This window comes from Diuraphis noxia, unplaced genomic scaffold, assembly GCF_037042655.1.
Source record: "Diuraphis noxia isolate RWA-SAM2 unplaced genomic scaffold, SU_Dnox_SAM2 contig0001, whole genome shotgun sequence".
In the NCBI taxonomy this organism is placed as follows: Eukaryota; Metazoa; Arthropoda; class Insecta; order Hemiptera; family Aphididae; genus Diuraphis; species Diuraphis noxia.
Genome location: NW_028301711.1, coordinates 83,113,473 through 83,183,932, shown reverse-complemented (window position 1 = coordinate 83,183,932; position 70,460 = coordinate 83,113,473). Strand labels below are relative to the sequence as shown.

General features: G+C 47.7%; 7 protein-coding genes and 1 pseudogene across 7 annotated transcripts in view; 2 read left to right on the top strand and 6 right to left on the bottom strand.

Annotated features, from left to right (window-relative positions):
* The window catches only part of LOC149062117 (uncharacterized), a 5,436-nt gene extending 3,013 nt beyond the window's left edge, over positions 1-2,423 (top strand). Inside the window, exons 2-3 of the mRNA XM_089215219.1 lie at positions 2,174-2,320; positions 2,381-2,423. Coding sequence (XP_089071345.1) covers positions 2,174-2,320; positions 2,381-2,423 — 190 coding nt within the window. The remainder of the gene's footprint in view (positions 1-2,173; positions 2,321-2,380) is intronic.
* A 158-nt stretch (positions 2,424-2,581) lies between these two features.
* On the top strand, positions 2,582-4,125 carry LOC107169817 (uncharacterized; annotated as a pseudogene).
* Positions 4,126-6,763: 2,638 nt separating this feature from the next.
* LOC149062116 (uncharacterized) lies at positions 6,764-9,853 on the bottom strand. Its single transcript, XM_089215218.1, has one exon. It carries the CDS (start codon positions 9,851-9,853, stop codon positions 6,764-6,766), a length of 3,090 nt encoding a protein of 1,029 aa, XP_089071344.1.
* Positions 9,854-13,320: 3,467 nt separating this feature from the next.
* On the bottom strand, positions 13,321-14,799 carry LOC107169818 (uncharacterized). Its single transcript, XM_015519702.2, has one exon. It carries the CDS (start codon positions 14,797-14,799, stop codon positions 13,321-13,323), a length of 1,479 nt encoding a protein of 492 aa, XP_015375188.2.
* Positions 14,800-15,750: 951 nt separating this feature from the next.
* On the bottom strand, positions 15,751-16,833 carry LOC149062115 (uncharacterized). Its single transcript, XM_089215217.1, has one exon. It carries the CDS (start codon positions 16,831-16,833, stop codon positions 15,751-15,753), a length of 1,083 nt encoding a protein of 360 aa, XP_089071343.1.
* A 36,313-nt stretch (positions 16,834-53,146) lies between these two features.
* LOC149062114 (uncharacterized) lies at positions 53,147-53,500 on the bottom strand. Its single transcript, XM_089215216.1, has one exon. The coding sequence runs from the start codon at positions 53,498-53,500 to the stop codon at positions 53,147-53,149; it is 354 nt and encodes a 117-aa protein (XP_089071342.1).
* Positions 53,501-64,478: 10,978 nt separating this feature from the next.
* Positions 64,479-65,717, bottom strand: LOC149062113 (uncharacterized). The gene is made up of 2 exons (XM_089215215.1): positions 65,125-65,717; positions 64,479-65,076 (listed from the first exon to the last, which is right to left on the bottom strand). The coding sequence occupies exons 1-2, from the start codon at positions 65,715-65,717 to the stop codon at positions 64,479-64,481; spliced, it is 1,191 nt and encodes a 396-aa protein (XP_089071341.1).
* Positions 65,717-66,991, bottom strand: LOC149062112 (uncharacterized). The gene has a single exon (XM_089215213.1). The coding sequence runs from the start codon at positions 66,989-66,991 to the stop codon at positions 65,717-65,719; it is 1,275 nt and encodes a 424-aa protein (XP_089071339.1).
* Positions 66,992-70,460: the final 3,469 nt, after the last annotated feature.

Here is a 70,460-nt window from a genome sequence, read left to right as displayed (position 1 = left end):
TTAGAAAACCTATGTTGTTGGAACCAAAAAAAGCCGAGGCTGCTACAATGGCATGCATTTACCTACATAATCATTTAAGAAGTAGCAAGAACTCAAAACATGTATATTGTCCAAGTGTTAGTTTTGATGTCGAGGATATGGACACAGGAATTTTAAATCCAGGATCTTGGAGAAAACAGCTAGTAGAAATGTCATCATTCCAAAGTTTGCCCCAAATCCCACGAAAAACTGCTTTAGAAGTACAAGAAATCCGCGATGAATTTAAAATGTATTATGTATCAGACATAGGACGAGTTGATTGGCAAGATTTATGCAACTAATTTTTATTTATATTTTTAGTATATACCTAATTGAATTTATAATTTGTATCGTAAGTAAAATTATATTTGAATATTATAAAATATTATTTGTTTTATTTGTATTAATTATAATACAAATATTTTCATAAATATAAATTTATATATAGTATAAATATTAAAATATACTTACTAATACTGCATCAGTAGTTTCTTCTTCTGCTGTATCCCTTGTGTGCATTGGTTTATTCCTATCTTGCAGAAACTGATGCATTTGTTCATAAGCAAACCAAATGTTTTTGACAGTACTAGCACCAGCGCCAGATTTTTTGTTATTTTGATCTTTTTTTTTCTCTCTGGCATATTGACTCAGAAGATTTTTAATTTTCTTTTCACATTCTTCGACTGATATCTTCATTATATTTCCAATTTCGGTTAATCCGTCAAATCTGACCAATTTATTTTTATAATCCGAATGTTTTGGATTCCAGAGGTACTCCCTTTCTTTGTACATGTCAATAAAAAGACATGTATTTACATTATTGTTCCACTTCTCACTGCACTCAGATGTTGCCATTTTTAATTTAAAAAAATTTAAAAACTTAACAATACGTAAAATTGTCAAAACAAAAACTAGTACCTACAATACGTACGGACTGTATTGTTGCGCAATACCAACTGGCTTCAGACAATTCTTATAAAATATTATTTCCGTTTGGATATTTGTCTATTTATTTTTACGATAAACCAAAATAGCAGAGTAAATTACACACTAATATAGTTTATAATTGTAAATATAGTTAGCATTAACAGTGAAAGGCAAAGTGGAAGAACTACCTACCTAGTTCATAATGGTAAGGATTTAAATTTAGGATTACGTTATTATCAAATGTAAATATAATGTAGGTATTAATAAATATTGTGACTAGTAAGTATTAGTCGACGTAATAATAGAAATGGCATTAAACTATTAAAGCGACTCGATTTTGATTTGAATGTAAAATAATTTTAAGTATCTATGTTTAAATTTTTAAAACCAAATTGAATAGTGTTCAGAAAATTATAATTAAAAAAGTGGGCAAGTGGATGTCACTCTGTACAGTATACTTTACAAGTGGTTAATATTAACAGTTGCTGTAATGGATGGTATTAAATTTGAATTCAATGATTTAATATTGTACGAGTATACGAAAAAAAATTCTGAGTGGAGACGATTTATCAGTGTAGGATAAAAAATAAATTCCAAATTAATAAAATCAGATTCATTATATACCTGACACATTCAGTCATACATAGTAAGTATATACAATTTATTAGTAGTTATTCTATTTGCATAGTTATTTATAAGTATTATAAGTCATAAGCGAAACTATTAATATTAGAATATAAAGTAGGTAGGTATGCTCTAGGGTCAAAATCTAAAATTAAATGATACATTTCAAAAGGTACTATTTTCCAAAAAATCAATAAACCATCAACAGCTTTTTATAAAGCCCGATCACATTGTAGCTGGACACAATTTATTATTTACTAACGGCGTATCCAAAGTGGGGGGAGGACAAACCAAATTTAAAATTGGGGCAAAAATTCAAAAACACACTTGGATGCCCCCTGTTAGAAATTCTAGCCACGGAAATTTTTTATTTACCAATAATAAATAACAGTTATAATACCTAAATAATAATTTTACCACCTACGCAATTCGCTACCGTGCGGTTGTCGATTCAGTTTCCTTTGATGTTTACCGACTTTTTGTCGATCAGGAGTTTTGTCGATCGACAAGTCAAATCGACATGAAAGTCGAACGTAATTCGGTAGCAGATTTCGAATCAACGTGTCGATCGACTGGTGTCGATCCAGTGTAATACCGGCTTTAGATATTCTGTGAAGCGGAAGGCTGAGGACCAATCACAACTACCACCGGCTCAAATACTACGCACAGAGATGGCTGGACTATCTGATGGCGTTCTTAGTCAACTACCTAACCGTGATAACTTAAAGAAGTCAATGCGTCAAGTCCGGAGGTATTTATTTTTTTCTATTTTTTATGAATCTATTCTAATTTTATATATTTTACATATAAGGAAAAATTTGCCGCCTAATCCGAAAACTTTAGTCTTGATTTGAATTTATATCATTACTTATTTATTTATTTATTTAGATATTTAGCAACTGGCACGCATTTATCATCTCTGCATTTTGAATTTCTGGCAGGAGTGTATACTATAGCCATGATTGTACGGGAAACTTGTGAAGTTTTATGGGAAGTATTACAACCTAAGGAAATGGCAGAACCAACAACAGACGACTGGAAAGAGGTTGCAAAAGGTTTTTTTGAAAAAACGCAATTTCCAAATACTGTTGGCGCCGTAAGTTTATCGGTTTGACAATAAATTATATTTTTAATATTGTCGATAAAATAATAATAGTAATAATGTCAAATATAAGTGGACTTAACGATTATAACTACAATTAAGTAACAATATCAACTTAATAGAGGGATGTAGGCAATGATTTTTTTAAGGAATGTTCTGCACTGGGTGACAAAAATATATTTATTTAAAATAAATAGTAAATTCTATAGTATGATAGAAATATTTCATGCTTGCCCCCTCTTCATAATTGAAAAATAAATCTAATGCTAGGATTAAATGGTAATAAAATAATAAACATAAAAATCGGGAACTCGTTCTGCTGTGCAGTAGAGGTTGAGTGGACCTCGGTCGTTAAGTAGGTTACAATAATGGATGTGTTAAATTTGAATGCTAGGTATAATCGTATGTAAAAAACCATTTTGAACTGAGACGATTTGTAAGTCTAGGATATTTTATTAATTTATTTCAAATCTAAAATCATTTGATAGTAAATCGTTATTTTACGGGTGAATTTTAGAAAAATGATAAATTTTTTACTGTTAAAAAATTAAAAATTTAGATGCTCGAACAAATTTTTTAACAGTCTTACGCTTGATTTTTAATATTTGTATAAATAATTAAACAAATAAGTAAAAAAAAAATTGTTCAACTGTTGTTTTACTGTTACAAAAAAAAATGTAATCCTAGCTGTGGCTGTTTAAGTCTTATAAGATATGTTGTATTTAAAATAAATATTTATATTTTAACTTCAACAATTTTGATTACAGGTGGATGGTAAACATATACGACTTTAGTACCCTAAAAATAGTGGATTATTATATTAAAATTATAAACATTTTTTTTCATTAATTCTGATGGCTATTTGCGATTCTAACTACTGCTTTAGAGTAATTGATGTGGGTTCTTACGGGAAGGAGAGTGACTGCAATGTCTTCAAAACATCTGCTTTTGGCAAAAAAATTTACATGAACAGAACAAACTTTCCTGCTAATCAATGCTTACCAAATGACAATCTTGGTATACCACTACCATTTGTGTTAATGGCTGATGAAGGATTTGCTCTGCATAAGAATTTATTAAGGCCATTTCCAGGAAGAAGTTTAAATGACCAGAGAAGAATATTTAATTACCGATTATTTAGGGCCCGTCAGTATATTGAATGTTCTTTTGGTATTATGTCAAAAAAGTGGAGGGTTTTCCAGACCAGCATGCTTGTAGAACCAGAAACTGCGGTTAATATTACAAGAGCCTGCTGTAGTGTACTTCATAATTTTATGCGACGGTGTGATGGGTTTAACTCTGAAGACACCCAAAGTTCCATGGAAAGCATAACTGAAAGAAGAGGAGTGGGAAACTCTTCAACCAATGCAAAATATGTCAGAGAGTACTTTGTGCAACATGTTAATTATACAAACCATGCGCTTGACTGGCAAAACAATGTCATTTGTCAGTAGCTTTTTATATAGGTACCTACATTGTATGTTTATTATGATATGCATATAGGTAAATGTTTGTTATTTGTATTATTACAATTTGAATATGTATTATATGTATATTGTACTATTATTTGTATCTTAAGTATTATACCTATCTTACTCACTGATGAACAATATCCATAAAGCAATAAGTACCGAGAAGCATTGATAAAAGCTGTCTGGTACAGTGGTTCAAATAGTGGAATTTTTCAGGGGAGGCTCAAAAAAGTGTAAAGTATTTTACCTTACAATAAGTACATACATCACATGCATCAAAAATCAAAATATGTAAGGAAGATCCAAAACGTAAATCTACCTGTCAATGGCAGTGCTAGATGTTTTTTATTGGCGGGGGTGAGGGGCAATACCGGGGCAAATTTTTTTCTAGTGGTGCATTTATATACGACTACTTGATCACACCTTAAGTTGTTATACCATATTTTCAGAAAATATTGCTTCAAATGTTTTGGGTATAATTGCTGTATTTCTAAATAAATAATCAAAAATGTAATTCCTATAAAACTTCAAATTTCCTAATAATAGATAACTTTTTATTTTTTAATGTATGAGATTTTAGAAAGAGTGCAGTATAATAATTTATTTTATCATTATAGTTGAATTAAATGCACAAGTACCATATTTCTAAATATCAACATAAGATTAAAATTATCAACATTAAATTATAGGGTGGGCAATGGAGGAGCAAAATCAATTTTGGGGGAAACTTGCCCACCCTTGTCCCATCGTAGCGCTGCCCCTGCTAGAAGTAAAATATATATGATTATTTCTAATATGATTTCAACCATTTTTAAAATTAAAATTTATGTATTTTACACAAGAGACATAAATCAGAAAGAGATCAATATATTTTTCCTAATTCGAATTTTCAGTTCGATAAATCAAATAAGTTTGTCCAATATCTTCAAAATATTCATAGATACATTGTATAATTTTGTCTTTATTTTGGTTTTTTTTTTGTGATTTTTGAATGGAAAGTTCTACACTATATTTACGCACAGAATACCACATATTTTCGATAGAAAAATAAAAAACAAAGAATATGACAATATTGTTGCAGATGATTACTGGCGAGTTTTTTGATGATATAAATATATATTATATACACTTACCTATATTCCAAATACTTTCCTCGTTCTGCACATCTATTATAAATGCCTCGTTGTCAAACATTATACTGTAGTTGAATATGAGATATATAAATATTAAATTGAATACCAAATGACGAGTTCTGGTCATAACAATATCAACTTTATGAATGAATAAAAATTGGGAAAAACGCGCCTATGGAGCGTTAAAATCGTTTCGTGTGAATATAAACATTTGAAATGCACGGTTTAATTTTAGTGTTTGATCGCAACCGAACGCGTTAAAATTAAACATGTGTGATTTATCGCGTACGCTCGTAACCGAACGCGTCTGTTATTCCCTGTTTGAATATCAACATCAAAAATACACGTGAACTATTTCGGGCGATTATTTGCCACGATTCGAAAATTGCGAACGCGCGCGTTCGAATCGCTCCGTGTGTAACCAGCTTAACAATCACCAAAAAAAAAAAAACTTTCTTATAAATTAACAGCCCTGGTAATAACATACTATGTAATAATAATTAATATAAACATATTTTTTATAATTATTTAAGTTGAATTGATGAGGATAACAATGAATATGGTGACACTGATGTTTAGGCTAACAACCAATACTCAATTGAAAATCAAATATTAAATTATGACTTCCAAGAACATTGATTTCTACAGGACTTGGAATGACTTTTTGTATTAGGTGTTCAGCTCATGCAATTCAACTTTGTGTCTTTGATGGTTTAAAAACCACTAATCTAAAAGTAATTTTAGAAAAAACTCGCAAACTAACAATCTAATTTAGTAGTTTTCATTAAAATATTTTTATTTAAAAATTGTTTTTAATAATTGCCAATTTATGTGAATAGCCTAGACAATTTGACATAATTATAAATTTACTATTTACATCAAGTTTAAAATAATCATACACATAGTTATGTACCTATAGGTATTTATTAAGTACTAATTGTTTTTATATTATGATATTTTTTCGGTTGTTAAAAAGTGAGAACCCCCACTGTATCAACAATGCTAAAAAAGCAATTTAAATAAAGCCAATTTAGCTTGTGATACAAGGTGGAACTCAATATATTATGATATGCAGGGATGGACAGTAATCAGTTACGATTCATGAACACTTCCCCGTCTGCCAATTCCTCGTCATGCGTTTCCCCGTAACCACTTCCTCGTAAGATATTTCCCCGTCCAATACGTTTCCCCGTACGACATATCCCCGTCTATTATAAGTATACTCATAAATATAAAATATAAGTAATAAAAAAACAAAAAATTACCATAAAATATTTTAATATTGTAGTACTAAATTATGAGCGATTCCAATTATTAAGTACTCATTTGGATCACGTTCATCATTATGTAGACACAATATTTTCTATACGTTTACATTTCGCTATTTTATTGTTATATGTTTTCGACTAATATTTTTCATTATCGGTGTAAAATCCAAATGATTCGTCAATAAACTAATATTTTTTTTTTTTTTTTTTTTTTTTTTGTTATAAATCCGTAGATTTGTTTGTTGCAGCTCTCCATGCTTCTCTATCGTAGCACAATTCCTTCAGGTCTTTGTAACTTCCCTTATTCGTATCCTGCATTATCTGTGTCATGTATTCTGTTCTTGGTCTTCCTCTTGCAATGTGTCCTTCAACATCTCCTTCAATTATTTTCTTTAGTAAACTCTCATGCCTTAAAATGTGTCCTATCATCTTGCCTCTTCTTGATTGAATACTTTTCCATATTTGTCGTTGTTCCTTTATTTTGTCTAGTACTTCTTTATTCGTTACCTTCTCAGTCCATGGTATTTTGAGCATTTTCCTGTAGCACCACATCTCAAAGGCTTCTAGCCTATTTTTTTCCGTTGAGTTTATTGTCCAGGTTTCGGATCCAAAGAGTGCTACGCTCCAAATATAACTTTTTAGGAATTTCTTCCTTATTTCCAGGCTAACACTATTGGTAGTTAATATGTGGCTTTTGTCTTGAAATGCTCTTTTCGCCTGTGCTATCCTACAGATTATATTTGTTTTGCTGCGACCATCCTCTGTTATATTGCTTCCTAGATATGTGAATTGTTGCACTTGCTTTATTTGTTCATTTCCGATATTTATGTTGAGTCGAACCGGATTAGTTTTACTGCAAACCATAACTTTTGTTTTCTTTTTGTTCAGCTTCATTCCATACTTATTTCTTAGTATTCTATCTATTGTTACTAGGGTATTTTGTAGGTCGTCTTCTCTTTCCGCACAGAAAGCTATGTCATCCGCAAATCTTAAGGCAGTCACCATTGTTCCTCCTATTCGCACTCCTTTCTGTATTTCTTCTCTCAGTTCTTTCATTGCCTCTTCAATGTACAAGTTGAATAGCATTGGTGACAAAATACAACCCTGTCTTACACCTTTTTTTATTTTTGCTTCTTGCTCTTTCCCATCTATCTGTATTATTACTGTTTGGCTTTTGTACATATTATAGATAAATCTTCTATCGTTATATTTAATTCCTATTCTTTTCAATATTTTAAATAATTCCTTCCATTGTACATTATCAAAAGCCTTCTCCAGGTCTACAAAAGCAATGAAGGTTTCTTTGTTTCGTCTAATCTGTTTTTCTATCATTATCCTTAGCGCTAAGGTCGCCTCTCTGGTTCCTATATTTCGCCTAAAACCAAATTGATCTTCTCCTAGGTTTGCATCTATTGCTTTTTCTATTCTATTCTTTATTACCCTTGTTATTATTTTTGAAGCATGCGTGTTGAGGTTTAAAGTCCTATATTCCTCACAATTCATTGTCCCCTTTTTCTTGGGAATTGTTACTATAATGCCTTTCCTGAAATCATCAATTATTTCCCCGTTTAAGTACATTTCATTACATATATTTCCAAGTTCTTTATTTATTTCTTCACCGGCACACTTTATTAGTTCTGCTGGGATTTTATCTATACCGCATGCTTTGTTGTTTTTAAGATTTTCTATAGCAAAATCAATTTCTGATTGGAGGATATAGTCTCCTTTGTCTTCATCTTCTACACAGTTCTCTTCTTCTAGGACATTTCCACTAAATTGGTTTGCATACAATTCTTCTAGGTATTCTTTCCATCTGTTTACCTTTTGTTCGGCTGTTATAAGTATCTCACCCGTTTTACTTTTCAGGGCATTTCTATTCATCCTTCTTGTGCAGAAAAGTTTTTTCACTATTTCGAAAGCTAGATCACTTCTTCCCCTTTTTAGGTACTCTTCCACTTCAGTACATTGGTTATCTAACCATTTTTCTTTGGCTTCCTTTGCTTTTCTTTGTATTATATTTCTGATGTGTTTGTAGTTCTGTTGACTGTCTATGTTGTTTTGGTTTTTGTACTTTCTTCTTTCGTTTATTAGTTCTATAATTTCTTCCGTAATCCAGGGTTTCCTTGCTTCTTTTTCCCGTGATCCCAAAACTTCCTCAGCCTTATTTTTTAGTATTTGTTTAATATTCTTCCATTTTTCTTCTACTGTGTTATTATCTGGTGTGACTGTCATTAGAGTGTCACTACATTTCTTACTATATGTCACTTTTATTTCATCGTTTTTTAATTTCTGTAGGTTCCATCTCTTAATATTATTTTTCTTTTTAATGTTTTTGTATTTTAGTTCTGATTCCATGATTAAGAGATTATGGTCACTATTTATATCTGCTCCGGGATATGCTTTACATTGTTTGATTTGGTTTCTAAATCTTTGTTTTGTCATAATGTAATCAATTTGGTACCTCGCTATATCTCCAGGAGCTTTCCATGTGTACCTTCTTCGTTTATGGTTCTTGAACAGGGTGTTTGATAGCACAAGCTCGTGTTGCGTACAAAATTGTACGAGTCTCTCGCCTCTATCATTTCTTTTCCCTAGTCCATAATTTCCTACTATATATCCGTCATTCTGTTCTCCTACTGATGCATTCCAATCTCCTAGGATAATGACGTTTTCTCCAGCTTTTGTCATCTTTAGAACTTCATCTATTTTGTCATACACTTCTTCGACTTCATCGTCATCATGCGTTGTTGTTGGCATATATACTTGGATAATCGTTGTTATTGTTGGATAGGAGTTAATTTTTACCACGATGATTCTGTCAGTACATTGATAATTGCTCATAAGGTTTTTACCACATTGTTTATTCATCAGGAAGCCTACTCCTGTGTATCTATCGCTTGAACCTGTGTGAACAAATCTATATTCATCGCTCCAAAAATCACCACATTCGGGCCATCTTATTTCACTTACTCCAAGTATGTCAATATTCAATCTTTTCATTTCCAGCTTAAGATTTTCAAATTTTCCACATCTTCCAAGAGATCTTACATTCCAGGTACCAATTCTTTTATACCTCCACTTTGCATCTCTCAAAGTAGTCTCCACCCGGACATCCGAATGGGAGACTAATTTACGTCCGGAATTTTTTACGTTGAGTTGGCATTTCATTCTGCAAATACTAGGGATGTTAATGTGGTGGTTTCCCGTTTCCTTCCACATCGCAGTACTGTAGTCGTGGAGATGTCTTCTATCATCGCCTACAGCTATTTGGTATGCAGCTGTACTAGCCCTTTTGGCCTCCACCTGCATCCAATACTGGATAAGCTGTTGCCCTCATCCAGTCCCTTTTAACCGCCTCTTACGGTTAGCAGGGAATACTCTGGGTCTATTCTTTCCCGGAACCCAGACGGGTCAAATAAACAATCTAAATTTGATAAATTAATGTCTCGACAGTTTTTTGTAGACAATGAAGAGTTATTAATCCACTTAATTGATTATTTTGAAGAGACTTAGATTGGGAGACCAACTCGAAGAAATATACGGCGACCTCCAATATTTGATTTGAAATTGTGGAACCAATATGATGCTACATAAGCAGGTTTACCAAAAACAAACAATAATATTGAAGGTTGGCATAGAGCATTCTCGTCTTTTTTAGCTGCGGCTCATCCTACTATATGGCCACTTATTGAGGTTCTTAAAAAAGAACAACATTTAACTGTAGTAAAAATTAATCAATTTTTTGCTGGACAGGAACCTTCAGCAAAAAAGAAAAAATATGGAGATATCGCTAGGCGTATAAAAAATATTACATATGATGAAGGTGATCTAGATGAGTACTTAATTGGAATCGCTCATAATTTAGAACTACAACATTAAAATATTTTATGATATTTTTTTTGTATTTTTATTACTTATATTTAATTAATTATATTACACATATTATTATATTTATACGATCTCGGTATAGTTTGAATATTTCAGAAATAAATACAATATCTTACGGGGAAGTGGATACGGGGAAACGTGTGACGAGGAAGTGACCAGATACCATCAGTTACATGTATCAAAGTTACGTAACCCGGTTACTTTTGTAACTTGTAACTTGTAACAAGTTCCTCATTTACAATTTACCTTGTAACTTGTAACTAGTTACTCATTTTCCTGTAATTTGATATTAAAGTTACATTGCAGACAGGTCTATTTCAATGCCCCCCCCCCCCCACTTTCAAAATTTGAACTTCTGACTACGCCAAACGTTTGTGCATTGTTTGTGCAGAAATGTGCACCAAAACCCATCGTTCGTGCACAAAAACTTAAAGCTCTATCCCAAAAACAAAATGGGTGGGCCATTGAAACGGTAGCCCCCCCCCACTTTCATAATTTGAACCTCTAGCAACGCCAAACGTTTGTGCAGAAATGTGCACCAGGTCCCGACGTTTGTGCACAAAAACTCCCCGCGCTATACCAAAAACAAAATGGGGGGGGGGCATTGAAACGGGACTCTCCCTTTTTTTTAAATTGAAATATTTTTAAAATTAATATAATATTTCGTTCAGGTAATAGGTTTAATAGGATTTTAATTTTGTCACATGAACGCCTAGAAATAGTAGTCACCAACATAATATATATTTTAAATATCATTTTTTTTTTTTTTTTTAAGTAATATTAGTGAGACATATTCCGCAAAAAGATAACACAACTCAATATGTAAACATAATTATCTGTTGTGTTCAGATAACAATTAATATATAAAATTCAAACATAATCCCAGCACTCTCACTAGAACAGTCAGGGTGTTTATTTTTGATCTGATAATTTAATATTAGATTCCTATGAATTTTTATGCTTGATTTTACAAATTATAATTAAAAAATGGTTTTGTTTTTGCGTAATTTGCGAATATTTAACATTTTTTTGCTATTCAACCAATTGACATACGACCTAACATCATTGAGGTAATAAATAATTACGATCCCGGATGTGCTTTCCATCAATAAGTGTTTTGAAAATTAAAACTGAAACCCATTCGGGTTTTAATAGGGCACTTACAAGGTAAAATATAGATAATAATTTATACACTTCCATCTATTTAGATATAATATGGTTATACATTATTTCACACTTGATATTATAGACTATATATTATAGTACCTATGTAAAATAAACATAATTACATGTATATAAAATTTTAAAATGACAACTTTTTTTACTCAAAAATAAAATTCTAATACTTATAAGCTTTATAATAATACATTTTATGGTACTAATTAGTATTTATGCACATAATATATAATAATAATATAACAATTACTGTTCAGATAACAAAATAATAACAATGGACATATAAAAAACCTTGTCATTGTATAAATGTTGCAATATAACAAACTATAGTACAAACATAATAATAAAAAATAAAAATCATAATATATCTATAACTGAAAAAAATTAAATAGAACAACTTAACAAACTTCTTAAAAAGTCTTACTCGTAAATATTATTTCTATAAGTTTACTATCTATACGTCAATACATAATATAATAATATTGATATAGCTATGATAACTCTTTAATACTTTTCACTGTTCAGATATAAATAAATAAAATGTAAATATAACTTCTTGAAATCTATGCCTATGACTCAAAGAAAAAAACATATAAAAAATTATTTAGAGTATAATATAATTTGCAAATTGACTTAGGTGTTTTCATTAACGGAGTGAACTTTTTCTTTTATACCGTCATATATTTGCCATGAATTGATGGGGGTTTCTAAATGTGTACCTAAGCATGATAATGACCAATTGTTTCATATGATGTAGTCGATTGTTGGATGTCCGGTGTTGTTCCCAATCCTCTCAAGTAATATTGAGACTGTGGTGTGGAAATAGATTTTGGAATATGATTGAGAAGGATACGTGTGTCCGTAAATTGTGCATTTGTTGTATTATTTAAATTAATCAAATTGAAAAATACGTGTTTTCCGAGAACTACAGTTACCTCAATTATACCATTACACATTTGACAATTAATTTTAGAGTTGTATAGTTGATTTATTTCTTCATTTAATAAAAGATTAAGTTGTCTTTTAGTTGGCATTTTTTCTGTAACACAAATAGTTAAAAACGGTTTCTTATCAAATCGTTTGAATTTGCACAAATTGCAATTTTTCTCTATTTGTACACTTTCATAATTTTTTAATAACATGCTTAACATGCTATCAATTGATTGTTCGACAGATAAATATGTTATACCATTCAATATTAGCTCTCCCGAGAACAAATTACTTAAAATCGTAACCCGTTTTCTATATGTTTGCACTGTTACATCATCACGAAGAAAACAAAATATTAATTCCCACAGTGTACTTTCCTCTTTTTTTTCCGTTACATATTTTATATAAGCAGTGGTATCGCTCATATTCTGAGTCATCATCGTCTGTCAAATTAACTTTCGCAGAGCTGACTGTTATTGATTACTGAATATTGATCTACGGTACCAGTTGCAATCCTCTTACGTAAAAAATCTATACCTTGTGTAGCGTAAGTATTTTGTCCGTTGCTTAAAGTACCATCTGTTTTACTATAAATTAGCCAAAATAAATTCTTAAGTATGTTTTGGACGTCATAAAAATCTTCACATAATATAATTTGACCAATCGCTCGTACAATGAAATCTTTTATTCTTATATTCTTACTCTAGGAAATGTTGACCAATTTGTAACAAGCTTTATTATATGAGCAACATCATTTGTTGTGGTACAACATTGTGGTAAATCTAAATAATTTTTACATAGACAATTAGAACATCCCAATCGACAGGTTGCTCGTTCACCTCAGCTTGCCTTTGCTGGTGGGTGGGGAATAGTGTGCTGACGACTGTTTTCAGCATTTCCGGTTCCATGGTGGCTGTTGCGGGGGGACCTCTGAGCTTCCGCATTACCATCTTATAGGGCTTCCCGAATGGGTCCTGGTCGACGGAGGCGATGAGCTCGCTCCAACAGGCTTTTTTGCTACGGGATATCGCGTGCTTTAGCCGTCTTTTGGCCACGACAAAATCAGATTTGGTTCTTTCCAGTTCGGAGGTGGCACGATCGTTATCGAAGTCCGCGTTAGCACGTTGTGTGAGGCGGGCAACCCGGGCCACCATCCTCACCTTCTTGAGCTTAGCCCTTGCGCACTCGGCTCTAAGGTTGCTGATTTCTGTGTTCCACCAGTGGACAGGCGGCTTCCCTGGTTTCGGGGCGCGACGCTTTGGTAGGGAAAAGTCACATGCCGAGGTTATCCGAGATCGTAGGGTTGACGCTCCTGACTCAGCATCACATGAGTCGGGCTGGGGCCCTCCATCAAGCCATTCCGCAAGCAGTAGGCCGATGTGCATTGCTTCAATGTCTATTCCGCCTGAGGTGTTCAAACCACGGGGGACGTCAGTGGTGGGCAATGACTGGTGTACTAGGTTTTCGGAGATCGTAAACCGAATATAATGATGGTCGCTGTTGTTGAAGACCTGGTCCATGACTCTCCAGTTGCTGGTGCGCCCAGCTAAGGATTCTGACGTGAGTGTTAGGTCGATAATGGAGCCGGCACCCCTGGAGAAGGTGGGAGTGGAGCCAGAGTTAATGATGATCAGGTCCAAAGACTCGAGCATCAGTCCCAGCTCATCCCCTCTCCCGTTGCTCATCCAATCTCCCCAGGCCGCGGATCTGGCGTTGAAATCGCCGGTGACCAGAATAGGTGCGCCTCGGCTGATGGTTCTGATGCTGTTTTCAAGCCGTTGGAGGAAAAGAGTAAAGCCAGCGTGGGGTTGGTTGGGGGACGCATAGCAACTATAAACCTGTACCCCGTTGATACGAGCGGATACAAATTCTGGGTCAGCTATCACGTTGGCTATGGATACTCTGTCACTCGCAATATAAATGGCCGCCTTGTTCAGACCGGAACTTGCAAGCCAGGCATTGGAGCTAGTATCGACTCTATACGAGTCGCTCAGGAGTGCAATATCTATCTTCTCCTCCGCCATATACTGGAGGACTAGATCTTGCGCCACGCTGCAGTGATTAAGATTGCACTGGATAAAGGTTGTCTGCATGTGGCGAGACCCTGCGCTAGTATGGAGGATCGTCATGGGAGGACACATGACGCAACTGCCGGCGCTTCGGCCGAGGACTGCTTCTCCGTCGGCTGTTTCGCCGCGTGTTGCGGACGTTGCTGCTGCTTGGGCTGCCTGCGGGAACGGGGTTGCAAGAGGTTTGCGCATTCTTTCGCCGCGTAACCTAACCTAACCTTTTTTTTTTTTTTTTTTTGGAATGTGCTCACCATAACCTCTTGGGGGGAACTTTGCCTCTCGGTAATCCTACCCCCAAGTGGTCGAAAGCCGTTTATTTAAGAAAAGAACAGGCTACACGACTCGGTGGACAGTGGTGGGCCAATCTCCCACTCACTGGTCCTCACAATGCGTTATTTACAATACGGAGGGGCTCTATCCCCTGAAATTGCCCTTCAGGCCACAACAAAATAGCTAAGCTAAATTTAATTTATTCTATTCATTGCCGGATCCCGCTGACGTTGTTGTTCCTCTTCCTCTCTTGTTTTCAGAACATTGACTACAAATCCGCTCACAGCATCCCATTTCTCCTGGCTTTCCAGCATTGTCTTCACCACCGTTTCAGGAGAGAATTCCGCGTCCGTTGTCACCTCCAGTTCTCTGCGTAACCTCCACCAGCGATCACATAAGAATATCGCATGCTCGGCATCATCCACTGGAGCCATGCAGTCATGACATACTGGCACATCGCGCCTCTTGAACCTCCACAAGTATTCTCCAAACCCCCCATGCCCGGTCAGGAACTGCGTGATATGGTAGTTCACTGCCCCAGACGACCTTGACACCCATGGTCGCAAGTCTGGAATTAATCTCTTAGTCCATTATCCTGTAGCAGAGTTCCACCACTCGCTCTGCCATTTATTCCTTGAATCTTCTCTCAGTTCTTTTTTGTTTGGAGGAGCTGAGCCAGTCTTTTTTGCCGCGTGTATTGCGCATCTTTCAGCCACCATTAAATGTAGGGGTAGCATCCCTGCCACTACCAATATGGCGTTTGTTGACACCGTCCTGTACGCATACGCTATTCGAATAGCCATTTTCCTTTGCGGGCCCAGTAACGTTCTTGTTACTGTTTGGGTAACTGTTTGGGTTTTTAATTTTTTTTTATTAATACGTTCTTACAATCGGTCTACGTCCCACCAACTTTTTTGTTACGAGCTTGTAGGGTAAGCCCCATGGATCAACCTCCACCTGGTTGCACAATTCCCGCCAGCTCTTCTCCTTGCTTTGCTTGATTGCCACTCTTAGTCTTTTCTTATGTTCCCTATATTCGTCCAGTTGCTTCTGGCAATCTTCTCGTCGGAGTCTAGCCCTGCGTAGCATTCTCCTTGTTTTCATACATGTTTTCCTGAGGTTGGAAATTTCCGGCGTCCACCAATAACACGGCTTTTTTCCCCACTTGTAGGACAGCTTGGGCATGGAGCTGTTGCACGCGTCTACCAGTATCGCGGAGCAGCACGCAGCCATGTCTGCTGCGCGGTCCATCTGTGGAACATTGGTTTCCTTGAGAAAGCTGTTTAGCTTAGCCAAGTCTAGTTTCTTCCATGCCCAGCCGTTTCTGTCAATAACTGGTCTTCTTTCAGGCGTTTTTAGTTGAAAGAAAACATACAGGTGATCGCTCATTGATTCAATGTCCAGGACTTCCCATCTACTGAGAACTCTGGTGATACCCCTTGTCGCAAACGTTAGGTCAATAAATGACTCGGAACGCGGGAAGGTTGGTACTTGTCCGTCATTTGCTGGGATAAGCCCTAGGGACTCAGCCATCTCTAACAGTGCTTCACCTCTTGGATCCATTCTCTTTGAACCCCAATCCTGCGCGTGCGCATTGAAGTCACCCGAGAGTATGATCTCTCGGCTTGCCACTCTGACGCTGTGTTCCAGTTTGTTCAGGAAGTCAATAAATTCCTCGAATCGGCAATTTGGTGAGATGTAGCAGCTATACACCCTGTAGGTTTCCAGGTCCATCCATGCGAACCCCACATCAGTTCCTGTCCTCAGTATTTGTACATGTTGTTGGGAGTATAGGGCGCATTTCCCATCTGTACTGCCTACCCACCCAGGTTGGTCTGGCACCTTGTTCGGTTCACTTATGCACAGTATGTCTGCTTCCAGCTCCTTCATAGTGTTTAACGCTAGCGCCTGAGCCTCCATGCTCCTGTTCGTATTAATCTGTAGAAAGGCAGCCATGTCAATCCGACAACGCTGTTTTCGTCTTCAATTGTGATTCCTCCATCAGGATCTTCCCGAAAGAAGCCGCCTCCAGTGCGTCCTTTTTGCAGTTGTTTGCGAAGTGCCCAACGTCGCCGCAACGCCTGCAGCATTTGGTCCTGTCTACTCCCTTGCATTCGTTGGACTCGTGATCGAATGCCAGGCATCTGTAGCACCTTGTTCTCTTCTTCTCTACCAGGCGTACACGACAGTTCACCACGCTTATTTTAATTCGACCATCTGCAATAATCGCCTGGGCGTTTGCCGTTGGCAGAAGGACGAGAGCCGTTTGTGATCCTCCGAATGCGATCCTTAGGCTTACAATTTTGATCAAGTCTTCTGGGATTGGCATCACGTGGTGTATTGAGTCTTTTACGTCATCTCGATCAGACCACGCATCAATATCCCTTATCTCCACCATGGTGCGCTGTTGTAGCACCCTTATCGTAGCATCACCGCCGGCAGCTCTGGATGCCTCATCTTTGACTATGTCCACCGTTGCTTGGTCTCCACGCACTTCGATCAGTAGACTACCATTTCTTGTTTTCCTTATGCCCATAATGTTGTCGCCCACCTTATTTTTATCCATACCAGTTTTGATTTTCTTTGCTAGCATGGGGAATTCTGCATCGTTACGGCCATCGATCAAAATTCCGGCCGGGCGGGTCTTTATCTTCCGTGCGCTGGCTGTTCCAGTGGTCGGAAGTCCTGTAGCCTTGCTGATTGCCAACGGAGGTCCGGAATTTTTTGGGGGTTTTTTTTTTCTAACTACCTCCGACCACTGGCCGTTTGGTACCTCCTGGTGTGACATATCTTCAGTCCATTGTGTTTCGCGAATTTCACCCGCATCACCGCCAGACTCCAATTCTCTTTCTTCTCTGTCCTGCTTATTTAGTTTTGTCCGCTTACCTCGTACCGCCTCACCTCTTTCGGTCTCTTTGGCGGCTAGCAGTTCCCTATTTATCTGGATTAGATCGTTGACTGCCGACCTTTGTTCTCTTATTTCGTTCCAAATCTTTTTTATTTCATTTACCGTCTGGTCCGACGAGTCTTTCGCTGGGATTAATCCGCTCTTACCAGCTGCTCCCAACGTGCCGATTATTTTCCCCTCAGTTTCCTTTATTTGTGTTGTGACGCCCTGAATCATCTCCTGTTGTTTGGCCTGGTGGTGCTGTACTTCACGCAGCTTCTGCGTGACTGCATCCGGAGACCACACCATTCCGATGACCTTGCCAGTCCTGATCATTTCTCTGAAACTAGTCCCCAGGGCTTTGGCACTCTCCTTGATAGAGACCTTGGTGTTCGTAGCCAATGAAATTTCTGCCTCTAATCTCTCCAGACTCTTCATGCTATCCTCGAGGGCTGTTTGATACGCTTTCTCAGCCATTTCCCTGGGCGATAAAGCCGGAGTGCTTTTATGCGAAGATCCCGAGGGGGAAGACGATGAACGTAGCCGGGACTCTAGCGTTGCCACTGCAGGAGCCGAGGCGACTTTTTTCGCAGCTGTCTTTGCGACGTCGGCTTTTGTTGAAGCGCTATGTTGTGTGCCCTCCGGTACAGATTTCTCAGCACTAGTAGTTACTAGAGTGACCGGGGCCTGGCTGGCCACCCCCGCACCCTCACGGTCGTTGGATAACGACCTCAGTGAGCCCGCTACGTTGGACCCGGCTTTTACCCCGGATCCACTCACTGTTGCCGGCACCTGGGGGTCCGAATCTCTTGGTGCGGTAACCAAATTTCTGTTATTCACGTCCATTTGTAGTTTTTTAAAGGGTGCCTCTCCCTTGCGTTTTAGCCCTGCCGCCAGGGGGATTTTAAGTCAGTGTTACCTTCACCTATGTCCGTTTGCAGGCGCTTGCAGGTGGACAAGACCTGCCCGACCAGTTAAGGTTAGGCTCTGTGTGTGGGCCTAAGTAAGGCTGGGACCGCTTGGTAAGACCTAGTTAAAGGCCCGCAAGCTCCCCCACCGCATCAAGGTGGGTCCCGTCGGGGGAGAACCTAACCTTTTTTTTCTTTTTTTTTCCTTTGGAATCATGGGCAGGGAGGGAAATTTGGTCTCCCATTGCTGCCTCCCTGACCATATCGTTTATTAGCGGCTGAACATAATTACATAATTACAGATTGACGTATTGCTAATATTATTTACAACAATTGGGGGCCTCTAACCACCCGGAGTGGGCCGTTCGGCCTACATTAGTAAACTTAACTACTCTTTTATACTTGTTGCGCTTCTGCTTTTTGCCTTGCCCGTTCGAGGTCCTCCTTCTGTCCCATTATCGACTCGACCATAGCCATGAAGAGAGACTCGTTCCTGAAAAAGGCATCCATTATTCTACGACGTTGGCCTGGGTCCGTGGGCAGCTCCTCCAGACTTGGCTTGCACAGCAGATCTGCTACGTCTTCTGGACGTGGGGGCCTGCCAAGGCTTAGCGAAAGACCCCGCCTGCTTCCGTTCCAGAATGGGCACCCGAAGACGGTGTGTTCCGGGTCGTCTATTTCGGCTGGGCAGTGTTGACAGGCTGGGTTCCGCGCCCTGCCCCTTTTACACAGATACTCTTGGAAGCATCCATGCCCTGAAAGGACCTGGGCCATGTGAAAGGTCACCTGCTTTGGTCCTTGTCGCCACCATCTGACCACGTCCGGGATTAACCTCCTAGTCCAGCTGGCCTTTTTAGTGGATTCCCATGCGATTTGCCACTGCATGATGGTCTCGTTCCGGACTGCAGTTACGGAGAATGCTGTTCCGGACTTTTTCAGTTCAGCTATGGAACTCCTCTCTGCGGCTAACAGATAAGCTGGAGGCATTCTAGCCAGCACCAGCGCTGCCATGTCAGACACTGTACGATAACACCTAGCCACCCTCAAAGCCGCGCACCTCTGCGCCTGTGTCAGCAGGTTCTTCGGCTTTTGTACTTGGCGAACGCTGTCTGCCCACACCTGGGCGCCATACAGCAAGCGACTGTGCACCACACTCATTAGCAGGCTGCGCTTGGACTGCGAGGGTCCGCCTACGTTAGGCATGAGCCTGCCAAGCGCAACCGCTGCTCTCCTGGCTCCTGCAGCCACTATCTTAGTGTGTTCCACAAAGGACAGCCGCGTATCCAGCTGCACACCTAAATATCTAATATCACGCTTGACAGGCACCGGGTATCCTCTTACGTAAAGTCGCGGTGAACCGAAGGAGTGTTTTTTAGTGATGATCACGCATTCCGACTTTTCGGGGGCTAACGTTAGACCATTTTCCGACATCCACTGCACAACATCCGACAGTATCGGGTTGACCAGCTGCTCCAGCAGCTCGGTGTTGTGAGCAACGGCCACTAGCGCCACATCGTCGGCGAAAGCTATTAGCTTGGCGCCCTCAGGAACTGGTAACCGTAGGATGCCGTCATAGAACAGGTTCCACAGCGTCGGTCCAAGGACAGAACCCTGCGGGACACCACACGTGACTGACATGCTCAACCCCGCACCAAACTGGATTTCTCGCTCTGACATGTAAGATCTGAGAATGCCTGTTAAGTATTCAGGTACTCCGGATCTATGCAGAGCCCTATCGATCAGCAACCAAGGTGCAGTGTTGAATGCATTTTTGACGTCGAGCGTCACCACAGCGCAGAGATGTCTGTTCTGCACTGCACCTTCTCCCGCCGCACGCGCCATCCTCAGGACTTCTTGAATAGCATCCATGGTGGACCTAGAACGTCTAAAGCCGAATTGGAGGCTACTGAGGGCTCCAGTCTCCTCGATGTACGGCGTTAAGCGATTCAGTAGCATCCTCTCCAAGAGTTTACCCACGCCGTCCAGTAAGCTGATTGGCCGATAGCTAGACGGTTGGTCCAGTGGTTTGTCAGTACCCTTGTGCAGCAACACGAGCCTGGCGCGCTTCCACTTGGACGGAAACTCTTTCCCGACGAGGCAGGCGTTGAATGCGGACAGGAACATGCCTGGGATGCGTCTCGCTGCTATCCTGATGACTTCATTGGGGATGGAGTCGGGGCCCGGTGCCTTGCCCAGAGGCAGCTTATCGATCGCCCGCACTAGTTCGTCCACCGTAAACAGTGGGGTTGAGACCTCAGGAAGTGGAATCAGCTCAGTGGAGGCACAAGGCGTTGCCGGAACCAGTCCCCAATCCACTGGTGGTAGAGTGGGGAAAAGACCGTGAGCAATCAAGGACATCGCCTGTTCGTCGATCGCGGGTTGGCGGCGCCCTAGACGCTTGGTAACTATCCTGTAAGGGACGCCCCAGGGGTCACCATCCACAGAGTTACATAGCTCCCGCCAGGATCTCTCCTGCGCCCTCCTGATGACAATTCTCAGCTCCTTCCTGGCTCGGTTATAGGCCTCGAAAGCTGCCTCGCGGCCAGATACTTCAGCTCTGCGTCCGGCTCGTTGGTACCTCCTGCGAGCAGCAATAGCGGCTTTCCGCATCTTCGCAATGTCTTCGTTCCACCAATGGACCGTCCTCCTACCCTGAAACACCGATCTCCTCGGCATTGCAGCGTTGCAGGCCCGTGTAAGGAATTCCTGAAGACGGTTCGAATGTTCCTCTGCTGATGCATCCTCTGAGGGGAAAGGTGGGTTGCCCATGCTATCCAGGTGAGCGTTGATGGCTTCCAGCGACAGTTTCTTAGTAGCCCAACCTGCAAGGCGAACTGCTCTATTTTCCGCTGCGGGTCTGAATACCTCCGATTTCTGCACTGAGTACTCAATGTATTCATGGTCACTGGCGGTGTAGCAGCCTGTGATGACGGACCAACCTGTGACAAAGGGCCAGTTTTCTCTGGATCGCGCGAAGGTGACATCAATCACAGACTGTGCGTTGACTCTCCTGTAGGTCGGTGTGGAGCCCACGTTACAGACCGCGAGTTCGAGTGACGCCGCGAAGTCAGACAGGAGCGATCCCCTTCTGTCATCCGTGGCCGTACCCCATTCAGCGGAATGGGAGTTGAAATCCCCAGCCACGATGATGTCCAGTTCCGCGACGGCTTGGCTCCTTATCGACGCTTCGAGATCGCTGATGAACTGATCGAACTCTAGGAGTGTGCAGTTCGGAGTAAAGTAGCAACTGTAGTACAGCGTACTACCTAACCTGGCCCACGCGAAGCCGACCCCAGAGCCCCTGTCGGATATGTAGGCTGCTGATCTGCTAGCGACGTAGATGGCACACTTGCCGTCCGCGCTGGTGACCCATTGCTGCTTGTCACCCATCTGGCGGTTGTAGTCACTGACGATGACCATGTCTGTACCGCGTTCTGCAATGGTTTGCAGAAGCAACTGTTGGGCCGCCCAGCAGTGATTCAGGTTCACCTACAGGACCTTCATCACCGGCGACGATGCTGTCGTCAAGGGCATGGTTGTGAGGAAGACGCTTTGTCCTGCGCATCAGCGCGCGGACCTTGATCCATCTCTCCTGGTTGGAGCTTGCACGAAGCGATTAGATGCCCAACAGCTTTGCATCTAAAGCACTTCCTTTTTTCCTCGCCCTTGCAGTCCTTGGCCGCATGTTCCGGTGAGGAGCACCGAGCGCAACCCATGGGTCTGGCCGCAAGTTCTTTTATGCGACATATCGCCCAGCCGATCCTCAGTTTCCTGAGGCGAGCGAGGTTAAGCCCTGAGGAGACCGGGACTCTGACTATCGCTGTTCTCACCCCGTTCGGACCCTCGCGGATTTTAACTTCGTTTGAAGCCTTAAGTTCCGGGTCGTGAGCCTCCAACGTGCTCATCAGCTCAGCTTCATCGACAGAGTCCTCGATGCCAATGGGGATGAGGGCAACACTCGGATTTGGGCGTCTGATGCCCCTAGAGTCGCCAAGGCGGCGTTTAAGGACAAATGCCAAGCTGTCCGCTTGGTCCTTGTCGAGTGTTTCCAAGACCAGATTGCCGGACTTGGCTCTCCTTGTCGATATCTCGAATGTGAGAGATTCCTCACGGACGGTCTCCTTCACCTCCCTAACAATGTCAGCGTAGGTCTTGCCCGCCGGCTTCTCCAGCACCACTGCCTGCGTTCTGGGAGGGCGCCTGCGTTTCGCTCCGGAAGTCTTTGCCGGTTGCGATGCAGTGGTGTCCACTTTCATTGCATCATTATTCGGGACCTTATCTGATCCCCTCTTGCCTTTTCGTTTCTTGCTGGTGACGACTTTAAAATCTGTTTCGTCCGTCCGCGGTTCATGTGGTTGCTGTTGTTTCAGCAGATCGGCGTGATCGCTCGAGTGCGGCTGGCGGCTCCACTGCTGCTGCCGCTGACGCGCCCTCTTCCCCTTTGAACCTCCATTGTTCTCGTCCCCGGGACATTCCATTGGTTCCATCTGCTGTGGGGTAGGGCTAGCAAGGTCCCACCAGCAGGGGGTTTGTGTCTCCATCACACACGTCGCGGGCGGTGCCCCGTCGGTTTGGCACGACGCGTTGACGTCTTGGCCGCTCGATGCCGGACGCTTCTTGTTTGTCTCGAGAGCCAGCATATTGATTGCTGTCACGTTGGAGGCACGAATGACCTTGTCTCGGCTCTCCTTGAGGCCACTTACCACGGCCAGTAGATCCAAGACAGCATTCTTAACTGTTTGGCTGCGTCTTCTCTCAAGGATAGCCTCAAGAGCTTTAGCCTTCTGAATCAGCAGTTTGAGACCCCCGTCCTGGGTCTTGATGTTTGCGTTTAGTGCCTTGACGCTTTTTGAAAGCTTTGTCATTTCACCCTCCGAGCCCAGAAGGTTACCAACAGTGTTGTCCATATCATAACCATTTTCTCCGATTTGTCCGGTCCGTTGCGTGCCCGCAGACACGACTGTCTCAGCAGTAGATGTACCAGCGGAGAGGGCCATGCTGGACACCCTCTCAACTGGGTTCTGGCTTGTTGATAACGACCTTTGGGGCGAGCCACCCCCAACTGCCGGCTCTGGGGTTTCCGAAGCCCCTGTAGCAGTAACATCGGTTCGATTGTTTGCATCCATCATGATTTTAGAAGTGGTTGCTTAGCCGCCACTGCCAACGCCAGCATCGCGTCGGTTGTCCTGTTTGCCTTCTATTTGCCCTGATCTTCCGTGGCACCGGGGTCGATCGATCCCCGGTGGTGGTTTACGGTGTCCTTCCGTGTCCGTTTGCTGGTGTTAGCAGGTGGACAGGTCCTGCCGACCGCAGACCGTACGGGTGAGGGCCGGATCGATGTAGCACCGGGGGTGATAAGCCCCGGTGGGGAGCTTGTCCGCGACCGCTTATTCGTCCATCCCTAAGGTGTGGCTTATTTCGCGGCTATCCTGCATATCTGCAGGACTTTCCCCTATCCGCAACCTGGGGACGCGCCCGGTGGCATGCTCATGCAGCCGGGAGGAGAACCTAACCTAGCCTAACCTAACCTAACCGACGTTAGTCATTTCACCCCCCAGTGCTCATCGTTTATTGTTAAAACAAGTAGAAACACAATACATTAAACAATGTGAATAGATAACAAGTATCAAAAACAAAAAAAACAAAATACAATCTATGGGGGGCCTCTAACCCCCCTGTTTTCGGCCTTCGGCCCACAGGTTTGAACTTAACTAAGTTTATTTTTTCAAATGTTTTGGTTGGCCTGGCGACGTCTTTCCTCTGCTTCTTTGGCCCTGATTACATCCACGATGAAGAGGTTGACTGCATCCCAATTTTCTCTCGAGTGGATCATGAGATGTACCAGGTTTTGGGGACTGATGTCACATCCCAGGGTTGCGTTCAGTCTGAACCTGCGACCGAACCAGGCATCACACACAAATAGCGTGTGGAAGGAGTCGTCCATAGGAGCGTCACAGAACCAACAAGATGGGGATTCGATTTTTCCGATTCGATGTAGGTAGTACGCAAAACACCCATGACCAGACAGAGCCTGGGTAAGGTGGAAGTTGGTGTCGCCGAACTTCCTCCGGAACCATATTCTCACATCTGGAATCAGCTGATGCGTCCATCTACCCTTCGTAGAGGCATCCCATCGGGATTGCCACGCGTCGAGAAGTTTATCCCGACGGTCTTCACGCTGAGTGCCCAACTGCATTGGGGTAAAATTGTCAAGACGCTCGATGGCAAGTAGGTCGATCGGAGGTAGATCTGCAATGACGAGGGCAGCGTCGACGGAAACTGAGCAGTACGCGGAGGCCACCCGGAGGGCGATTCTCCTCTGGCACTTACTCAATTCCTTTATACCAGACTGCGACATCCTGCCTGCCCATACCGGAGCACCGTATAACAATATGGAATGGACTACCCCAGCAAGCAGCTTGCGCTTGCGCTGCTTAGCTTGGCTGATGTTTGGTAAGATCCTCGATAAGTTAGCTGCCACTTTACCGGCTTTGGCTGATACGTGCATCGCGTGAGCAGTGAAGTTTAGTTTGGGATCAAGGATGATTCCCAAGTATTTCAGGGATGTTACGGCGTTGATAGCAGTTCCGTCTATGGTGATGCGGATGTCGTTGTAAGTTCGCGTGTTGGTGATTACCATTACTTCGGATTTGTGTATGGCCAGTCCGAGCCCCATATTAGCCATCCAACTTGTAACTATGCTAGCGCCAGCCGTTAGGAGGCTCTCGATCACACACACGTCTTTGCTTCTGGCAACAAGAGCGACATCGTCAGCGTAGGCCAGGAACTCGACTCCCGTTGGTAGGTGCTCACGCAGGAGGCCATCGTACATAATGTTCCACAGGGTCGGCCCGAGAACCGACCCCTGTGGGACACCACTGGTAATTGGCGTGACGAATTCGGTGTTGTTACATGTTGAGATCAGTGCCCTATCAGACATAACCAACTTTGTGACGGGGAGAAACGAGGCTCTGACCCCGGTGGCTGTGTTTCAAGCCCTTATCCGTCTTGCACGGGCGAACTCTCTCCTCGCCTTCGTGACACGGTCTCATCCCTCCGGCGAGTTTTATGCGCGGGCGCCCGGACGCCAGTCACGCCTCCCGCCCGCCGGCGGCTCTCTTTCTGAGATCGATCGTTGGGTCTCGAGTCCCGTGTCGGCGACCGCCGGTATCTTACCTCCGGACAAGTTTCTCCCCTTCTACTAATGCGTTACTCCCACAGTCTCCACGAGGCCGTCCACATAGGCGCGGGTGTGCGACGAGCCGGGCGCGGGCGCGGGGCATGGCCGGCGCACGCGTGCGGCCCGTCGGGCACGCGCTCCACTGCTAACCAGAACGTCGCTTTCCTTCCGGGCCGTGAGGCATTGTCGGTCTTCGTGGCGGGGCGTATTTCTGGTTCCCGTGGAATGGGATTTCGGAAGCCATTCTTCCCGGTACCCACAACGACCGTTTTCCCGCTGGCATTATCGTCGGGGACGGAGTTTTAGTCCGCCGCGGCGCAACCCTTGTTGGAGCGGTACGGTTTTTGTCGCGGGTTTCCGTTCCCGCACCGATTTCTCGGCGGTGCTTACTAGCGGCGATGACCCCGAGCCGGTCTTCTCCGTGCACTAGGCGTCCTGAACGGTCTGGGTTCAATTGGTCGGACTCTCGATCGGAGTCGGACGAGTGATAGCCGGCATGTGATCGGAGTTCCACGGATAGGCTGGCGTGAGGTACCTACGCGTGGTTACTTTCTCCCGATCCTTCCGTCTCCACTCGCCCAATTTCCCCATCGGTATGTCGCAGATCTGCGGGCATTTCCTTTCAGTTGTGCCCTTATTCCTACTCGGGTCTGGTTTTCCTCGTGCGGATTAGGAAGGGGTTATCCCTCTTTACCCTCGATCCTGGCTTCCCCAGGATTCCGTGTCGGAATCTTACATTAACGCCGAAGCACGCCTAACGAGCCAGCCCTTCATCAGTGCGCTTCTCAAGCGATTCATGTGCGAATCTTTGAAGCGCCCGGAACATGACCTCAGATCCGGTCATGTGCTCTAAGCTGCACGGCCAGTCCGCACCGGTCGCTTGCGCCGCAGCTATGAGTTGTTCTCTTTCTCGGTCAGCAAGTGGGCATTCAAACAGCAGATGCTCGGCGGTTCCTGCCGGGAACCCGCAACGGCAAGCTGCATCGCCAGTAAGGTTGAAACGGTGGAGTGAATGATTGAAGTCCCCGTGCCCCGACATTAGCTGAGACGTGAAGTGGTCTGGGATACACCACCCACGGTCCAGCCGCGTCCGGACGTCCGGGAACCACCTCTCAGTCCACCTTCCCTTACTAGAGGCGACCCACTGTTGCTGCCAAAGGAGGATGGTTTCAGCGGTATATCTTTCCTCCCTATTCGCTGCCTCGAGGGCCGTCATCGCGCCTCGCCTTACCGCGGCTCTGTCCCTTTCAATTCTGGCCAGTTTCTTTAGCTCGAGGTCCAGCGGGGGCACTCCCGCTAGGACCTGCAACGCCACCGTGGACGTCGTCTTATAGGCCCCCGTTATCGCTAACAACGGTTGTCTCTGTGCCATATTTGCCCTCGCTCTCCTGTGTCCCGAAGCCATGCACTTCTCCGCCCAAATCGATGCCGCGTACCCCATCTGAGGTACGAACACCGATTTGTAGATCCGTAGTGCCACGTTGCTCTTAAGTCCCCATCGGGTCTTGGCGACTCCATGCAGTCTGCTGAACAGGCTTTTCGTCGCTTCGGCCTTCTCCGCTAGGTGAAGGCTGAAGTCCTGTTTTTGGTCAAATGTGACCCCAAGGTATTTCGCCTTGGCGGTCGATCTTATCTTTACTCCGCCCAGTCGGAGTTCCAGCGGCTTCGAGAGCGAGTTTTTAAGCCATAGCGTTTGGAACTTGGCCGCGGAAAAGGTGAGTTTTCGCTGCTCCGCCCATTGCGACGCTCTCTCGAGTAACGCATTTGTTCTGCTAGTGACTTCCGGTCGGTGTTTACCGGAGACTAGAATCGCGATGTCGTCTGCATACGCGACAATTTCTGTTCCCTCAGGCAGTTCCTGCGTTAGCAACGGATTCATCGCGTATCGCCACAAGTCCGGGCCGTAGCTCGATCCTTGCGGCGTGCCCTTAGTTAGGGTCCTCGTTATGTCGACGCCGCCGATCCTCATACCGGCCCGACGGCCGTCGAGATAACTCTTTGTCAGTTCGATGAGCCCGCTGCTGCAGCCTGCCTGTTGCATATCGAGTATGAGCTGGGGCCACCAGAGGCAGTCGAACGCGCCCGATATGTCCAGGAATACGGCATGCACGTATTTCTCTGTCCTGTTTTCGGTCCAGCTGAGTACGTGATTGATCGCGTCGATCGTGGAGAGGCCTCTCGTGAACCCGAATTGTCTTTTCGACATGCGGGGATCCGTATCTTTGCGGATTCTCTCTACTATAATGTGCTCAAGCGCTTTCGAGATCACCGGCAGCAAGCTTATAGGTCGATACGACTTCGGCTCCGCCGGGTCCTTACCCGGGGCTTTCCTGAACACTACTAGACGTGCAATCTTCCACGATTTCGGGAATCGCTTCGTCCTAAGACAACAATTGAAGGCCCATGTTATGTCCTTGCCTATCACTGGCCACGCCTGTCTCAGTATTTTCGCCGTTATGCCGTCCAAGCCTGGTGCCTTGTTCGGAGCCATTCTCCAGATGGCTCCCTTGACCTCCTCCACATCGCAAGGGTCAATCGGTCCCGACTCTACTTGTTCCGGTCGAAATGTTCCCAGGCCGACCCCCGTTCTTTCCCGGGTTTCTTTTTGTTCCAGGTTCTCGCCTACTTCCGTATCACCTGGAACCAAGGCATCCATGAGTGCATCGCCTGTCTCCTTAAGAGTTAACGTGTACGATCCGTCCAGCTTACGGATCGAGGCCGGAAGGTCTTCCGAAGGCTTAGTCCCTCCGGTTTTCAGCCATTTGAAGACGGGTCCCCACGGGTCGCTATCTCCCGCGTCCGTGACGAATTTTCGCCAAGCGCTTCTTCTCGCTCTGAAGCAATGCCTCTTGAACGTGCGCTTACGTCTCATGTAGACAGTACGGATAGCCCGTCTTCTGAACGCAGTTTTTGCATTCCTAAGCTTGACCTTCCAGCGGCCGAGTGCACTCAATTCGCTATCCAGCGCTTCGTTCCACCACGGGGGAGGTCTCCGTCTGGCCTGGGTCCTCTTGGTCATTTTGACCTCACAGGCCATTTCCAGCACTTCGGCGAGTGCTGCCGTGCAAGTTTCAACGTCTGGCGACTCGAGACTTCGCGATTTCGCGTCTCTGCATTCCCTCAGGAACTTCCGGAACTCAGTCCAATTCGTTTTGGTGCAATTATATTTCCTTGCCGTATCCTGGGTCTCGACGCGCACGTCTGCCCTCGTTATTATATTAAAGCTGATCAACGCGTGATCGCTCGACGTAAGGTCGTGAGTGGCCGACCAGTCCGCAACCCTGACGTTGTTACGCGTCAGCGTCACGTCCAGGCAGGCCGACCCCCTGTTCCTAAACGTCGGAGGGTGCCCCGCCCTGTTATGCACTGAGAGGTCCTTCCGACCAATCAAGTCCACGACCATGTCTCCGCGGGCGTCCGAGACCGTGTCGTGCCACACCGATGACCGTGCATTTACGTCCGCGCAGATCAATACGGCACCATTGACTTTGCCTAGAATGTCGTCTAGCTCGTCAACGTATGTCTGGGTCGGCTCACTGTGCTGAAAGTAAGCGGAGACCAACGTCAAGGTAACGTCTCCATAGCTCAGCACGGCCACGGCAAAGTGGCTGGAATCAAATTGTCTAAGAGTCAGGAGTCCTACGGCAGGGTTCACGACGACGATCGCTGCCATGGGCGTGCGACCGGTCGCTATCACCCTAAAGGGGCGCCTATCCAGTAGGTAGACCCCTCTGCCGTCGGTCGCTGGCTCTTGTATCAGGCAGACATCTATTTCGTTCCTGACTAATAGTCTCTCAATTTCATGCATGACAGCTTTACTTCTGGCTGCATTTATTTGATAAATTTTAATTAGCGTCTCCGGTGGCACTTGGCCGACCGTGTTTTCAAGTCTACTGGCGTCAGATGCAGCGCTGACATCTGAGCCAGCCGTTCCTTCTTTATCAAAGTCACCCTCAATTTGAGCTGGCTCCTCCGCGAGGACAGCTAGAGTGGTTTCCGCATCTGCCAAACCACCTGACTCGGTTGGTAAGTCTCCGGGTGCCACATCCCCGGGATCGACAGTCTTTTTTGGGCACTTAGCCCGTTTTCTCAACCTGAGTACTTTCCGTCTCACTCCCTTCCGGGAGCGAGCCGGTGCCCGCACTGGGTCGCAGCTAACAGCTGCGGCCGCAGCCTGGCTTAAGCGGCTTTCTGTCGACGGGCCGCTCAGCACCGTCCAAAGACCTAAATCTTTGACACATGGGTGGTGGGACTCCGCAATCCGATCCCCACCTTCCGAACCGCAGTTCGGCATACACGGAGTAGTTGCGCTTTTCGCTATTTTGTCCATGCGTTTGTGGGATTTAGGGTCTTCTAAGACTGGAGTCGACCACTCTCCAGAATTCTCCCCATATCACCGGGGGAGCCGGTTCGGAGATGCGCCCTCCGCCGGCGTTGAGAGAGTGGTGCGGGGTCCTGAGACCCGAGTAGGCCGCTGCCAGCCTTCCCAGTTCCGCTTCCGTCTGGAACTCGCATGACCGTGTCCTCAATCCCACGATCGGTTTCGCCCATCATCAGTCCCGGTACAACCGAAGCTGGGCTTATCCAGGCGGGCGACCAAGGGTACGGCCTTAAGCGATCGCCCGCCCGACTCCTTTCCCTACGTAGAGTTTACGGGGCCTGGTATATCCCAAGCGTCCTGACTCTTCGCCACCCGGAGAATAGGTGGTGCATAAGTCCTTGAGGTTAGCGGAGACGTGTTACGCCCTACATCACCTGCCTCAAATTTTTACGCAGTCTCGATCCCATGGATCTGAAGCTAGGGACAAGCTTCGTTAAGTCTTCCGCGTCACTCGCCTCGTTTCCGCGGGGGGAATGACCAGCAAGTCGCAGGCGACGTGATCCGTCCCCGCGCGTCCGGTTTGCGCGTAATGCTAAGACTTCCCTCGTCACTTCCGCGGGCCCCCGCACGAGCCACGAAGCCGCGCGCGTAAGACGCTGGTCCCATGTGCGCCCCGCCCTCACCGGCAATTCGTTTCGCGTTGACTCGCGTCAACGGGTGCCTCGTTTGGCTAGGCGTAGGCACACCGTCCCAGTCGTCCGGCGGGTGCCTTACCACCCGCGGCTCCATGGTCGCTCACGCGCCCCGGTCGTGTCAAGGTATTTGCGGTGCTTACGAGTCCCGCGGGAGGAAACCCACGCCCCGACCGGCCACCGGACGACCAGCCAGTAGTTTCTTTAACCAGCCAGCCGCCAGCCACCGGCCGGCACGCCAGCCCGTCCCGGTCCTTCGTCGGCATCGCTAAGATGCAGGCCTGCCCGGCGGCACGGGATGTGGTCCCGGGTCGCCGCCCGCTTACGCGGTTTAAGTCTTAGAGCCGTGCAAATTGTGTTTATGCGCTCAATACGGTCAATCCGAGACGCGCGCCAATCCCCCGAGGCACACCGCCCGCCCGCCGACCGAAATCGACGAGCCGCGCGGCGCCACGGAGGGACACGGCGCACGCTCTCAGCGCCGCAATCCCACGGGTAATAGGGTTATTTCACACGGGCACGGCCAGCCTCTCGGCCGTCTCCGCGCTCCCTAGACCCGGTTGGGGTTCTCGGTCGGGCTTAGCCACGTTAGGTTCCGCCCATTCTCGACACAGTCCTTATCCGAGCGGGTCCACAACTCCGGTCTCGCCAAGTTGTAATCGATCTCGTGCAACCTCTGCCCCTCTCGATCGTCAAACATTAGCCACCGCAACGCGCCCAGCCGGCGAGCCGGCGCCGATATACCGGCCCACCGCTGCCCGCGTGGCGACGACCCTGTCCCGTGCCGCCGGTGTGTCAACGCGGGTCCGCCGCGCCTTTCCCGTTCGAACATCCAGCATGTCATTCCATGATCATAGCCACCGAGTAATCGGATCAGGACAGTGAGTTATCATTGTCGGATTTCTTACGCGGCACCAGAGACGGCGCTAACGCGTCGTAACTGGGGACCGAAGTCTCCGGAACGATGCCATCTGCTCGCTAGTCCGGCGTGACCACTCACTATCGCATCTATGCGGCATGTCCCCTTGGGGGCTTTTACGAATATGCACGATATTTAAGAACACCAAGGCGCGTCAGACCCGCCCGGACGCCCGGGGCCCGACTGACCATCAGAAGGGTCCTTCACGGGGGAGCGAGTCGAGCCACCCGGGACGAGCGCTCCGGCCACCGCCGAAGGCCCGCCGCGACCGGCCCGAGACTTCCCCGAGTAAACCACTCGGTTATCACCCGCCCGCATTTATCCGTCGGCCTGTTCAGACCCGACGTTCTTTCCACGAGGAAGCGCATCAGTCCGCCCGCGACGAGCGCCCCGACTACTGTCGGAGGTCCGCCGCGGTCGGCCTTCAACTTCCCCCGGTGAACTCTCTCGTTTGGCTGCATTGTTATGCAAGATTTGGCGTAGCGGTGTATTCGAGTTTGTAAAGAGAAAAACCCGACTAGCGGCCTACGCCGCTAGCCGGGTAGTTCGCACCCGTCCGAGGACGGTTAGAGATGAGCAACTTTCGCCACGTGCAGTCATATGCACGTGTTTCCATCCAGAACCACGGGGAGGTACGCTCGTGTGCTGGCCGGGTTTTCCACGCCCGGCCAGCCGAAACCCCAGCGGCGGACGGGCGACCGAAGTTAATCAGTGCCCGTCCCCCGGCTGTGGTTTCGCTAGATATCAGTGCCCTATCACTGAAGTAGTCGTTGAGAACATTTAGGATTGGGGGGGAGATCCCCTTATCCACGGCTGCGTCGAGGATCTTCTCCCAGGAGGCCGAGTTAAACGCGTTTTTGACGTCGAAAGTAAGGACGCCGACTTTCAGGCCCGCGGAGGCGCCGACGAAGGCCATAAGTCTCTTCACAGCGCTTACGGTCGACCGCCCCTTGCGAAAGCCAAATTGGCAGTCCGCGAGATCATCGTTGTTTGCAAGCTCCTCTTTGATACGGGCATCGATAATTTTTTCGAATAGCTTTCCGGCTGAATCCAGCAGGCACAGAGGACGGTAAGCCGAAGGTGAGTCCAAGGGTCTGTCACCCTTTCTCAGAAGAACAAGTTTTGCTGTTTTCCAGGACTTAGGGAAGCGACCCTGGAACAGGCATGAATTTACGAGGTTCAGGAACAATTCCGGTTGAAGAGAGACGAGTACGTTTAGGATTTCGTAGGGGATCCCATCCAGGCCCGGGGCTGTACCGTTTTTGAGTTTCCTACAAGCAGACTTCAGCTCTTCTGCGTCGATGCTGCGTGCTGGTGCCGACGGTGGGAGGGGCCAAAGGTTTTTGCACCTCGTCGGGTGGGTCGGAAAGAGCTCCCGGATAATCATAGGCAGTCTGCCTAGCAGATTGAGTCCGGGAATCTGTGACCTGGACTTTATTTTCCCCATGACAACCTTGTAGGGCTTTCCCCAAGGGTCCCGATCCACTTCATCGCAAAGATCTTTCCAGGCTTGATCCTTGGCGCGCTTTATAGCCTTAGTGAGAGCCAGCTTCGCTGCTTTGGCTGCGAGTTCTTCGTCCACGCATGCTTGGGGGCCCAGTCTTCGGCGTTTGCGTTGGAAAACGCGACGGCGATGGTTGGCCGTCTTGCGCAGCTCGCTCAGACTTGGGGACCACCAGTGGACGCTCCTCCTTTTCCCAGTCGCGTTCGGCGGAGGAAGACCGCATACGTCAAATATTGCGGAGGATAGATCTACTGCCGTTTGGTCTACGTCATGTCCGGCGACTGTTAGCCGATTGGACAACAGGAATTCCTTGAGTGTTGGTGCGTGGAGCTTACGGTGGCTGCTCCCTTTAGGTGCATCATTGGGAGAGTCTACAAGCGTAAATCGGATGTAGTTATGGTCGCTCAACGTGATCGTGTCCAGGACTGCCCAGTTCTTAACGGATGCCGCTACACGAGGGGAAGCCAGAGTGATGTCTATGACCGATGAGCCAGGTCCGCGTACAAAGGTCGGGGTTGAGCCAACGTTGCAGATGACCAATCCTAGAGCTTCAATCAGATCAAGGAGAGCGTCACCCTTGCTGTTGTTGGACCGGCTGCCCCAGGCAGTATGGTGAGCATTGAAGTCGCCGCAGACTAGTGAATCACCGCTGTGCGACCGGATGCTGCGCTCAATGTTACTGAGGAAGGCGAGGTATTGCGTAAGGTTGGGGTCTGCCCTGGGAGACCAGTAACACGAGTAAATGCGGAGTTGGCCAGACTGGATCCACGTATAACCCGGTTCCGAAGGTCCGACGATGTCAACTGGTTGCCCGCGAAGACATGCTATGGCCGCTTTTCCGAGAGAGTCGTAGAACCATGTGTCGACCCTTGTGGGGCAGGGTTCGCTGACAATAAGGAAATCGGTATTGGTCTCGGAGGCTTGTTGCAACGCCAGTGCGTGGGCTGCCTTGCAGCAGTTAAGGTTGATTTGAAGGAAGGTACTCATGAGGAGGTTACAAGATGTAACTCGCTCACCAGCGCATTTGGTCCGCGGGGGGAAACAGCGTCCTGGGCGTTGCTCCCGCTCCCGGCGGCTGCTGCCACTTCAGGAGGGAGACGGCAGGCGGCTATGAGATGGCCGTATTCCTTGCAGCGGAAACATCGGCGTTTTTCGGCGTTAGCGCATGTGTTGGTCGTATGCCCTTTTTCTTTGCATCTTTTGCACAACGAGGGGATGTCGTCTAACCTCTTGATCCGACAGACAGCCCATCCGACTTTAATCTTCTTCTACTCCGCGAGTTTGAGCCCGGCCCTGATTGGTACTCTCACAACTGCCGACCTGATGCCGTTTTTCCCTTGGCGGATGTTGATGGGCTTCATATCTTGCAGTTCTGGGTCAACGGTAGCAAGCGTAGCACGGAGCTCAGCGTCTTCCACAGAATCCTCAATGCCTATCAGGATAAGCGCAATGCTTGGGACCGGGCGTCTGATACCTATTTTATCTCCAAGTCTGGACCGCAGGGCCGTAGCGAGATTATCAGCTTGTGCCTTCTCGGGGATCTCAAGGATTATGTTGCCAGACTTGGCCCTCCTCGTGGTAATTTCGTAAGGTAATTTCTCCTCGGATACCGCCGATTTTACTGAGCGTACCATGTCTGCGTACGAAGTTGGGCCAGAGGGTTTTTCGATTATGACGGCCTGGAGTTTTGGGACTCTGATTCGGCTCCGGACAGAGGGAACGCCAGGGGCAGCAGTCTTAGTCTTCCTGGGTTTGCGTGACACCACGGTGAAGCCATCCGCTGGATCTGCCGCAGTGACCTAACCTGGCGATGTAGTAGCCATATGGCCTGCCTCATCGGTGTTTACAGAGCTGCTAACTTTACGTGTATCGTTTAGAACAGAGCTAGACAGGGGCTTCTTCCGCAAGGTTTTTGGTTTGCTAATGTTCGATGCTGTAGAGTTGCGCTTGTCGGTGGCATTGGCTGAGGCATTACCCACAGCCGGAGGGCTGTTAAAAGCTTCCTGTTGCGTTTGCAGCTTGTTAATCTGTAATTGTTGCTCTGCTACTCTGGCTTCAGTCCTGCACATTATCGTCTTGACTTCGGCGATGGCGCTGAGTAGAGCTGGGCTTGCGTCCCGGGCGCAGTCCGGATTTTGAGAGCCTGAGTCCTCCACGACCCTCTCAGTTTGCACCGATGCGTCCATGAGGACAGCTGAGGGAGCTTGAGCACCCTTGAGGACCCCAGGGGCTCGGTCCCCTTTCTGAACGCATTTGGACAGATTGTTAAACGACTTTATAACGTCCTCTCGGCTGCCCCTAAGGCCTGTAATAACACTCAGCACGTCTACAATAGCAGATTTAAGGTCCGGACTTCTAGTCTTAGTCGACCATGACTCCAGCGCCGACGCCTTTTGTAGTAGTAGTTTGAATCCACCGTCCTGGGAGGCTAAGCTCTTTCGGAGATGGACGACGGCACCTTGAACAGTGTCTCCATCCGAACAACCGGTGGTTACGTTTCCAATAATTCCGGCAGGTCCAGTTGCGGTAGAGGACTCGGATTTTCCACCGAGGGTAGTGCCCCGCTTCGCAATACTACCAGCAGTCGGGTTACCAGCACCGTTGCTGGCCGCGGAAGCCTACCTCACTTCTTCCGCGTTTGTTGGGCTGCCTCTCGACGGCGATGACGACACCCGGGACGTGCCCGCACTCCCGGCCGCCGGCATCTGGGGGTCCGAATCCCCTGATGCGGTAACAATATTTCTGATTATGTCGTCCATCATAAAGTTTAAAGGTGGCTATGCCTACACCGACGACACCAGCCTAGTGTCGTCTGTCCAGTTTCCGGATCTTGGGCCTGATCCTCGGAGGCACCGGGGGTTGATCGCGCCCCCGGTGGTGAGCTTGTCCGCGACCGCTTATTCGTCTAATCCCGAGGGGTATGGCTTATTTCACGGCTACCCTGTATAGCTACAGGGCGTTCCCCTATCCGCAACCTGGGGACGCGCCCGGTGGCATGCCCATGCCTCCCCGAAGGGCCTAACCTAACCTAACCTTTTTTTTTTTTTTTTTTTTTTTTTTTTTTTAAACCGAGAACCGGGGGAGAGACTGCGTTAGCATTACTTCTCCCCCGGCGCCCATCGTTTATTGAAAAAACAACCTTACATACATATACTTTTAGAATATAATAATTTATACAAAAAATGTAGGGCTCTACCCCTACTACACTTTGGCCGTGTTAGCCTACATCTTATATTGACTTAACTAGTTTGAGTTTTTTCTTCCGTTCTTTCTATTCTGCGCATTCTTCTCGACCCGGTTTCCTGCACCAGCCGGCCTGGGTTCTCGTTCTTCAAAGATATGGGATCAGGTAGCCACTCTTTGGCCGTGTTGGATCCTCCTCTCTTCCTCTTCCCTGCACATCATGATCCTTGTGAGTAGCTCCTCGATTCTCCTCCATGACTCCTTGCTTTTCAACATCAGCCCAATCATGTTGTCTGGTGTTAGCAGGTCCACTTCGAGATACCCACAGGCTTCTCTCCGCCAGTTGTGCCAAGCATCACATGCGAACACCGCATGCTCGACGCTATCAGGGGTAGATCCGCATTGCGTACACTCTCCCGATTTCTGTCTGTGGTGTTTCAGCAGGTACTCGTTGAAGCACCCGTGGCCTGTTAGTACCTGGCACAAGTGGAAAGATACCTCACCATGCCTTCTCCTGAACCACGGTGTTATGTCGCTTATGAGGCGATATGTCCACCTTCCCTTGCTGGAGTTGTCCCATCGGCTTTGCCAACTCCTCAACAACGCTTCTCGGGCTACCGCTTTGTCTGTGCCCTTATACAATGTACACCTCTCCTCAGCCAGCAATGAGAGAGGGGGCATGCTGGATACAACTGCAGCTGCATCAGTCGATGTCGTGCGGTAGCAGCAGGCTACTCTTAACATGACCCTCCTATAGACTGACTCCATGTCACCGAGCGCTTTGGATGTTTTTCTCACTTTCCAAATGGGTGCCCCGTAGAGGAGCCTCGAGGTCACAACTGTGGCGAGGACACGCCTCGTTTTTTGCTTGGCTCCCCTGGATTGGGAAGGATCTGCCCCAGCTGACGAGTAGCTTCTGCGGCGCGTTTTGACGCCATCACTGCGTGCTGCTTGAAGTGCATTCTTTGGTCGAAGTACACCCCAAGGTACTTAATACAATTTCTTGAAGCAAACGAATATGGGGGGTATTCGACGGTCATCGTGTTCCTTTTGTTTCTGTTTGTGAAAACAATTGCTTCTGTCTTGTGGAGCGCCAGCTCCAATCCGTTCGAGTTCATCCATGCGACAACGTCCTCAAGTGCAGCGCCTAGTCTCTCCTCCAGCAGAAAGGGCACCTGAGCTGTGGTGACTATAGCTACGTCGTCCGCGAAGCCTATTAGCTCTGTTCCCTCCGGAAGCCGTTTCTTAAGGAGGTCATCGTACAAGAGGTTCCACAGATCGGGTCCGAGGACCGATCCCTGGGGGACTCCACAGCTCATGTCGGCTCCGTGTATAGACCCATCCTCCATGGTGTATGTGATTCGTCTGTTTGACAGGTACTAACTGAGAATGTTGCGCAAGTTGTTTGGTACCTTTTGTAGCTCGAGGGCTCGCACGATTGTGTCCCAGGCGGCACTGTTAAACGCATTCTTTACGTCTAACGTCAACATGCCCACGTACTCGTTTCGGGCAAATCCTCGGCCGTTGGCGTTTTGGAATAGCGTGAGTAGCCTGGACATAGCATCGACCGTTGATTTTTTAGGCTTGAAGCCATATTGGTTTTCTGCTTGCTGTCCTTTTTTCTTAAGGTGGTCGCGGAGTCTGTGTGTAATAAGTTTTTCAAATAGTTTCCCTGTCGAGTCTAACATGCATAACGGTCTGAAGCTTGACGGTTGGTCTACCGGTTTGTCCGGTTTACGGATGAGAACTAGCCGTGCCAATTTCCACTCCTGTGGGAAATGGGATTCCCTTATGCATCTGTTGAATAGATCCGCGAAGTATTCGGGATGTTTTTTCGCTGCCATCTTGAGGACTTCATTTGGTATCCCATCCGGGCCTGGTGCCTTTCCGTTCGGGAGTCCGGACGCGGTCACCCAAATTTCCGCGGCAGTGAACTTGGCCTCGTCTAGCTCATCTTCCTCAACGGTTAGCAGGCTTCTGTTGGTTACAGTCTTCTTTGGGAACAGAGTCTTGATGATCCCCTCTAATCTACCCGGTATCTCCAGTCCAGGTATTGCCTTCCTCCTGTTCAGCTTCTTCATGACTATTTTGTAGGGTAGTCCCCACTGATCGTTGTCCACCTGCGCGCATAAAGTGCTCCAATTTTTTTCTTTCGCTTCAAGGATTTGGATTGTTAGTGCCTTTCTCTGGTCTTTGTAAATTTGTCTTTCGGACAAGCTTCCGGCCTCCCCTGCTTTCTTAACTTTTCTGGTGTACACCCTTCTCGCTTTGATGCAAAGTTTGCGATGTTCAGCAATAGCTGGATTCCACCATGGGACCGGGCTCCTGTTAATTCTCCTGAATGAGGAGCGGGGCATACACGAGTCGCACGCCTCGCTTAGCCAGCAAATTGCATTCTTGCATGCTGTTGCAGCATCGCCCGCTAGCGAAGGCACTCCACTTTGTAGTTTATTCTCCAGCTTATGGTAGTCCAGCTTTCTATAGGCCCATCCTTTCCGGATGTCTTTACGCTGGTGACCATTTTGCGTGTCGACGTCGAACATGATGTATTTGTGCAGACTGAGAGACTCCTCTTGCATAACGGTCCAGCCGCTGATCTTGGACGCGGCAGCCTGGGTCACTAGCGTTAGATCGAGGTGGGACTTAGATATACCCCTGACGAATGTTGGCTCGTTACCCTGGTTGCAGGTTGCAAGGCCCAAGGACGCTGCCAGCTCTGCCAGGGCTTTTCCTCTGTGGTCTTCAAGTGGGCTTCCCCACTCGGGTGACTTGGAGTTAAAGTCTCCAGCGACAATTACCGGACAAGTTGACCCTCTGACACTGACTTCTAGCCTGTCCAAGAACGACTCAAACTCCTGGAAGCTCACGTTAGGGGAGCAGTAGCAACTATAAAATCTGAGGCCCTTGGTTTCTATCCATCTGATGCCCTCTGTCGGTGGTCCGATCTTGTCCACAGGGATGTTCCCTACGATCACTATCGCTGATCTGCCGCTCGTGTCCGGGTAACAACCCGAGTCCTCACCCCTATCGCGGTTTTGTTCGCTGACTATGAGGATGTCAGCTTTCACCTCGGTGGCCGTCGCCAGTGCCAGTTCCTGGGCCGCCCTGCCTACTCCGATGTTTATCTGGAGTACTTTCATCATCATTCGTTAGCGGTGCGCACTAGCGTAGTCACGCTCTGCGTCCTCTTCGACTCTACATCAAGCTTTTTCTGGAAAATTTTCGACTCCTCGATAGTCGCTTGGCAGTCTGCTGCTTTATGCCCTGCCTTTCCACATCTTCTGCAGCATTCCCGCCTGTCCGGACCGTCGCCACACTGTCCAGCTTCGTGGCCGAAGGCCAGACATCTAAAACACCTAGGCCTTCTCTTTCCGGCGATTTTTAGGCGACAGCTGACAAGGCCGATCCGCACGCGTTCTTTGGCAATCAGCCCATTCGCTTGTTGGAATGGCAAGAGTACCAGAGCAGTCTGGGATCTGCCGTACACTGACCTCAGTCCCACAACCTTTACCATATCTCTTGGGATGCCTGTATTGTGGGAGATAGAGTCAGAAATGTCATCTTTACCGGACCAAGGGTCTATGTCCCGGATTTCCACCAGAGTTTTCTGCTGCATCAAGCTGACGCAAGCAGCGTCGCCAGCTGCTTTGGTTATTTCAGCTTTCACTGAGTCGACTACTGTCTGATCTCCACGTATTTCTAGTAGTAGGCCTCCGCCTTTGGTTTTCCTCATACCAGTTATCGCATCGCCTACAATATCGCCGTTAACTCCGTTCTTGACCCTCTTTGCCAGTGCTGGGAAATCGTTCTGGTTCTCAATATTCACCATAATCGCTGTTTGGCGTGCCCTTGTTCTCTGCGGCACAGGTGTTGTCGATTTGTTGACGACACCTGGGGCGAGCACCGTCCCCCAACCGCCGGCTTCTGGGCTTCCGATTTCCCTGGAGCAGTAGCATCTTCTCTGTTTATGTTGTTATTCATGATTGTGAAGTAAATGACTTGTTTGCCACCGCCGACGCCAGTCTCGCGACGGTTGTCCTTGTTTCCGCCGTTGTCCAGATCCTCTGAGACTCCGGAGGGGCGATCAGGCCCCCCGGAGGTGACTTGCCCGACACAAGAGGGTTTGCCGTTTCCTTCTGGGTCCATTCGCTTGTGGTAGCAGGTGAACCAGTCCTTCCAGCCCCAACAGGTTAGTTATGGGCTAGATCTGTCGGTAGTCTTACAGTTTTCCTTCTGGGTCCGTTTGCTGTAGGTAGCAGGTGGGCCAGCCCTGCCAGCCCCAACGAGTTAGGTCTGGGCCAGCTCTTGTTTACAGTTTCCCTCTGAGTCCGTTTGCTGTTGGTAGCGGGTGGACCAGGCCTACCGATCCCAACCAGTTAAGGTAAGGGTCGGCTCGATGTAGCCCCAGGGGTGACCTTGTCCGCGGCCGCTTATTCGTCCAATCCCGAAGGGTATGGCTTAGTTCGCGGCTACCCTGTATATCTACAGGGCGTTCCCCTATCCGCAACCTGGAGACGCGCCCGGTGGCATGCTCATGCCTCCCGAAGGCGGGAACCTAACCTAACCTTTTTTTTTTTTTTTTTTTTTTTTACATTTTGAAATTGGGGCCTGGGGGTGGCACTGACGTTAGTCATTTCCCCCCCCCAGGTCCCATCATTTATTGTTAATATACATACAACATTTTTTGGTCTGTCACAGGGACAATACCCCTATGTTAGACCGCACAAGATTATTTACAATTCATGAAGGGCTCTATCCCTTCAATTTTTGCCTTCGGCGTACATCAAAATATATATAATTTATGTTTTCTGGTGTATTCTTCTGGGTTCTCGAGCCGACAATCGTCCGCCGCTCTCGACTTCTCGTTCTGTTTTGCCTTTTCCCTTCAGGTCCCTGGTGCCGTCTCTACTGTGCAGCTGCGGCAATTGCTTGTCTCCTTCTTTCCTCCTCGGTCTTTTTTTGTAGCACTTCGCGTACGAATCCGTTGATGGTATCCCACGTCTGTTTGTCCTTCAACATGTGATCCATCATGTTCTCGGGTTGAAATCTTCCTCCAATTTCTGTCTCCACGCGGAATCTTCGAGTCTCCCAGGCGTCGCATTCGAAGATCGTGTGAGATGCGTCGTCGTCGTGGTGACCACAGTACCAGCATTCAGGGGTTTCCAGCTTTCCTATTTTATGTAAGTAGTGGCCGAAGCATCCATGATTAGTCAGGGCTTGGGTCAGCCAATAGTCTATTTGCCCATGCCTCCTGTTCCTCCAACGCGAGATGTCCCTGATTATCTTATGCGTCCATCTGCCTTTCGCCTTGTCGCTGTCCCAACGGCCTTGCCATGTCCGGTTTAGCATGCTTTCTGCTTCTTCTCTCACCTCGCTGGTTTCTGGTCTCATTCGATTGTCGTAAATCGCTTTTCGTTTTAAAGCCTGGAGGTCGATGGGGGGAATTCCCGTTATTACTAGGACTGCATCTGTGGATGAGGTGCAGTATGCTGAAGCGACTCTCAGCGCGATGCATCTCTGGATCTTGGCGAGTACTGACAGTCCTTTTTTGCTCATTTTGTTAGCCCACACTGGAGCACCGTAGAGGAGCATTGAATGCACCACGTTTGACATGAGCATTCGTTTGGCTTGCTTGGCAGCACTGACGTTGGGCAAAATTCTAGTCAGGTTCTGAACGGCTCTGCTTGCTTTTTCGCACGTCATTCTCGCGTGAGCTGTGAATGTAAGTTTTTGGTCCAACCTTATTCCTAAGTACTTTAGTTCTTTTTCTGCGAGCATCGCGTTGCCGTCTATCTCTATTTCCAGCTCGTTTTGGGTTCTTGTCTTCGTGATGACTAGCATTTCTGTCTTTTGAAGAGCAAGGTTGAGGCCTATGTTTTGCATCCAGTCCCTGGTCTTCTCCGCCGCTATTTGTAGTATGTTTTTCAGCCCGATGGTGTCTGTGGCCTGCGCTATAATGGCTACGTCATCCGCGAACGCCAAGTATCTGGCGCCTACAGGAAGCCTCACTCTCAGCAGGTCGTCATACAGTATGTTCCACAGGGTGGGTCCCAGGACTGACCCCTGTGGAACCCCGCTTGACAGCTGCATCGGGACTTCGGTGCCACTCTGATCTTGAGTGTACAATGTCCTGTCCCAGAGGTAGTTGTCGACCAGTTGGCACAGGTAGGTGGGCAGTTTCTTGGCCTCCATGGCTTCTAGGATCTTGTCCCAGGGTGCAGAATTGAACGCGTTCTGTACGTCTAGTGACAGCATACCGGTTTTCTTCCTTGGGCCACCGTCCTCTGCTGCCTTGCACACTACTGCTAGTGCGTCGGTAGTGCTAGGCTTACTGCGGAAGCCGAACTGATTCTCTGATAGGCCGTTTGGGGTGCTGGATTCCAGGAAGTCCCTGACGCGGTTGTCTATTATTTTCTCAAACAATTTACCAGTGCAATCGATCAGACACAGTGGTCTGTACGAAGCGGGTTCGAGTGGAGGCTTGTCACCCTTTTTGATGAGCACCAATCGCGCTCTTTTCCATACTGTCGGAAATCTTAATTCCTCTAGGCATTTGTTGTAGATCTCCAGAAGCATCTCTGGCTGGCGTTTTGCTATTATCTTTAGTGCCTCATTATTTATACCGTCCATTCCTGGTGCTATCTTGGTTCGTAATGAGTAGGCCGCTCTGGCAAGCTCCTCCTTAGAGATTTTGTGTGGGTCCTCTCGTTTCCAAGGTCTCGGGTTGCGCAGTGGGTGCACAGGGAATAGACCTCTGACAATGTTGTCGACGACTCCTAGGTTCTGAATCTCTTTCGGTGGGCGGGTTTTGCTAAGCTTTCCCATAACCAGTTTATATGGTTTCCCCCAGGGGTCCTGCTCGACCTGGTCGCATAAGTGTTTCCAGCATAACTCTTTGGCATTTTTGATTGCTTTTGTAAGCTCCAGCTTGGCCTTCTTCATCCCGTCGAGTTCCGCTGTGCACTCGTGAGGTCCCAGTCTCCTTTTTTTCCTCTGGAAAATTCTGCGAGCTTGGTTAGCCGACTTCCTCAGATTGCCGAGTGTTGGTGTCCACCAGTAAACAGATTTCCTCTTCCCGGTTCTACCGTCGCTTTCTACCCCACATGATTCTCTGATCTTTTCGGCGAGTGTGGTAGCACATTCTTCCGCGTTTAACTGGTCAGTGTTGATCAATTTTCCGTCTTCCAGGATTTCAACTAGTTTCTTGAGGTTGATCCTGTGTCTTTTCGCTTTTGCTTGGAGACTTACGGTGTCCTGATTGCGTGTTTGTGTGTCGAAGCGTATATAGTTATGATCGCTAAGCGATGTGATATCGGATACCCTCCAGTTCGTCATGAGTGTGCTCAGGCCGTGCGACACTAGGGTTAGGTCTACTATTGATTCCGAATTCCCTCGCTGAAATGTCGGAGCGTTCCCTCTGTTGCATATAATCATCCCAAGGGAGGAGATCGTGTCTATTAGTGCTTCTCCGCGGGCGTTGTTGTATCTTGATCCCCATGTCGTGTGCCACGCGTTAAAGTCTCCGGCTATCAGGGTCTCTGTGGTTTTCCGTCTTACATCAGTTTCTAGGCGGCTCAGAAATTGTTTGAATTCTTGGAGCGAGGTGTTCGGAGACCAATAGCATGAGTATAGCGTTATGCCATCCGCTTCAATCCACCTAAAGCCGTTCTCGCTTCGGCCGATGTCCGTTATCGTGTTACTAGGGTTGCAGACTATTGCTGCCTTTCCGGTGCTGTCAGGGTACCAGTATTGGTTGCCTAGGTTGTTGTACTCCAATACAAAAATGTAGTCAATTGCTTCTTCTGCTGCATATTGACACATAAGGTCTTGCGCTGCTTTGGCACAGTGCAAGTTTATCTGGAGGAACTGGTTCATTTGATTTTCTTTGTTACGCCCTCGTATGCCCGCCTGTAGACGTGGCACTTGAAGCTGCCTAACGCATGGTCGTTAGATGCTTCGGCGCTGCATAAAAAGCATCTTGCTTCCCGGGTGCATTCCCGCGCTTTGTGGCCGTCAGTTCCACATTTCCAACAAAGGTTGCTGTGGTCGGTGTACGTGCATTGGTCCCTTGTATGCCCGTAACCCTGGCACTTAAAACATTTTTTGACCTCTATTTTGCGTCTGACCCTGCAGTTCACGTAGCCGACGCGGAGTCTAGTCGAAGCCAGAGTATGTGCTGTAGACGTGGTGTAACGAGACTGGTTGTTGTTGTAGTTTGATGGTTCTTTATTTAAATAATTACAATCATACAACCATGCGTTAAAGTTTTTTACAATTTTTTCTTGAAGTTTTATGCTCAACGAGCGTACATTTAAATTATAGTATTCTAAGGGATTTTACAAAACGGGGGGGAAAGACATATATAGGTTTATTGTATTTGACTCACGGTGGTTTTCGTGTGTTCGGGTATATAATATTTGATGATGGGGACAGTGACAGTTCTGTCGCGGCTCGACGGCACCACGGCTCGACGGCTTGGCTGTTGGATGATAGGGACGGTAACGGCTACTGTATGGCTCGACGGCTTGGCTGCTGGTTGATAGGGACAGTAGCGGCTTCGGTATGGCTCGACGGCTCGACGGCTCGACGGCTTGGCTGCTGGTTGATAGGGACGGTAGCGGCTTCGGTATGGCTCGACGGCTCCACGGCTCGACGGCTTGACTGCTGGTTGATAGGGACAGTAGCGGCTTCGGTATGGCTCGACGGCTCCACGGCTCGACGGCTTGGCTGCTGGTTGATAGGGACGGTAGCGGCTTCTGTATGGCTCGACGGCTCGACGGCTCGACGGCTTGGCTGCTGGTTGATAGGGACAGTAGCGGCTTCGGAATGGCTCGACGGCTCCACGGCTCGACGGCTTGGCTGCTGGTTGATAGGGACGATTCGGATTAATCTGTTGAACAGCCGTGAATAACGGTCGCTAGTACCGTCCGGTCTGTTCAGATTAGGGAATCAAAGAGCGCTTTGCTGCGGATCGCCTCCGTGGATAACGGTCACTAGTACCGTCCGGAGGACGTTCACACTGCTAGGCAGGGAGACTGAGTGATGATACCGTGTTCAGCGACTTATATATCTGCGGTTATGCGCTATCCGGTTGGATGTAGAATCTAGTTTTGTTCTTTTGAATATTTTAAGTGTTTTGGTGAGTAGGTGCATATTTAATGCTAATGAATTTGTTAGTAAATAGATTGACGATTTCGATTCTGTCATCGGTTTGGCGCTAAGTTTTATCGTTACTGATTAATCTTGACTTAAGTTACGGGCGGCAGGTGGTTATGTATGCGCTTCTGACCAGCGCTCTCTATTGACCGTACCGTCAGTGAGCGGCGGCGTGTGTCGATTCCACTCCTCGCCAGAGTGTTGTATGTGCGCGTTGTGGAATGGTCGAGTAACGGGCAAACAGAGCGCGCCACCTAAATAGGCGCTCTGTTTGATCCCGTTACATTGTCCCCTTTTTCATTTTTCACAGACATCGAGGTCTTAGATGTCTTGGGAAAAATGAAAACTGTTGTTGATTTTGCGAGAATCAGAGTTGATTGGTTGGGAACTTGTAGTCTTGGGGTTTTATTGTTTGTGTTGTTGCTTCAACATTTTGAGATGTTTGGTCTTCTCTTTATACATTTGCCTTTTCAGCTGTGTCTTGGATACTCCTCCGAATGCTTTGGTATATTTCTGGACCACAAATAAATTTTTTTTGATGTTGCTGTATTTGTCTTCAGTAAGGTCTGTACCATATCTTTTACTGGTTCTAGAGCGGAATATTCGTCTTCAGGGTCACTCATATTCTGCTCACTATCACTTTCAGGGAGTGGTGATGCGGCGATTTCTATGGTTTCCTCTTCGATTTCATCACTGTCGGTTACCACTGTACTGGTTGGTGATGTTTGTATTGAGGCCCGTGCCTCGCTTACTACGGGTTCAGGATGGATATCTTCTTGTTTGACTGCTATCATTGACTCAGGCATCGTCCATGTTGGTTCTAGTTTATATTGCGTCCTTTTTGCTGCTTCATCTCGGAAGAACTTTGCTACTTGTTTCTTCTGTTCGGTATTAAGGTGTTTGTCAATGTGGGTCAGCTCCAGTTTGTTGAGGGATTTGGTATTTCGGAGTCTGCCCAACGGAATATGCACGTGTATATTCATTTTTCCTTCCTAGATTTTCGGGTGTGTTAATTACAGGGCATATACTTTATTTCATTAGTGACACAGGCAGAACATAAACGGGTTAGTCACATTTCTTTTTTACATACATATATATATATATATTTTTTTTTTTTTTTTTTTTTTTTTTTGTTGTTGTACATGTTGTCAGTGTTAAGATGATTCATTGCACCCCTTATTGGCGTTAGGTGGGTGGTAATATCGTCTTATATTTTGAATATTATGTGTTTGGGCGTTTTGCTGTTGATCCATTATCGTTACTGTGTTGTTGTTATTGACTGCTATGATTTTGTATGGTCCGTCGTATAGTAAGAAAAATTTGTGTATTTCTTTATCTTCCATTGATGATAGTTTATGCGTTTTGACAAGTACTTCGTCCCCTACCTCGTATTTTGGGAATGTTCGGTCCTTGTCTTTTGCTTTCTTACGTTGTTGTGCTTTCTCTTTCATTCGTTTCATTACAATCTGGACTATTTCATCGTTGATCACTTCCTTCTTGTGAGTAGGAAATGGTATTAAATCTTGTATAGATAACTTGATGGGTTCGTTGAACATGATATGCATAGGAGTGTACCCCGTAGTTGAATGTGTGGTGTGGTTGATCCAGAATTCAATTTTGTCTAGCCATTGGACCCAATTCGTGTGTTTCTCATGGCAGTAAGTCCGGAGCATTCTTCCTATCTCCCGATTTACACGCTCGACCGGATTACTCTGTGGGTGGTATGTGGTGGTATGTTTGATTTGTATGTCCAGCTTCGTTAATTCCTGTAACCATTTCTTGCTAGTGAATTGTGTTCCGCTGTCTGTAAGTATTTTTTGAAATTTCCCTATTGTTGGAATATAATTGTTAATTATCTTGTTTAATATTGTGTTAGTTGTGGCACGTTTGAGTGGATATAGCTTAATGTGCTTTGAAAAGATATCCAATAGGGCTAAGATATATTTGCAGCCACGCTGTCCTCTAGGTAATGGTCCCATCAGATCTGCCGAAATTATTTCTCTTGGTCCGGCGGGTAAGATGCTTAATGTTGGTCCCCTAGCCGTTATATTATTGATTTTTGTCTTTTGACACAGATCACATCCTTTGAGTATTCGTTTTACTGTTCGGTACATATCACGAAATTGATGGTTGGCCTTCAATAGTTGATATGTTTTGTACGTTCCGCAATGTCCATAGATGATGTGTGTTTCTTCAATGAGTTGTGGTACTATGCATTTTGGTACATAAATCTGATACTCGCTTGTTGCTGACTTACAGAATAACAATTTTTCATGAATTAATAGATATTTTCCTGATTGTTCATTTATTTTATTTTTTAGTTTGGTGATTTCTTTGCATTCTCTCCGTAATGGGCATTGCCAATATCCGGCAGTTAAATCAATGGAACTTAAATATTTCATTCCTTGGAATTTTGCAAATATTTCTTCCATGTTCATAGGGCATTCTCTATCTGGAATTATCCTGGTATTGATTTTACGTGCATCAAGACATACTCGAACGTCTCCGTTTTTCTTTTCAACACATACTATTGGTGATGACCATGCTGATGTTGATCGTTCAATGATTCCTAACTTTAGCATACGTTGTATTTCAGCATCAACTTTAGGAATCCGTGCTACTGGTATTGGATATTGTCGTTGGTGGATTGGTTCCCCTGGTTTGACTCGTATTTGACATTGGAATTTTTCGATTTTTCCTGGTTGGTCTGAAAAAATCCCTTCATATAACGATACAAATATTTGTTTTTCTTCATTAGTGAGGACTATTTGGTTATCTTCTGAATTTTCATTTACCTCGACGTTAAGTAAGTTCTCCTCGGAATCTTTCAAACGTGGTTTTTTATTTGCAAATGGAATGGTATGTGCTACTTTATCTATTTTGAATTGTACTGTCTGTTCATTGAATTTGATTTGCGCAGAATATTTCTTCAAAATGTCGGCACCGATTATTCCTTTTTCATTCAGGTTTTCAACTTGAATGAAATTAGTCTGTATATATACATTTCCTATTTTGCATTCACAAAATATTTGTTTTGACACTTTGCAAATCTTTTTGCCTACTGCATTGCTTATTTGTATTCCGGTCACTGGAAGTTGTGGGATTTTTGGGTTTCTGTTCGTGATAATGTCTACCACCTCCTTGGTGAGTACACTTATTGTTGCTCCTGTGTCGATAAGTAAGGTAACCTCCTCTCCTTCTATGGTACATTGAATATAAGGACTTACTGACTGGTTTGCTGTGTTTAATGAATTAATTGCATGTACTTCACTATTGCTAGTTTCCGCCTGTTCCTCCTTATTTGTGGCCACTTGGTTAATTTTTTCAGTCTGTTGTTGACTGTTTGTTTGTGTTTCTTGTCGTCTGTCATGGTTGCGGTATGGTTGATTATTCCATCTATTGTTGCGTGGTGGCATGTTGCTCCATCCACTGCTTCTAGTATTATTCCCGTTGTTATTGCTTTGATTGTTATTGTTGTTTGAATTGTTTTGGTAACTTTGACTGGTTTTTTGATAATTTGTCTTGTTTTCCGTAGGTTGCTCACTTTGCCCCTCCTCACCAAGTACTTTCATGGCTGTGAGTATCGTACATTCGGGTAGTGACACCAATATTGCTCTGAGATATCCTGGGTAGTGTCTCGCTATGTGCTTTACTATTTCATTCTCCGACAATCGCGGTACTTCTAGGTGTCGAAGTTTGGTTGCCCATGTGGCAAAATGTTCACGGTAGTTGGTGTTGGTTGGTATGTCTTTTATACTAAGACATTGGCTCCATACCTGTATTTGTATTTCCCTTGACCAGAATTCATCGATGAATGCCTTTTTGAAGTCATCATAATTGGTGAGTTGGAATCTGATAGTAGAAAACCAACTTGATGCGGCCCCTTTTAAACAATCACCCACAATAATTATTTTCTCACCGACGTATGATTGTTTTATGGCAAAGTATTCTTCCAGTCGGTATAGAAAATCTATTGGGTGTCCATCGCGGTTGTTTCCATAGAATACTGGATGCGATATCTCGGTGTTGTGCACTTGTTCAGTTCTGTTGTTGCATTCATTATGCACTGGTTGTCTATTGCTATGCTCGTATTTCAGTTTTACGTCATGAAGTTGTTCTTCAATTAATTCGATTTTTCTTTCATAATTTTCAATTTTCTTGTTATTTTCGTCTTCCAAATTGTTGCATTTTTCTTCTAATCCGTTGATTTTTTGCAACAATTGATCGACCAAATATCGACTATTTCTTTCTACTTCCGCTTTGAACGCGTTGAAAGTTTCTTCTGATATATTTTTCTTCGGTGGCATTTTAAAGATGTAGTTTTTCTTCTTAATCTCGGAGTCGAAGTAGAATTTTCTTCCAAATCGAGCACTGTAGTTGGGCGCCAAATGTAACGAGACTGGTTGTTGTTGTAGTTTGATGGTTCTTTATTTAAATAATTACAATCATACAACCATGCGTTAAAGTTTTTTACAATTTTTTCTTGAAGTTTTATGCTCAACGAGCGTACATTTAAATTATAGTATTCTAAGGGATTTTACAAAACGGGGGGGAAAGACATATATAGGTTTATTGTATTTGACTCACGGTGGTTTTCGTGTGTTCGGGTATATAATATTTGATGATGGGGACAGTGACAGTTCTGTCGCGGCTCGACGGCACCACGGCTCGACGGCTTGGCTGTTGGATGATAGGGACGGTAACGGCTCCTGTATGGCTCGACGGCTTGGCTGCTGGTTGATAGGGACAGTAGCGGCTTCGGTATGGCTCGACGGCTCGACGGCTCGACGGCTTGGCTGCTGGTTGATAGGGACGGTAACGGCTCCTGTATGGCTCGACGGCTCGACGGCTCGACGGCTCGACGGCTTGGCTGGTGGTTGATAGGGACAGTAGCGGCTTCGGTATGGCTCGACGGCTCCACGGCTCGACGGCTTGGCTGCTGGTTGATAGGGACGGTAGCGGCTTCTGTATGGCTCGACGGCTCCACGGCTCGACGGCTTGGCTGCTGGTTGATAGGGACAGTAGCGGCTTCGGAATGGCTCGACGGCTCGACGGCTCGACGGCTTGGCTGCTGGTTGATAGGGACGATTCGGATTAATCTGTTGAACAGCCGTGAATAACGGTCGCTAGTACCGTCCGGTCTGTTCAGATTAGGGAATCAAAGAGCGCTTTGCTGCGGATCGCCTCCGTGGATAACGGTCACTAGTACCGTCCGGAGGACGTTCACACTGCTAGGCAGGGAGACTGAGTGATGATACCGTGTTCAGCGACTTATATATCTGCGGTTATGCGCTATCCGGTTGGATGTAGAATCTAGTTTTGTTCTTTTGAATATTTTAAGTGTTTTGGTGAGTAGGTGCATATTTAATGCTAATGAATTTGCTAGTAAATAGATTGACGATTTCGATTCTGTCATCGGTTTGGTGCTAAGTTTTATCGTTACTGATTAATCTTGACTTAAGTTACGGGCGGCAGGTGGTTATGTATGCGCTTCTGACCAGCGCTCTCTATTGACCGTACCGTCAGGGAGCGGCGGCGTGTGTCGATTCCACTCCTCGCCAGAGTGTTGTATGTGCGCGTTGTGGAATGGTCGAGTAACGGGCAAACAGAGCGCGCCACCTAAATAGGCGCTCTGTTTGATCCCGTTACAGTGGGTACCGAAACTGTTACAATTTTGGTTCCGCGTCCGGCTTTCCTCGTGTGGAGAACTGTGGCACTTGTAGGGAGTTCGGTGGACTTCAGGATGGCTTGTACAATTTCTTCTTCGGTTGCCTCTTCATCTACGTCTCTTATCTCAATCCTAGTTGAATCTTTGAGCTTAGTGCAGATGGTTTCGTCTCCGATGGTTCGAGTGATGGCTTTCGCCAGTTCTTCTGTGTCACTTGCTTTGCGGTTAAGCACCACGCGTAGGTGACCACTCCTGGTTTCACTGACTGCACTAATGCTGTCTCCCAGGGATTGTACCTCTTTGCCATTCTTGATTTTTTTGAGCATTTCTGAGTATTTCATATCTCCCGCTTTGATTATGAACACATCTGGCCTAATCCTTGGCTCAGGTCTTTTGCGCTCCTTTTTGTTCCTTTTCTGCGTACTTTTGCTCTTAACTGTCTCCCATTTTACATTGTCCTCACTATGCGGCGGATCTTGGGTAGATCCCGTATCTGTCTGAGATGTCGATTCGCTGCATTCTCTTTTTTTGATCTTTCGCGAGGCGTCTGTCTGTGATTGTTGTTGATGCTGCTCGTGCTGCTCTTCTTGTCTCGAGGGCGATTTCCTCTGGCGCTGCTGCTGTGGTTTTTCTGGTGGCTTGTCCATCCTTCCAACCAACTTTGCGATAGCTTCGCCCTGGGCTTTCACAATTTGACGGAGTCCCTCTATTGCAGCAGGGATCTCAAAACGGGAGCGGTCTGGGGAGGGAACCGAGTCCTCTAGAGCCGTCTCTGAGCTTCCATCCTTTGTTATATGGGAAACTGGGGGTTCCTGCTCTGTTTGAGTGCCTCTATTCGAGGTGTTGGCAGATATTTTGCCCGTATGTCTGCCCCATTGTATCAGTCCTCTGACGCTGTTTGATAGCTGTGCTATGAGTGTTTTTATCTCCCTCTTCGTATTGGATGCGGCGGCGACTTCTTCATCCAGTTTCTTTGACGCGTTGTAGGTCTGCTGGAGATACTTAAAGAAGTGTGCGTTTGCTTCTTCCATTTTGGCTTCGTGTTTGTTAGATTGGTTTGGGGTTGCGGAGTCCAACAACTTCTTCTCAAGAATCCGTTCCTTATCTCCTCCATGTTGGGCCTGGGTCCGTTGCGTGTCCGTAGACACGACTGTCTCAGCAGTTGCAGTGCCAGATGCGAGGGCCTGACTGGACGCCCCCGTAACTGGGTTCTGGATTGTCGATGACGACTTGTGGGACGATCCACTCCCACCCGCTGGCTCTGGGGTTTCCAAGGCCCCTGTAGCAGTAACATCATTATTCTTTGTTGTGCTTAACATCTTGGTTTTTGTTTGTGGCTTAGCCGCCACCGACGACGTCAGCCTCGCGTCGTCTGTCCATTTTCCCGTCGATTTTCCAGATCTGCCAGGACACCGGAGGGTGATCGCTTCTCCAGTGTGGTTTACTGTTTTCCTTCAGAGTCCGTTTGCTGTTGGTAGCAGGTAGACCAGTCCTAACTGTCCCCACCCAGTGAAGGGCAGAGGCAGTTTGCGGGTGGAACCTCTTGGCACCAACCAAGTTAATGGCTGGTGAGCCCCCCCACCACGGCAAGGTGTGTTCCGTCGGGGGGGAACCTAACCTAACCTAACCTAACCTTTTTTTTACATATGGAATCGAACACTAGGGGTGGCACCGACGTGAGTCATTTCACCTCCTGGTGTTCATCGTTTATTGTAAACAAATATACAATGAAATACAATGAAATACATGCTGTAAACACAATTTACACAATTTTATTACATCAAAATAGGGGGCCTCTAACCCCCTTGTTTTGGTCTTTGACCCACATCTTACGAATGCTTAACTATACAGTTATTTAGGTCTCGCCTTCCTATAGGCCTCACATCTACCGCTTCCTAGGTAGTGGTCCGCCTGCCGCTTCAGCTCCTTGCATAGGACGCAGTTGGGAGCGCTTCGACACTGTTTCCCTAAGTGGCCTTCTCCACCGCACGTCATGCACAGCTTGCTCCTATCGAGGCCTCTGCATGAGAACGCCTTGTGATTGTATCCATGACATCTGAAACATCTGATTGGAGGGTTGCCTTTCAGGCGAACTCCACACGAGATCAGTCCGACCAGGACGCGACCTCCGGCAATGACTCTCTCAGCTGTCGTAGCTGGGACAGAGACGAGAGCCCTCTGTTTTCCTCCGAACGACGTTTCCATCTTCTTCACGAGACAACTTCTTCTCGTATTGGCCCGTACCGGCAAACTCCTTGAACGACGTCCTCTTCTCTCTCTTCTTGGCTAATACCCCGGATCTCGATGAGGCAGGGCCTGCTCGAATCCTTGACTTCGACGTCACCGCCCAGTGCGTCCTCAGCTGCTCGTCTTAACTTTTTTGCTCCATCTACTGCCTTGGCCCCTTTGTCGACCAGCAAGAAGATTCCATCATCCTTCGTCCTCTTCATTGATTTGATCTGTACTCCTAATGTTTCCAGATCAATTTCTTCTTTTAATCTTTTTACCATATCAGAATAGGTACTTACTCCCATTCCTGATATAGTGATGCCTTGGGGAGGGGCAACGCGGATTTTTTTATTCCCTGACTTCATTTTGGATTTCTTCTTTTTCCTCTCGGCGAGATTTTCGCTTTTCTCTTGTAATACGCCTTTCTCCTTCTTCTTTTCCGTGACTTTTCCAACTGACGTGGAGGCTGTTACGGCTGCTGTAGCGACTAAGCTCGCATTTAATGACGACACATCCTTCATTTTCTCGTATGTTTTTTCCGCAATAACACCCAGTTCTAGCATGGGACGTTTAACATGCTTCATCACATCTTTTAGTTCGGCACTCATCATTTTTATCTCCTTGTGGGCGTTCTTCGTTGTTGAGGTGAACGCGAAAAGTCTGGTGACTAACGCGTCCACCTTTTTAATGTTGTCATCTAAGTCTCCCCATGTTTCGGACATCCAACCACTAAGGGTTATGTCATCTAAGTCCATCATATCCTTTTCCAAATCTTCTATTATTTTCGTATCTTCATAATCATCATTTCCTAGTTTCCGGTTTCCGTCTGCTGATGCCTGATGGACGGCCCTCCCCCCGAATCCGTGAGGGCCTGTGACAGGGGTAGAATTTCCAAGTACGTTTTGATCCATCTTTGGTTTTTGTGAGTGGCCTTCTCGTTGTGGTTTGCTGTTTTCCTTCAGGGTCCGTTTGCTAGTGGTAGCAGGTGGTTACCGTACCTGCCGCGCTCAACCAGTTAAGGTCAAGAGCAGCTCTAGAGGCTCCGCCACCAACTAATTAAAGTCAGTGCCGGGGAGTTGGGTACCTCTTGGCACCGACCGGAGTCGGTGAGCCCCCCCACCACGTCAAGGTGGGTCCCGTCGGGAGGGAACCTAACCTAACCTAACCTAACCTTTTTTTTTTTTTTGCATGTGCTCTCCGTGACCACAAGGGGGAACTTTGCCTTTCGGTAATCCTACCCCAAAGTGGCCGAAAGCCGTTTATTAGTAATAAGCAACAACATCAATAATTGGACCGTGGCAGGCCAATCTCCCACTCCCTGGTCCTCACAATAAAATTTACATTAATTTATTATAAATATGTACATATCAGAGAGGCTCTATCCCCTCAAATTGCCTTTCAGGCCACAACAAATCAATTGCTTAAAATAAAATATTTATATTTCCCGGATGTGTCGCTAACGCTGCCGTTCCTCTTCCTCCCTTGTTTTTAGGACCTCAACCACAAACCCGCATATTGCGTCCCACTTGGCTCTGCTCTCCAACATTGTATTCACCGCTGTTTCAGGGTTAAACTCAGTATCCGTGGCAACCTCTAGTGCTCTTCGTCGCCTCCACCAGCGGTCGCATATGAAAAGGGCATGTTCAGGGTCGTCCACCGGCGCCTGACAGTCATGGCACGCGGGGGTATCCAGCTTCCTGAACCTCCACAGATACTTCCCAAAACATCCGTGCCCAGTAAGAAACTGGGTGATATGGAAATTCACTATCCCAAACGATCTTGTGACCCATGGTCGGAGATCAGGAATTAATCTCCTGGTCCATTCGCCTGTTCCTGATTTCTCCCACTCGTTCTGCCACTTGCTTAGTGACTCCTCTCTCAACTCTTTCTTCGTCGGAGGAGCCAAGCCCGCCTTCTGTGCCACCCTCATTGCCGTTCTTTCAGACACCTTTATGTGTAAGGGCAACAGTCCTGACACGACCAGTATAGAGTTAGTCGATACGGTGCGATAGGCGGACGACACTCTAATGGCCATCTTCCGTTGAGGTTTCAGTAACTCCTTGACGTTTACTTCGAATACTAGCGCCGAGGCCCATATAGGCGCCGCATAGATCAGCTGACTTTGAGCGACAGACATTAACAACTGGCGTTTCTTCTGCCTCGGGCCGCCTACGTTCGGCATTAATCTCGACAGTGAGCTCACCGTTTTTGTAGCCTTCTCAGCAGCACACTGCAAATGTTTACCGAAGCCGAGTTTCTTACATAGCTCCACTCCGAGGTAGCGGACGTGCTCCTTAAGTTGCAGCAACGTGCCTTCCAAGATGAACCTCGGGGAGGTGTAGCCGCGTTTGGTGGTCAACATGATTGCTTCCGTTTTGCCAACGGAAAGCGTAAGGTTGTGTCTTTCATCCATTTTGTCACCAAGTCCAGCGTTTGGTTCGTGGCCTCTTCTAGTAGGGTAGTTGTATGTCCAGTCGCTACAACAGCAGCATCGTCGGCAAATGCGATAATCATTGAACTAGATATGCCCTTTATATTTCCCGGCGTTTCCAACCGCAATAACTCGTCGTACATTATATTCCACAACAGTGGGCCAAGCACCGACCCTTGGGGAACTCCACTGGTTACCTACCGACGCATCGCGTCGCCGTACAAGAGTGACCTATTACTCAGGTAACTCCTCAGAATGCGTAACAGGTACGTTGGCACTCTCTTCCCTCTTAGAGCTTTTCGATTTTGGCCCAAGGGGCCGAGTTGAAAGCATTTGCCACGTCTAGGCATACCAAGGCACATAACTCCCTCTTGTACAGCGGACCTGTGCCTGCGCGGTTTACCACATCCATTACCATTTCTAATGCATCTATTGTAGAACGTCCTTTTTGGAACCCGAATTGGTGTTTACTAATCCCACAAATCTGGTCCAAATGTATCTCCAATCTCCCTTTAATAATGCGTTCAAGAAGCTTCCCGATTGTGTTTATAAGGCAGATTGGCCGATACGACGAGGGCTGGTCCAACGGCTTGTTACCTTTTAGGAGAAGAACAAGCTTGGCCTCCTTCCATGGGTTCGGGAAGTGCCCCTGCACAAGGCACATGTTGAGTGTTCCCAGTAGAAGCTTTGGCTTCCTCTCGATTATTCGCTTCAAAATCACATCTGGTACTCCATCCGGTCCTGGCGCCTTGTTCGTAGGCAGGCGTGAGCCTATTGCCACAAGTTCTTCACGAGTAATTAATGGGAATTCTCCTATCGAATCCGTAACCGGCCAGATATTTGGTTGATGGACAGGGAATAAGGTGCCTACTATAGAGTTTAGTCTTCCAGGAATTGTTATCCCCGTTATGGGTCTCCGACCTACTAATTTCTTGGTTACGAGCTTGTAGGGAGTGCCCCAAGGATCAGTTTCAACTTGTACACTAAGCTCCCGCCAGCTGCTTTCTTTACTTTTCCTGATTTCAGTTTTAAGCTTCCTCTTCAGGACCTTATACTCTTCAAGTTTTGAACCGCAATCTTCGTTCCGCGTTCTTGATTTGCGCAGCTTTCTTCTAGAGCGCATACATTCCTTCCGGAGTTCCGCAATGGTTTGTGACCACCAGTGGCATGGCTTCTTCCCCCATTTGTATGAACCTTTTGGCATTACATGCGTTCCTCAAGAGTTCGGATAGCACAGTGGAGCTGGCTTCCGCAGTCATCGACAATGGTGTTATTGCCTCCGCAATGAACTTGTCCAGTCTGTCTGTATCCAACTTCCTCCAGGACCATCCGTTCTTTTCGGTTTGTACACTGCTCACTGGCATCCTTGTATTGAAGAATACATATTGGTGATCACTCAAAGACTCATCCTCTAATACCCCCCAGGAACCAATCTTCCTCATAATTCCCTTTGTCACCAAGGTCAGATCAAGGAATGAGTTCGCACGTGGAAAAGTCGGCACTTTGCCATCGTTAAGCAAAACAAGGTTTAAAGACTCGGCAAATTCCAAAAGGGCATCCCCTCTTGGATCGGTTTTGTGTGATCCCCAAGCTGGTGAATGGGCATTAAAATCCCCAGCCACTATCACCTCTGATGTAGCTCCTCTGACGCTACCGAATAGCCTATATAGGAAGACGTCAAATTCGTTAAACGTGCAGTTCGGTGAAATATAGCAGCTGTATATTCTGATATCCTTCAAGTCAGCCCATGCGTACCCTGCGCCTGAGCCGGTTCTCAGTACGTACTGATTTTGCTGGAAGAAAAGGGCGCATTTCCTATCCGTACTTCCTACCCAGCCTAGGTGATCAGGTATGTGATTAGGTTCGCTGATGCACAGAACATCCGCTTCCTTAACTTTCATTGTGTGGAAGGCCAGAGCCTGGGCCTCCCTACTTCTATTTGTGTTTATTTGGAGAAAAGCAGCCATGTTACTGGGAAGAAGGATCTGCACTCCTCGAGGCATTGCCACTGTCGGTGCGCTTGTGAGCTGCCCTAGAGCAGTCGGCAGCAATGTGGCCCAATTCCCGACATCTATAGCATCTCTTGCCTTGATCCTCAGCCGTGCAAGACGCCACCAGGTGGCCTACCTCCTGACAGCGATAGCACTGCTGGTGTCTTTTTTCTAGAAGCTTCACCCGGCATAGATTGAAGCCAACTCTGATGTGGGCTTGCTCCGAAAGCCTTACCGCTACATCCATGGGGGCATCGACAATCGCCACCCTGCCACCACCTGAATTGCTCCTGATTACGATTTTTGCCGACGCTAGCCCCGTATCCGCACGCTTGATGTCCTCCGTTACGCGGTCATCCTCCAGCCAGTCCGCAATGTTGACCACCAAGACCTTCGTCGTCCTCGACGGCCTGGATATTGTTGCCTTACCGCCAAGCGACGCTCTGATGCAGTCAGCCAGACGGTCCGCAGCCTCCTTCTCCTTCACCTCCAGCAGGATTGCACCCGATTTGGTTCGATGGGAGCCAGACACTTCCACGCCTATCTCCTTTAGGGTCGACCTCCTGCATAACCCGCTTCATTACCTCTGCATACGAGAGACCATCCTTTGGTTCACTGATGGTAACCGCCTCTGCCTTGGGGCTCCTTCTACGCACCAGGTTCGCTGCTACGTGAGCTCGGCTACCCTGTTTTAAGCTGCTAGTTTGCATCTGGGTCTTTTGCCGCCCTCCCTTCTTTGCAACTTCAGTCCATTCACCATCAGATTGGAGCGCATCTGCCCTCTGCTCCATCTCGTCATTGGTGATTCGTTGCTCGTTCACTTGGGGCTTGCTCGCGTTGGCCGATTTCTTGGCACCCCGCCTTCTTCGGGGGGATCTGCGTCCTGCTAACGTCTCGGCTTCATCATCCGCATGTCCCGATCTGCTATCTTCGCCTGCCTGGGAGGAAATCTTCCGATTAAGCTCTCCTTCTACCAACCTTTCCTTCTGGCGCTCCTCTAGTTTCAGCAGCCACTCCTGCTGCTGCGCTTGCCACTCCGTATGTTGCGCTTTCATCTGCTGGAAGAAGGTAGTCTGCTCTTGCGCCATTTGCGCTACCTTGAGCTCCATTGACCGGAGTTGCGGGTTATCGGCTACTTTTTGTACCCCAGGACGGTTTTCAATTACGGCTCCAGAGCCCTTTCTGAGCCTAAGGAACTGCGAGAGAAGCAGGCCTGTATTCTTCAGTTTGTCCTTCAGTTCCCGATGCACATTCTTAGTGTTGTTAGCAAACTCGACCATTCCTTTTACAATGCTATGCATCATGGACAGCACTTCATCTTCAGACAGCGTGGCTATGTCCACCGTCTTCTTCGCCTGACTCGCATTCTCCACCACGGCCGAAGTAGTGCCTAAGTTGGCCACTGTTTGAGCGCCCCCACAAGACATCTCCACATCCTCACTACAGAGATTTTGCTCTGCCTTCGATGTACTAATACCCGATGAGGGTATCAGGCTACTTTGTTTTGCCATTTGGGCGGTTGACATTCCGCTCACCAATTGGCCAGCTGGTGATGCTGGGTTCTTTTGTTTAACTTCTTCCATTTTGTTCCCACGAGAACACAGGAAAGGTGGGTCCACCGCTACAGAGCCTGGTTATAGCGGTAAGGCTGATACTGTGGGGGGCGCCAGGTGCCCCACAGGATCCTCGTTGGCACGTGTCTACTTCCGTGCCAAGAGACTCCCTTGACGAGTTGGGAGTTAAAGGGTTTTCTTTCGGGGTTTTCCTTCCCTTAGGGCATTCGCTCATCGCGAGCAAGCTGCCTCAACCTAACCAGCCCCAACTAACCAAAGTAAGAGCCGGCGCAGCATTTTTATAGTGGCTGCCTTCCACTAGGGCTTTGCTAACTGCTAGCAGGCTACCTCCGACCTGCCATCACCAACCAACCAAGGTCAGAGATGGTTCTGTGGGCTCCGACTCCAACCAATTAAGGCCAGAGCCGGGTATGGGACCGCTTGGTAGGACCTAGATAAAGGCCCGCAAGCTCCCCCACCGCGTCAAGGTGGGTCCCGTCGGGGGAGAACCTTTTTTTTTTTTTTGTACATTTTTTTACTCGGCGACTGGGGGTGGCACCGACGTTAGTCATTTCACCCCCCAGCCGTCATCGTTTATTGAAAAAACAAGATAACAATACTAAACTATGGGAGTGTACATAAAAAAAAAAGGTTAGGTTAGGTTAGGTTCCCGTCCTTCAACTCGATCGGATGGAACGAAGTCATGATGGCACTTAACCATGCCGGAGTTCCAACGTACATAAAGAAAGTTCTCCAAGACTACTTCTCAGGGAGGTCTGCTGAAACTACAGCCGGAGACCAAAAAGTCGAGATCCAGGTGTCATGCGGTGTCCCTCAGGGCTCTGTCATCGGCCCATTTCTCTGGAACCTGGCCTACGATCGAGTCCTCCGTCTGCAGCTTCCTTCTGGGTCTAGTCTCATCGGCTTCGCCGATGACACCCTAGTAATCAGCTCGGGAAAAACTATCCCAGATCTGGATAGAATTACTAACGAGACGCTTGATCTGGTTTCTGATGAGATCAAGGACATAGGCCTCACTCTATCAGTGAACAAAACAGAGGCGGTGGTGTTTACCAATAAGTACAAATACGATGTTCCGAGGATAGTACTCGATGGACAAGTCATCCAGCCGAAGAACGAAATGAAATACCTTGGGATAGTAGTGGATCGTAGCCTCCTATTCAAGGTCCACATCGAAGAAGCGGCCAGGAAGGCGGAAAAGATGGCAAACGCCCTTGGAAGACTCATGCCAAACCTGGGAGGCCCCAAAGAGTCAAGAAGGAAGCTGTTTGTATCAATCACGATGTCTATTCTCCTATATGGTGCTCCATCCTGGGCGGATACATTGTCTTTGGTTCCTAAGAACAAGTCCATTGTAAATAGAGTACAACGCAAGGCACTTTTAAGAGGCATATGCGGTTACCGGACGGTTTCAGAAACGGCCACGAACATCCTGTCCGGCGTTCCACCGGCCGACTTACTGGCCGAAGAAAGGAGTGCTATGTTTAACGAGAGGAGGTCTGCCACGCGCTGCCAGCTCCCCCCCCCCCCCGAGCAGCTACAATGACGAAGTGGAAAGAGCGCATCGCCGAAGCAAAAACCGGGGGCTGGACCAAGCGGCTAATCTCCGACGTCGATATGTGGTGCGGGAAAAAAGGCGACCTGGACTTCCACACAACCCAGATCCTTTCTGGACACGGTTGTTTCGGGGTCTATCTCCACAAGATTAATAAGGAAGTATCTGACATGTGCCACCACTGCGACATGGGCCCAGATAGCGCGGAGCACACGGTAGTCGAATGCCCGGCCTGGGATGAAGAGCGGCGTCAATTAGGACATGCGACGGGCAATACGGTCACAGTGGACAACCTTGTGCCCACCATGCTGGACTCTCCTGCGAACTGGCAGGCCGTCAAGGTTTTTGCCAGAGCGGTGATGTCATAAAAGAAGCTGACGAAAGGGATAGAGAGAAACCAGGAGGACCAAGGGCAAGGAGGAGAAATCGCACGTGACTCCAGAGCGGCGGTCGGGGACGGCTCGAGAAACCAGAAAGCAAGGAAGCGTAGAAGACCTTACCTTAGTTAAGTTTACTTCTGTAGGCCTAAGGCCAACGCACTGGGTGGTTAGATTCCCCCGTATTTTGTAATAAGCGCTAGGTTTGATGTAAACTAGTTTGTAATTAATTTTTTGTAACTGTTTAAATTAAGTTGCAATGTTCAATAAACGATGCGGTCAGGGGAGTAGCAATGCTCACGCAGTCCCTCCCCTGATGGCGATACCGTTAAAAAAAAAAAAAAAAAAAAAAAGGTTCCCGTCCTTCGGGGAGGCATGGGCATGCCACCGGGCGCGTCCCCAGGTTGCGGATAGGGGAACGCCCTGTAGTTATACAGGGTAGCCGTGAAATAAGCCATACCCTTCGGGATTGGATGAATAAGCGGCCGCGGACAAGCCCACGACCGGGGGAACGATCGACCCCCGGTGTCTCTGAGGATCAGGATGAACATATAGGAAGCAGGACAGACAGCGCGAGGCTGGCGCTGTCAGTGGCGCACCAGTCAACCAGAAACTATGATGAATACAACTAATATGCTAGATGTTACTGCTTCAGGGGCCTCGGAAACCCCAGAGCCGGCGGTTGGAGGACGGTGCTCGCCCCAGGTGTCGTCATCACCACCAAGCACCAAAAGCGTAGAAGTGCCTAGGCAGGCTTCTACCGCCAGCAACGTAGCTGGTAGACCTACTGCCGGAGAGGGTGCGAAACAGGCCCTCTCCAGCGGCCGGAAAGCCGCCGAAGATACTGTAGGAAACGCGTCCAAGACAGGACTTCCAGCTGAAGCTAGGGAGGCGAGTCAATTGACCCGCACACAAGCTGAAGCGAAATATACGAAACTTTTGGAGGACTCACTTAGACACCTAGAAGTCTTAGAAGCATCGGTACAGCTGCGTCGAACACAAAAACCGACATAAAATCCGGAGTTAGATCCCTAGGTGTATGCTTTAGGGAATTTTTCAGTATTGCAAAAAAAAATTGGCATGACGCGATCTCCCGATGCCATAGAACAGCGCATACGCGGTCTGCAGCAACAACAACTACAGCAACATAGTCAGACAATAAAGGCAGTCAACGACATGCGTGAGGAGCAATTGCAGCACCAACAGCGCATACAGCAACAATTGGAGAAGTTAACCGCACACGAAGAGAGTGTGAGTAGATTACCCGGTGTCAACGAAGTCATTAGTATCAACGATACGATAGCGGTAACCGAAAGGAAGGTTTTAGGGGCTATAAATGAGCTTAAAACTACAGTGGGAAATCAAGGCGCAGTCAGCACGTCGTCATTTCCTGATGGCGACGACGATGATGCCATTGGTGGAACCTGGGCGGAGGTAGCAAGGAGGAAGAGGAAGAAGGGGAAAACAAGCAAGGATAACGACCCAGCTGCATCTACTTCGCCCATTGACAAGCAGAACGACAATGCGTCAGCCGGCAGAACTGGCATCGTCAAACCTCGTATCAGAACCCGTCCTCCAGCTATCCTGGTGGACGTTAGTAGGGAGAACTTCCCTGAGTTGGCGAAAAAAATCCGCGGCGAGGCGTGCCGTGACATAATAGGGAATCACGTGGTGGGAATGAGGCAAACCAAGTCCGGCGGTCTCTTCTTCGAGGTACGTGGCAACACTGACGAGGTGTCTGCGGTAAGAGCAGAAATTGCGAGATCTGCAGGAGCCGACATAGGTGTCAGGACCCTGCAGCAGAGAGAGACGTTGGAGGTCAGGGGCCTGGACCAATGGTCAGATGGACCTGAAGTTCTCGCGGCCATAGTATCGGCCTCGGGGTGTGACACGGGTGTACTAAAGCTAGTCGGTTTGCGGAAGCGCTTCGGTGGAGCACAGCTTGCCTTGGTTTCTGCACCTAAAGAAGTGACGCGGGAAATCCTTAAACAAGGGAGGCTAAGGGTTGGCATGGTGAGTTGCAGCATCAGGCTTTGCGACGCGAAAATTAGTTGTTTTCGGTGCCTGGCACATGGTCACACAGCGAAGGAGTGCACCGGTCCGGATAGGACCAAGTGCTGCAAGCGTTGCGGTCGGGATGGCCACTTCGCCAACACCTGCGTGGCTACCAAGGAGGACGTTCTGTCCTTTATGAAGTTAATGGTGGCAACCAGCAAGGCGGGCGGTGACGACGCGAGGGCGGACGCTGAAACACCACAATGATCCACGTACTACAAATTAATGTAGGCGTATGCAGGGTAGGTCCCGTAGGACCCGGTCGTATGCCATGTTCCATAGAAAAGGTCCGACAACGGAGCCTTGTGGGACGCCGCAGGACACTGGGATCTCCACTTTTTGACTGCCCGCTGTTGTCTCAGCTGACCTCCCGGAAAAGTAGTTTTGTAGTACTTTTTTCAGATATGTGGGTACCTCGAACCGATCTAGTGCCCCTATGATGTCTTTCCAACCGATAGAATTGAACGCGTTTTTAATGTCCAGACTGATTGCCACGCAGAACTTAGACGAGGGGAAATTGATTTCGGTTAGGATTGTCTCCTTTAGTCTCAGCACTGCGTCGTCTGTTGATTTCTGTTTAGTAAAGCCAAATTGATTTGGGGACAAGCCACCCTTTCCTGTTATATGTTCTTGCAGTCTTGACACCAGCAGGGACTCAAATATTTTCCCAGCCACACTCAAAAGGCATATTGGTCTATATGACGACGGCTCTTCGTCCGGTTTGTTGCCCTTTTTCAGAAGTATGACCCGGGCTCTCTTCCAGTCAGTAGGGAACACTCCTTCTTTGATGCATTGGTTGAATAATCCCAGCATCATGGATGGGCAAGCTTTGTTGACAACACTGATTATCTTCCCATTTATGTTGTCCATTCCTGGGGCAGTATTTTTCCGTTTGGTTCTTTCCACTGCTTTGCTCACTTCTTCAAATGTGAAGAGGGGGTTGGGAAGCTCACATACTTGGAGGGGCTGCATCACCATTGGTGGATGGAGGGGAACAGAACCTCGGTAATTCTCCGTACAGACTCGCAATCCATCGTGCTAGTCGGTGGGGGACCCCGAAGCTTGCGAGCTACAAGCTTGTAGGGTTTGCCCCATGGGTCAGCGTCGATTGTCTCCAGAAGCTCCTTCCAGCATCTTGACTTGCTGTCGGCAATGGCGATTTTTAGGCCCTTTCTGGCTTCCTTATAGCTGGAGTCCACGACTGCCACAGCTTCTTCTTCTGACGCACTGTCCTGGCCGCGATTGCGCCTGAGGTGAAGTTTGGCGACGCACCTTGTTTTGGCCCTTTTTGCTGCGACACATGCTCTGCGCTTCACTCCAATTCCGGCATTCCACCAGTGGGCCGGTGGTTTGCCAGGTGGGCTGGGGGGTATACGATGGAGAGCAAAGTCGCAAGTCGTAGTGATGGCCTCGTTGACTGCGCGAGCCCGCTGGTGGGAGTCGGCTGACGCTGCGAACAAGGCACGATCCCCTGTCCATTCCGCCAGAATGAGACCGATCTCAAAGTCCTGGCAGCTGATTTCCCCGTTTGTTTTCCAACCCCTGGACTCGTGCGGGCTTGGGGGAGTTCTGATTCAGCCGGTCTCCAAAGCGAACGATATATATTGGTGGTCTGACATTGTTTCGACCTCGCCGCACACGCGACATCCAGAAATGTGGCTTACGATCGATTCTGAAGCCACGGTGAGGTCGACGATGGAGCCTTTTCCTATTCCCACGAATGTTGGTATTGATCCTTCGTTTAGTACCTGGAGGCCAAGGGAGCTGAATAGCGAGCTAAGGTCGTCTCCTCGGGTGTTGCGGCACCAGTCACCCCATAACGCTGAACGTGCGTTAAAGTCCCCTGCGATAAGAACAGGGACCCCTAATTCGACGCCTCTGACCTTATCTTCCAGTCTTCGTAGGAGATCTTCAAACCCGGCCCGCGTCCTGTTGGGAGACGCATAGCAGCAGAATGTCTGTACTCCGTTTAGGCGGACAGACACGAATTCTGGATCCCTATGAATTTTGGCTGCTGTAACATCCTTGCCGGTGATCCAAACAGCTACTCTCTGTGTTCCAGTGCTGGAGAACCACGAGTTAGAATCGGCAGGAACGCAGTAGGGATCGCTTATTGGCGCAACATCTATCTTCTGCTCGGCAACGTGTTGCCGTAGCATGTCCTGAGCCACCTTGCAGTGGTTCAGGTTCACCTGAATGAACTTGATCATCACCTTTCTTCCTCGCCACAGGCTTCCGCCGCATCACCTGATTCCTCAGACCCCTGGTTGGATATGGCAGGCTGAGGCTGCCGCTGTTGGAGTGCCTGAGCGGGTTGCTCCTGCTGCTGCTTGGGATGTACGCAATCCCTAACAAGGTGGTCTTCTCCTCGGCACCTGAGGCAGCGTCGGGCCTTAGGCTCATTCCTGCATTCAGCCGCTAGATGGCCTTTCTGCTGGCAGCGGAAACAAGTTGGATGGCTCTTTTCGAGCAGCTTGATCCTGCACTTCGTCCATCCTATGACGACCGTCCTGCACTCTGCCAGGGAAATTGCGTCTTCTAGAGGCAGGCTAAAGCTAGCCACTCGCTCAGCTCGACCGCCGGCATTCCTCCATACCCTTACATCCGTGGCTTGGACGCCAAGTATCCCCGCACGCGCAAGGACATCGGCGACTTCCTCAGCCTCCACCCAATCTGGGATGCCCAGCAGCAAGACGGGAGTCCGAATTACTGGAAGCCTCACCCTGACCGCATTGCCAGCCACGGTCCTGATCTTTTTAGCGAGAAGGTCCGCTTTTTCGGCCCCTTCTACCTCAAGGAGGATGCCGCCGGCTCTGGTGCGCCTCGTTGTGACCACTTTAACTCCAATTGAGTCCAAGTTAACGCTAGAGGCGATCATCTTCATCGCTGCAGCAAGTGATCCCCCCCCCTCAGCAGGACGATCAATTGTGACCGCCGCGGTCTTGGGAGTTCTTCTCCGTAGCAACGCAATTTTCTCGGCTGTTGTCTGGGTTGGCCTGTCAGAGGGGATGGGCTGTGTGGCCAACCTCTTTCTCTTCTTTTTGACAACCTCGTTCCATGGCTCCATCTGCGGCTGAAGTCCCTGCTGTGGCTGCTTCGGCTCATGCTGCTGTTCTAGCGTTTCCACCTGGGGTTTTTGTTGTTCTTTTTGCTTCTGCTGTCTATTTTGTCGCTTTCGCTGCTCCTTTCGCGGACGCTCCTGCGGTGGATTCGGTCGTGGCACTACTGGTTCTATGACCGTCACTTTTGGAGGATCTGCTGATGGGGGCTGGTCAGTGGTGTTTGTAGCTGCGTCTTTGGTCATCACCTCGACACGCTCTCGCACCTTAGTTAGAGAGGGAACCTTGTCATTTGAGACCGTCCGAAGGGGCTGCGTAGCCATTGGGCTCGTTTGGGTCTCAATGGACCTCATCTGGACGTTATTTTCCCTGGAAGAGGCCAGCCCACAGGATTTTGCGTCTCTAACTTTCTTCAGCTGTTTCATCGGTTAGGTTAGGTTTCCGCGCCAATCATCCACTCGGCAACTTTATCCAAAGCCTGGTTGATTACCGTCTCGAGTATCCACGTAGTATGGCCAGTTGCCACAAGAGCCACGTCGTCGGCGAAGACCGCCAGTTCGGTAGACGACATTCCGCGTTCATTGCCACCTGTGTCCACTTGTAGAAGCTCGTCATACATCATGTTCCACAAGAGAGGCCCAAGCACTGAACCTTGTGGCACACCGCACGTGGTAGGTGTTGAGTTCTCTCCGTGGACCACAGTCCGGTCACTAAGGTAGCTCTCAATTATGCCGACGAGGTAAGGGGGCATACCTTTATCATTCGTGGCCTTTACTATCCTCGGCCATCTTGCTGAATTAAAGGCATTCGCCACGTCCAATGCCACAACTGCGCACAGCTTTCTGTTGTAAAGCTGTCCGGAACCGGCTGCTTCTACGACATCAAACACGCGTCTTATGGCGTCCACCGTCGACCGCCCCTTTCTAAAACCATATTGACGGTCATCGAGGTCACCATCTTCCTCGAGCCGCTTTTCGATACGGGTCTTTATTAGCCTTTCAAAGAATTTGCCTACTGTGTTCAACAGGCAGATTGGTCTGTATGACGAGGGGTCCTCGAGAGGTTTGTCCCCCTTCCTAAGGAGAACGAGCTTCGCTATCTTCCAAGGACGTGGGAAGACGCTCTCCTTTAGACACTTGTTGAAAACATCCCGCAGTATCTCTGGCTTGTGTCTAGCGACGTTTCTTATAATCAGGTCGGGTACGCCATCAGGTCCCGGTGCCTTTCCTCGAGGGATCCTGTTGCTGAGCTCCATAATTTCCGTGTTGGTGACCGCTGGGAAGTCGTGGGTTTCCGTACGTGGTGTCCAGGCGGTGGCTGCCTCTCTAGGGAATAGAGCGTCGACGATCGATTCCACCCTTCCTGGAGCGGAAAGTCCGGGAATGGGTCTCCTGCCCACTAGTTTTTTGGTTACCATTTTATATGGTAGGCCCCAGGGATCTACTTCTACCTGTTGCACTAGATCATTCCAGCTGTTCTTTTTGCTGACTCTGATGGCCACTTTGAGTTCTTTCTTGACCCGTCTAAACTCCTCCCGCCTTAGATCTTGATCCGGCTGCAGGCGTCGCCTCTTAACTCGGCGTCTCATTCTGTTGCACTCCTCGCGTAATTTGCCTATTTCCTGCGACCACCAGTAGGCAGGTTTTTTGCCTCCCGTGTACCTGCCCTTGGGCATGCAACTGTCGCACGCTTGCTTCAGGTACAAGTCTAGAGTTTCCGTGGCTGCTATCGCTTCTTCACAGGTGGTATCGATGCTGTCCGAATTCATAAAATCCCTTAGCTTGGAGTCATCGTAACTCCTCCATGACCACCTTTCCTCTGGCGGACGGCGCTCTTGGCAGGGAGTTCCAGCGATGTTGAAGGCGATATACCTGTGAAGGGATGCGCTATATAGATCTAGTACCTTCCAGTCCTGCACTTGGTGACTGCTGCTTTTGTTGACGAGTGTGATGTCGATGTGAGATCTCGATATCCCGCCTGCGTATGCTCTAGAAAATGCTCATCTCGACTAGTGCACGCCCCTTGGGATCCTCATTGTGGTCGCCCCATACCGGTGACTTCGCGTTGAAATCACCGGCTACTATGACGGTCCCTGTCTGTTGTCTTATGCTTCCCTCCAGCCTGTCGAGGAAATCCACGAATAAGGTGAAGACAGTGTTGGGAGACCAATAGCAAGTGTACACGGTGAAGTCCTCCACTTTAACCCATCTAAACCCCGCGCTGTCTTTTGGGCCGACGGCTTGTACTTGCAGCCTGGGATTTGATAAAAAGATAGCCGCCTTTCCACCAGTGTCGCTGAACCATCCGTCTGCCTCGATCCCACAGCGGTACGGCTCGCTCATGATAATCACGTCAATGCCCATATTGGCCGCGGTTGCCAATGCCAGGTCTTGTGCCACCCTACATACGCCAACATTGATTTGGAGGCATCTAATCATTTCGATTTCCGCCTGTTGTCCCGACTGCGTTACCGCTCAGAAGTGCCTTAAAAACGGCTCGGATGTCCTCTGGAGAGCTACAAGATGCTGCCTGATGGCCGGTTAATCCGCATTCCCTGCAACAGTCTCTCCTATCTGGACCCGAGCAATCATCCCGACTGTGCCCGAACGCCAGACATTTAGGGCATCTGCCTCTCCCGCGATCTTCCCAAGAACGTATCCGGCAGTTAACTTACCCGACCCTTAGCCTGCCGGCTGCCAGAGCCTTGCTCGCAATGTGGGCTGGGAGTGAGATTATTACCCACTTTTGCCCTCTGCTGAGATCTCTTGTCGATATCATCCTGACCTCCTCGGACTTTGCGTTGGTTGCGCCGCAGATTGCCTCGACAATCTCAGATGGCTCAGCCTGCTCGTCAAGATCCTGTACAACAACCTTCTGAAAATGTGCCAATTCCCTGGCCGCTGCCTTGTCCCCCATCGCCGTGCCTATCGCTTCGACGATTTTTCCCGACGTTTGGTTCTTGGCTTTGAGCCGTATAAGTAGGTCCCCGTCTCTGGTTTTGCTCAGTCCTACGATGTCATCCGAGACGGCTTGGACGTCCCCACTGCCCTTGATCGTCTTGAGCGCCTCTGAATAGGAACCATCCTTAACTCGGACTAGAATGGCCGGGGGGCGCGTTCTGATAATCCTAGCACTCGGGTTGGTCCTAGTGGGTAACCCTGGGCCACCTGTTGTGGGTGGTGGAACTAGCTCAGCGCCTGTTTTCTTCCGGTGTGCCTTCCTCTTCACTACCTCGGTCCACTGCCCAGCTTCGCCTTGTCCACTTGTAATGGTGGACGCCATTGCCGATATTTGTTCGCCCTGATCAGTCAGCTTGGAGTTAATCAACCTTATCTCCGCAAGCACACTCTCATCTAGAGACCAGCATGGGTCCGTCTGGGTAGTCGCACAAGAAGTGGTCGCGGGCGTTTGCGTGCCGGTCCTTCCAGAAGAGACTGACTCGCGGGCTTTGATGTCCCTGACCTTTTTCAGCTGTTTCATCAGCATAGATGTTTTTGCTAGCGTCTCCTTCAGCTCCTTGTGAACGTTTCTGTTATTGTTGGCGAAGGTTGTCATGCTGGTGACATAACCCTGCACCATGTTTAGTAGCTCCTCTTCTCCGAGTACTACAATATTTATCGTCTTGGTCTTAGTCTGCGTGGCTTGTTGGGTGGATTCTTCAGCACTAGTAGCAGGAAGGATAATGTGGGCCTGGCTGGCCACCCCCGTATCCCTGCGGTCGTTGGATGACGACCCCCCGGAGCCCGCTTGCTCACTCCCGACTGCCGGCACCTGGGGGTCCGAATCCCCTGGTGCGGTAACCAAATTTCTGTTTTGAACGTCCATTTGTAGTTTTTATAAAGGGTGCCTCTCCCTTGCGTTTTAGCCCTGCCGCCAGGGGGATTTTAGGTCAGT

Bases quoted from the DNA above. Each gene is read 5' to 3' on its own strand.
- LOC149062116 (XM_089215218.1), bottom strand. From the start codon at position 9,853: ATGCAGGTGGAGGCCAAAAGGGCTAGTACAGCTGCATACCAAATAGCT.
- LOC107169818 (XM_015519702.2), bottom strand. From the start codon at position 14,799: ATGCGCAAACCTCTTGCAACCCCGTTCCCGCAGGCAGCCCAAGCAGCA.
- LOC149062115 (XM_089215217.1), bottom strand. From the start codon at position 16,833: ATGGCTGCCTTTCTACAGATTAATACGAACAGGAGCATGGAGGCTCAG.
- LOC149062114 (XM_089215216.1), bottom strand. From the start codon at position 53,500: ATGGAAACGTCGTTCGGAGGAAAACAGAGGGCTCTCGTCTCTGTCCCA.
- LOC149062113 (XM_089215215.1), bottom strand. From the start codon at position 65,717: ATGATCAAGTTCATTCAGGTGAACCTGAACCACTGCAAGGTGGCTCAG. The intron at 65,077-65,124 runs GTCAGACCACCA...CGGCTGAATCAG, and splicing joins TGCGGCGAGGTCGAAACAAT to AACTCCCCCAAGCCCGCACG.
- LOC149062112 (XM_089215213.1), bottom strand. From the start codon at position 66,991: ATGAAACAGCTGAAGAAAGTTAGAGACGCAAAATCCTGTGGGCTGGCC.